Raw genomic sequence first — 72,089 nt, 5'->3', positions numbered from 1 at the left:
TTATTAATCGTATCATGATGAGCCAACAAACAAAGATACCTAGGAAAACATAGGGGAAAATACTTGTACTTAATAACTGAATTAAATAAATGATAAATTAATGGCCATGAAAGTGTTTGAAAAAACAACTTGCAGGTAAACAAGGCATGTTTACCTGCAGAAAATGTTTTGTGATTTTATCGCCACTCTGAAAAAGTTGTGCTAACTTTTCTGCAAAATGGGTCAGTCTGGAGATTTTGAATCTACAGTAAATCCATGTCTACACCGTACGACGCATGTAGTGTCGTGTAAATATCTGGATTTCCTAATAATGGTTTTGAATATTTTGCTTTCTGATATTTGTCTTGAAAAAGATTTTGCGGTAGACAAACCACTGGGTTTCTTCCGTGCACTCATATACACAGTTTGGTTGCGCTATGAGCGTCGATGCTGGTTGCTGTGCTGCTGGCAAGTTGAGTGGCAATTGCTCTGATGTCGTCTACTGCCCAAATGCCAAATTGTAAAGATCTATTTCCACATACACATCTATATATATATATATATATATATATATATATATATATATATATATATTTATATATAATCTGATGAGTCTTTATGCAAGCCCATCTGTATTCATGAATAAACAAGGCATGTTTGCCTGCAGATAATGTTTGTGATTTTATCGTCACTCTGAAAAAGTTGAGCAATTTTTCTGCGAAATTGGTCAGTCTGAAGATTTTGAATCTACAGAAAATCCCTGGGGGTCACTTTCATTCATTCATTCAAATAGCTTTATCGAGTGTCCTGCGATTTGGTGGGCTTGACCCCGCCTAAGCTTCAGCCAAGGGTTGTTGGCTCTTGTCGGCTTCCTCGGCTCACTGGATGGCCCAGAGTTGGTGCTGTAGGTCCGAGCTGAGGAATACAGACTCCCAGCGCACGTGGAGGCTGTCGCTGTTTGAGGCTGCATCACCATTATTCTGTATCATAGCCGTACATTACCATAGGGTGTGCTCCAGGGTATCTCTAGATTTGCATTGTCTGCACTTGTCAGTCGTGTATATATCTGGGTGTATTAGGTGCATGATAGCTGCACTCGGATAGGATCTGGTCTGTAACTGTCGCCATTCGACAGACTGTTTTTTGCTTAATTTTGGGTGCGGCTGCAGGAATACGCCTCTGCAATGATGGTGTTGTGTAATTGGAGCAAGAATAACTCTCAAAAGTTTAAGAGGAAGAAAGTTGGCAGTGCATCCATTCTTTAGATATGATTGGCGACTTTATTTATTTATTTATTTGGTACATACTGCTAGCCTTAAAGAAGGCTTTGGCAGGAAAGGGTACATTCATAAAAGGGAAAATACATCATTCACACAGGGTTCAATGATAATCCTTTACAAGAGGCCTTGGCTTTGGTTTGAAAACAAGCTTATACATACTCACGTACAGCGATATAGACAATGCACATTCATGGTGATAATAGAACATAATGTAAAAACCACATTTCATCATGTAGCAACAAAGATATGGTTAGACAGCTTGGACAAGAAAGAATCGAGGGTTGTACAATCGACAACTTCTTGTGGTAACATATTCCATTCTCTGATAGCTTGCGGGAAGTATGAATACCTGAAAGTGTCATTGTGAAACCTATACTCAGATAATTGTTTATTGTGTTTCGTTCTTGTAATTCTGGTGTTAGAGTGTACTAAAAACTTATTTTTGTCTATTTTTAGGGCATTGCTCTGGAGAATAAACATGAATTTTAGTCGGAGATATCTAGCCCGATCGCTAATTGTTGGGAGTCCGGCTAAGCGTAGAAGTTCAGTTGGGGAATCTTGACGACGGTATTTATTATAAATGAATCTTAGTGCTTTTCTTTGTACGTTCTCTAACTTCGCTATGGCACATTTAGTGTATGGAAACCAGCATATGGCGCCGTATTCTATAACGGAGCGAATGAGTGACGTTTACGCAAGTAGTTTGGTGTTGGGTGAAGCATATCTGAGGGACCGTTTGAGGGAAAAAAGCGCTGAGAGAGATTTTGTTGCCACGTATGACACGTGTTTGTTCCATTTTAGATCAGAAGAAATAATTATACCTAAATGCTTGTATTCTTCTACCCTATTTAGTTCTCTTTGTTGAATTTCGTATGGAAAGGTTAGTGGTTCTTTCTTTCTGGTTACTGTCATGCAGACAGTTTTTTCTGCATTTAGCGTCATCTGCCAGTCTTGACACCATTTTGTTATATTTTTAAGTGCGTCATTCAGAACAACCTGATCATCCTTGGTCTGTATTTGTTTATAAATAATGCAGTCATCTGCGAACATGCGTACCGTTGCGTCAATGCCATTTGCGATGTCGTTAATAAAAAGAAGGAAGAGAATGGGAGCTAAAACTGTGCCCTGGGGCACACCGGATAAAACTTCAACGTAGTCTGAGGATTGGCCTTCGAAATGAACGAATTGTTGACGTCCTGACAAATAATCTTTTAACCATTTTGTAAGAATACCGTGTCCCAGAATTCCCTGCAGCTTGTGGATTAGTTTTGGATGCGATACCCGATCAAAAGCTTTTGATAGGTCTAGAAAAATTATGTCTACCTGGCCTTGCTTATCGATTGTTAATGCTAGGTCATGAATAGTCTCTATTAATTGAGTTGTTGTAGACAAACCACTCCTAAATCCATGTTGGTTAGGGTTAATTAGGGAATGACTTTCAACAAAAGTTACGATGTGTTTTAATATTAAATGCTCAAAAATTTTCCCTGCTGTACAAGTGAGTGAAACAGGACGGAAGTTGGAGGGATTTGTAGCGTCACCTGATTTATGTATCGGAATAATTTTTGCAATTTTCCATTCTTGAGGAACCTCAGAAGTTTTCAATGATTTTGTAAAAATTAGCAATAAGTATTTGGAAACCCATTCAGCATACCTTCTGAGAAATGTATTTGGAATGTTATCTGGGCCGCTGGAAGTTTTTATATCAAGATTAAGTAATAAAGAAAGAATTCCCGCTTCCGTTATATTTAGCTCACATGGTACTTCACCTATGTCACTTCTCTGTGCGATCTTGTCTGGGATAGTGTTATTGTCTACTGTGAAAACTAATTGGAAAAATTGATTAAATTGGGTAGCCTTGGTTAAGGCTTCTGTTGGCAATAAGTTACTCTTCTTCGGAACCCTAGATTTGAGATAGCGCCAAAATTTATGAGGGGATTTTTTAATGAAGTTATTTAAGGTTCCATCTAAGTACTTTTGTTTGGCAGTTTTCGCTGCTGTCTTCAAAGCGTGAGAAAGTTCGCTAATTTTTCTTGTACAATTGATGAAAGAAGTTCTTTTGTTTCTAAGTTTTCTGAGTCTTGCAATTCTTCGTTTTAAATGTATAATCTCTCTTGATATCCATGGGTTCGTTTTGCGTACGGTTTTTATTTTCTTAGGAATGAATTTTCTGAGACAGTGATCAACATTGGCCCTGAAAAGCACCCATAGGTTATCAGTTGGTATGCTTCCATCGTGGAAACAACGAAGGAATTCTGGGTAAGATTCTTCTAGGAAGTCAAGAACACCAACGTCATCGGCATTTGTCCAGTCGTATATTTGAGTCTTTTTCTTTCGCGCTCGCGGCCGGTTGTGTATTGTTAATGAACATATGGTTGCTTTATGATCTGCAATGCCATTGACTGTTTCCCAAGAGATTGCGTTATCGGGAATATTGTCGCTTAAGAAGGTGAGGTCTAATATATTGCTGGTTTTCGTGGTTACACGTGTTGGTGCATGTATAATCTGCTTAAGGCTAAAGTTAAAGGCAATTTCCAGCAGTGCTTCTGCGCAGGACGGATCGGCAGTCCCACCCTCGAGCGTTGTCCAGTCTATTGAGGGTAGGTTATAGTCACCCGTGAGTATAATTTTATGAGTATCCTGAAGATGACGTTGCATGTAATCAGCCAGTGCATGAAGTATACTGTAATCGGCGTTTGGGGGCCGGTACATAGTTCCGACGAAGAATACAAATTGACCGACAGTAATCTTACACCACAGTGCTTCTATACCATGTACGTCAGACATGGGCATCGTTGGAATGTCGTCTCTCACCAAAATTGCAACACCACCCCCCCGGGTGCATCTATCTTTACGCAGGACAATATAGCCGGGTGGAAAGATACTGTTGCTCGGAATTCGTGACGACAACCATGTTTCACTGATTGTGACTATTTGCGGAGAGTGCTCCAGAAGAAATGCTTCTAATTCTTCGGTTTTGTTTACAACGCTTCTGGAATTAATGTTCACTATAGTTAGCTTTTCTTGTTGGTCAGGCTGTTCCCGTTTTTTGCAAAGTTCTGCTTTTTTCTGTTTAATGCTACTTTGTCACCACTTTCTTCGTCCCAAACGAACACGTCATCATTAACCTTAATTTTATCAAACATCAATGTGACTTTATCCTTATTTTCTCGATTGGTCTTGCAGCTATCCCATAGTTGTTTCCTAATATTACGCACCCTTAACGAGAAATCTTCGCTGACTGATATGGTGGTACCTTTTAGTTTGGTGCAGTTCTTCAATATTTTTGTTTTATCTCTGGAATCAAGCAGCTTAAAAATGACAGGACGTGTCTTGTTTTCTTTTTTGGCCCCAAGGCGGTGGATCCTCTCTATTTCCGAAATAGTGACACCAAGTTTATTTTGAATGAGTTTCACACATATTTCATTTTCAAGGCGCTCGACAGTCTCCTCTTGTTCTTCCTTAATTCCGTAAACTATTAGATTCGATCGCCTACTTCTGTTTTCGAGGTCGTCAACCTGCCGTGCTAGGTTAGCCACGGTTCGTTCCAATCGTATAATTTTGTCTTCTACGTCACCTACCCTACCCTCGATGTGCGACAGTCCATCCAGTTTGGCGTGAATGGTTGCTAAGGATTCAGAAGCCGCCTTGTTCTCGCTTTTAATGTCGTTAAGATCTGCAGCCATTTTGCGTATTTCGTTCATGACTTCTTGCATAGTAGGACCAGGATTACTTTCTATGTCTCCAGACAAGAGTAATAAATTTCTTAAGGAAACACCATACTCGGCAACAATAGAACACATTTGCCATGGGCACGGCAGCACCACAAGAAACACATTGTTACTACGAAAACATTTCCCGTAATCCTTCCTCACCTGGACGAGAAAGATGAAGTGGTTCGTGAGCGCCATGCTCACTGCGGTGCGGCCGTGCCCAATGCCGGCGATCGACAAGTTGCTCCATTTATACGCCGTTGGTATCGCTGCCATCTCAGTTGTAGAAGTGAAGCGGTAGGGTGCGCTCTCCCACCAGTCCATCTCGTCGATGGCTGCGCCGGACAGGGTGCGCATCCGCTGTGTTCCATGGATTTCGGCAAACGGAAGATCAAGCAGCGAAGCCTGGCCGTGAGCCTGTTTGCAGACGTTGTGGGGCAACAAAAAACCAAGGACCTGGACGAGAAAGATGAAGTGGTTCGTGAGCGCCATGCTCACTGCGGTGCGGCCGTGCCCAATGCCGGCGATCGACAAGTTGCTCCATTTATACGCCGTTGGTATCGCTGCCATCTCAGTTGTAGAAGTGAAGCGGTAGGGTGCGCTCTCCCACCAGTCCATCTCGTCGATGGCTGCGCCGGACAGGGTGCGCATCCGCTGTGTTCCATGGATTTCGGCAAACGGAAGATCAAGCAGCGAAGCCTGGCCGTGAGCCTGTTTGCAGACGTTGTGGGGCAACAAAAAACCAAGGACCTGGACGAGAAAGATGAAGTGGTTCGTGAGCGCCATGCTCACTGCGGTGCGGCCGTGCCCAATGCCGGCGATCGACAAGTTGCTCCATTTATACGCCGTTGGTATCGCTGCCATCTCAGTTGTAGAAGTGAAGCGGTAGGGTGCGCTCTCCCACCAGTCCATCTCGTCGATGGCTGCGCCGGACAGGGTGCGCATCCGCTGTGTTCCATGGATTTCGGCAAACGGAAGATCAAGCAGCGAAGCCTGGCCGTGAGCCTGTTTGCAGACGTTGTGGGGCAACAAAAAACCAAGGACCTGGACGAGAAAGATGAAGTGGTTCGTGAGCGCCATGCTCACTGCGGTGCGGCCGTGCCCAATGCCGGCGATCGACAAGTTGCTCCATTTATACGCCGTTGGTATCGCTGCCATCTCAGTTGTAGAAGTGAAGCGGTAGGGTGCGCTCTCCCACCAGTCCATCTCGTCGATGGCTGCGCCGGACAGGGTGCGCATCCGCTGTGTTCCATGGATTTCGGCAAACGGAAGATCAAGCAGCGAAGCCTGGCCGTGAGCCTGTTTGCAGACGTTGTGGGGCAACAAAAAACCAAGGACCTGGACGAGAAAGATGAAGTGGTTCGTGAGCGCCATGCTCACTGCGGTGCGGCCGTGCCCAATGCCGGCGATCGACAAGTTGCTCCATTTATACGCCGTTGGTATCGCTGCCATCTCAGTTGTAGAAGTGAAGCGGTAGGGTGCGCTCTCCCACCAGTCCATCTCGTCGATGGCTGCGCCGGACAGGGTGCGCATCCGCTGTGTTCCATGGATTTCGGCAAACGGAAGATCAAGCAGCGAAGCCTGGCCGTGAGCCTGTTTGCAGACGTTGTGGGGCAACAAAAAACCAAGGACCTGGACGAGAAAGATGAAGTGGTTCGTGAGCGCCATGCTCACTGCGGTGCGGCCGTGCCCAGCATGTCATTAGCAATGCTATGATTGGTGCACAATTCTTGGTTATATTATTCGTATGATGAATAATATGAAAAGTGCTCACACCTGGGACTCAAGTTGGCATCATAGTAGTTCAGGGAAGAGCAGCATGTACCCAGTGTGTCTACGAAGCACCTGAAGAAGCTGGCAGTCAGACCTGCAAAGCGGGAGAAGGTGCTAAGAATCTCTGGATCTGTATAGGTGGGCCACTGCAAATAGAACCTGGCAACATTTAACATGTGAACCCGCTCCCGTGAGGCTGGCTTGTGTGGCTTTTGGATGCATCATCGGGCATTGGCTGAGATATCATTGACCGTAATGAGGTTTGAAAAATAGGAAGCTTATACAGAGCTGACTAACGGCCACATCCTCTGCTACAGAGGTCTTCCAGATAAGAGGAAATAGAGGGTAGGGCTTCTAATTAATAAGTACATAGCGGGCAACATTCATAAGTTATATTGGTATTGGTAAGGGTTCTAATAGCTTGTTTTTTGTGAACCTTTTTCATGGTCCAGTTTCTCTTAGAATATTGTCACACAGCTTAAGATACATCTCTCTGTATCGGAACTTTCTCAAATGTTGTCGCTGGTTGTGTCTGTTCTCACTGACGCTTGTGTAATGAGGTTGTATGCGTGAGATGAATTCTGCAGTACTTTCTGAAAATAATGCAGGCATTAGCGATAGAACTATAACTTTTTACGACCCCACAGGGGCGTCTGCGTCAGCAGGCGTTTGGTGTGTTGCGACACCACGTACCCGAGCACACGAGGGTTGGACCCTCCCGCGTGTAGCTGTGCGCGGCTTAGCCGTGTCTGGGGAAAGGGGGATCCTGGAGGTTGAGCCAATGCTGGGTGTTTGGACCTTTAAGGCCCCCCGGCGGAGGCAACACACCTCTTCGGCATCGGCTTCACATAGACGGCACCTCCAGACTGACCCACCTGGAGGAAATCGGCAGTCGCCTTTCCCTGTCCTCCTCTCCAATCTTCGTCTTTCTCTCCCAGTTTTACATCTTTCCTGTCTTCTCTTCACTTCTTATTACTTCCTTTCTCCACGGCGGCAAGGGTTAACCTTGTGTGAGTAGCCAACCTGGGTTATGTCATATTTGGTTATAGTGGTAGCGTACAGCTGGCGTTTGTAGGCCCTGTTTTACAGGCCCTGCAGCGTCCCCCTGTTGGGCTCCATGGTGGGTGGCTGGCGCTACTGCCGAAAAATACTCTCACTTATGGCTACTTCCTTTCCCCCACTACCTGATCGCTCCCTGAAGAGGGGGCGCACCGATGATGTCTTTGAATTTTTTGCCCGTCAAAAAGAAACCTTCCCTCGCTTCCATGTAGTCCACTCTGAAACACCAAACAAACCCGTGCGAGCAATCTCACCATTCCTCGTGTCCAAGTCTCTTACCCAAGTTTTTGGTACAGGGTACAAAGCATCCAGAATGGCAAGCGGTGATCTCTTGGAGCTCCGCAACCTGAAACAATATGAAAACCTACCCAACCTAGTATCATTTGGCGACGCCAAAGTGACAGTAACCCCGCATCGTACAATGAATACCACCCGTGGCGTAGTCTCCGATGATGATCTCTTGGAGCTGACTGAGGCTGAGCTCTTGGAGGGCTTCAGTGAGCAGAACGTCATCAACGTTAAGCGAATTAAGATGAGGCGTGACAACAAGGAAATACAGACCAAACATCTGATACTTACTTTTGGCACAAGTGTCCTGCCCGAGTCCATCGAGGCCGGGTATATAAAGCTCCGTGTTCGGCCATATATCCCTAATCCCCTGTGTTGCTTCAAATGTCAGCGTTTCGGTCACAGCTCACAGAGCTGCCGAGGTCGCCAAACCTGCGCTAAATGCAGCGCTAATGAGCACACTTCTGAATACTGTGAAAACTCTTTCCGCTGCGTAAACTGTGAAGGCGAGCACGCTGCATACTCGCGGTCGTGCCCATCTTGGAAGAAAGAGAAGGAAATAGTTACGATTAAAGTAAAAGAAAACATAAGTTTCAAAGAGGCACGCAGGCGGGTATCTTTCCTGCCAAAGAACACCTTTGCCGAAGTGGCGCGTCAGGGGGCAGCGCCACAACGGCCTCCGGCGACTATCCGACCCACACGCAGTGAGTCGGCAGTTACGCCATCTGCCCCCACGGTGGTTGCAGCTAGCGCTGCTCCGCCAACCGAGGAAAAGGGGCCATCGACCCCGAAGGTGGGCGCAGCCGAGGCTGCCTCAACCTCCCAGGTCCCTTCCAGCGCTGGCAATGGCCGGCGCAGCCAAATGAACCCCATCGACCTCCGGGCTGGTGGGCGCAGGGGTCTTGCCCTCCAAGGCGGGACCTTCCCTGGTAACTTCTCGCTCACAAGAGCATGTGTCCGGCGCCTCACAAGAGGCAATGGACACCACACCTATCCCCAAGGCGCACCAGGCGCCTAAGGAGCGGCGAGGTTCCCTCGAACGCTTCAAAAAGAGCAAAAACCCGGTTACAGTGCCTCGAAAGGGCTCTGTAATCTAAGACATCCCTTCCGTTTCCGTAAACACAGCACCAATTAAATTTAAAATATGGATACACAAATCATTCAATCGAATGTCAGAGGTCTACTTAGGAATCTTGATTATGTTCAAGAACTTATCCATAAACACAATCCAAAAGTGCTGTGTTTACAGGAAACACACTTAAAATCCAAACACACAAACTTTCTCCGTACGTATGTTACGTTTCGCAAAGATCGCGATGATGCCGTCGCATCATCGGGTGGTGTGGCGATTCTCACTCATAAAAGTATAGCATGTCAACCTTTACAGCTACGAACGCCCCTTGAGGCAGTGGCGGTGCGAGCTGTTCTGCTAAACAAACTCATCACTATTTGCTCGCTTTATATACCCCCACATTACAAATTAACTAAACATGAATTTCAATCCTTTATAGATGAATTGCCAGAACCTTATCTGGTTCTTGGCGACTTCAATGCACACAACTACCTGTGGGGCGACCCTCGTATAGATGCGCGAGGACGTCTTCTTGAACAGTTCCTTTTCTCTTCTGGTGCTTGTCTACTGAATAAGAAGGAAGCGACATACTATTCTCTTGCAAACAGAACATTTTCTTCAATAGATCTTAGCCTAGTCTCCCCGTCACTACTGTCTGAACTTGAATGGGAAGTTAACGACAATCCTTACGGGAGCGACCACTTCCCTATACTACTAAGAACATATAAAGAAAACGAATGTCTACCACAGGCTCCTAGGTGGAAATTCGATACAGCCGACTCGGAGAAATTCCGAACCTTAACTAGCATATCATGGGATGACATGTCCTCGTTAGAAATAGATGCTGCTGTGGATTACTTTACAGCTTTCATTATAGATGCCGCATCTAAATGCATACGTGAAGTAAGTGGCTCAGCATGCAAACGGCATGTGACGTGGTGGAACGATGAATGTATAGTCGCACGTAGGAATCAAAACAAAGCGTGGGGGTGGCTACGCGATTCGCCCAGTGCAGAGAATCTTGTTAACTTTAAGAAAGTTAAGTCTCAAGAGAGGAGAACCCGCCGACAGGCCAGAAGAGATAGTTGGCAAAAGTTTCTATCGAACATAAACTCGTTTACAGATGAGGCGAAAGTCTGGAACCGCGTAAATAGAATTAGAGGGAGACAAACACATTCACTCCCTCTGGTGAACACACAGGGTGATACGCTGCAACATCAGGCAGACTCACTTGGGGAGCACTTTGAGAGTGTGTCAAGTTCAAAACATTATTCGAAATGCTTCCTGAAATATAAGCAAATAGAAGAATGTAAGCCACTCAAAAGAAAATGTCTACAGAATGAATCGTACAACTGCCCTTTCAGTATTGCCGAGTTGAGAGCTGCCTTGAGCTCATGCAAGAGCTCTGCACCGGGAGCTGACAGAATCATGTATGAAATGCTCAAAAACGTACACAATGACACGCAACTAACGCTACTTACACTTTTCAACACCATTTGGGCTGCAGGATATCTCCCAACTGCATGGAAAGAAGCCATTGTGGTTCCTGTTTTGAAACAAGGCAAAGATCCTTCCTTAGTGGCAAGTTACCGCCCGATCGCCCTCACGAGTTGCCTTTGTAAGGTATTTGAAAAAATGATTAATCGGCAACTCATCCATTTCCTTGAAATGAGCAAAATGCTTGATCCGTATCAGTGCGGCTTCCGAGAAGGGCGGTCCACAACCGATCATCTCGTACGTGTTGAAGCAAATATCCGGGACGCATTTATACATAAACAGTTCTTCCTATCGATATTTCTCGATATGGAAAAGGCGTATGATACAACGTGGCGTTACGGAATCCTAAGAGACTTGTTAGAAATGGGCATCCATGGTAATATGCTAAACCTAATAGAAAGCTATCTGTCCAGTCGTACCTTCCGCGTAAAAGTCGGTAACGTACTTTCGCGTCCTTTGACGCAAGAAACGGGTGTACCACAAGGAGGCGTGCTCAGCTGCACACTCTTCATCGTGAAGATGAACACGCTTCGCGCATCACTACCACCGGCAATCTTTTATTCTGTCTACGTGGACGACATACAAATACCTTTCAAATCCTGTAACCTCGCAGTGTGCGAGAGACAGGTACAGCATGGCCTGAACAAAGTGTCAATGTGGGCAGACAGGAATGGATTTAAGATCAATCCTAACAAAAGCTCTTGTGTCCTTTTTACAAGAAAAAGAGGAATGACCCCAGACCCTTGCTTAGAACTGGACGGACAACAAATACCTGTAAACAAAGAGCACAAGTTTCTAGGTGTTATACGTGACTACAGACTCACTTTCATCCCCCACATTAAACATCTTAAAGAAAAATGTCTGAAAACAATGAATATCATGAAACTTCTATCCCAGACTACATGGGGTAGGGACAGGAAGTGTTTAATGAATCTCTATAAAAGCCTCATTCGATCGCGACTTGACTATGGTGCCGTGATTTATCACTCTGCCGCCCCGAGCGCACTAAAGATGCTAGATCCGCTTCACCATTTAGGAATCCGACTGGCCACTGGCGCTTTCAGAACTAGTCCCATTGAAAGCTTGTATGTAGAATCAAATGAGTGGTCACTCCATCTTCAAAGAACATACATCAGCCAAGCATATTTTCTGAAAGTCCACTCAAATCCTGAACATCCGTGTTTTAATACCATTAATGACATGACATATGCAACACTTTTTCGCAATCGTCCCTCAATAAGACAGCCTTTCTCGCTGCGTGTGAGGGAGCTTAGCGATGAAATGCATGTCCCACTCCTCGAGCTCCGCCTAATGCCTCCAGCTAAGCTGCTACCTCCTTGGGAGTGGCAGATGATAAAATGCGATATATCTTTCATGCAGGTTACAAAACACGCTCCAGAGATTGAAATCCAGATGCATTTCCGGGAACTGCAATACAAACACTCCTGCACGGAGTTTTACACAGACGCATCGAAGTCACGCGAGGGGGTGTCATATGCAGCCGTCGGTCCATCCTTCATGGAATCCGATTTACTGCATCCGGAAACTAGTATCTTCACGGCTGAGGCCTACGCAATATTGTCGACCGTGAAGCATATAAGGAAATCAAAACTCAAAAACTCAGTTATATATACGGACTCCCTTAGTGTTGTGAAGTCTTTGATGTTCTGTAAGCACAAAAATCCTATAATAATAGAACTCTATTCCGTCTTATGTAAAGCATATGTATCTAACCAGCATGTGATTATATGCTGGGTGCCTCTTCATAGGGGCATTCAGGGCAACGTTCTAGCGGACCAGATGGCCACATCAATTGCATCACACACTGTTAATTCTACCGCTGCAGTCCCTGTCACAGACCTGAAACCTTTCTTAAGAAGGAAACTGCGAAACTACTGGCAATGCTTGTGGGACCTGGAAACAAATAATAAGCTCCATGTAATGAAGCCCCAATTAGGTTTCTGGCCTCCTGTAACAAAATCACGCCGGACAGATGTCCTATTCTGTCGTCTAAGAATAGGACACACTTTTGGCACGCATAAATTTTTACTCACTGGAAATGAGCCTCCAACCTGTGGTAGATGCGGGGAGAGGCTGACCGTCCTCCACGTCCTCCTGGAGTGTCGCGAACCCGAATATGACAGAAAGAATCATTTTCCCTTAGCATACCGGCAGCACATCCCCCTACATCCTGTTATGTTACTCGGTGCAGAACCACTCTTTGATACCAGCGCAGTCCTAGGTTTCCTGAAAGATGTAGTATTACATGTAATCAGTCCATACTTTCGTAGCGCCTCCTCTCTATAGAGGATAGCGCTGTGATAGTTGCTTCGCATAGCGCATGCTTCTCGTCCCTTGGGTTCAAGGGCTCTGGCGAGGCAGTAGTGCTCTTAGAAAATTTTAGCATCTCATATATTTTGTACATTGTATCATTTTTCCGAATGCATTCTAGTGTTCATAGTATTCATCAGTAGTCATCGCCATAATTTTATAGCACGTAGATTTTACGCACTTTACTGCGACCATTTTTAGGCCACTTTACAGCCATGTCACATCTTCCATCTTCCACTAACATTACCACTTGTCATGGCGCTCTTTGGCCAAACCTGGCCCTTGCGCCACAAAACACCACACATCATCAACTTTTTACGAGTCATGTATAAAAGCCAATGTGCTTGACCCGCACATGATATTTCGACTATCGATGAGTGTGCTCACTGCTATCATTGTGTTGAGTGTTACTTGGTTTTCTGGGCACAGGTTTGCCCAATGCATTGTGCCACTTTGGTTGTTCTCTGTCCCTAAAACGTGACGGTAACGCTAAAAGGGTAACAATCGTCCTAATAAAATTTAGTAGCTGATATCGATGACACGTAGTACAAACCTACTCTCCAACCTCCAGTGGTAAGGAGAAATACAACAGTTTTATGAGGAGGTTGAATTAGCAATGACAAATGTTCAAGGTGTACTGTAGTCATGGGCAGTTTTAATGCAAAAGTAGGGGGCAAATGGGTGGCAGAAAGGGTGACTGGCAACTATGGCATCAACTGTAGAAATTGTAGACGAGAGGTGTCGGTAGAATTCACAGAAAGAAATCGCCTTCAAATTATGAATACCTTCTTCCGGAAGCGCAATAACAGGAAGTCAGCCTGGAAAAGCTGTAATAGGAAAACAAGGAAGGAAATAGGTATCATACTTTGTGCCGACCCTTGCATAGTGCAGGACGTAGAGGTGTTAGTGGGGTAAATGGCTGTGAAAATAGGTTAGCGAGGTCCAGGATTGTTGTCAATTTGAAGAGATGAAGATATAATTAGTTAAGAGGAAACAGGCTAGTCAACCTAGTCATAGTCAGGGTAAAAGTAGATGACAAGACAAGGATAATTGGAGATAAGTGGGAGATGCCGTCCAGGGCCATTGAAGAGTGGCACATACCCAGTGAACCAGCTTGGCATCAAAAATGTTTGTTGAAGATCAGCACGTAGATAATGTTACACGGTCCCTCAGCAGTTACAGTTCCCTCAGCACAACAGCCAGGTGCTCTCCCCATTTGGCCATAGACTACCCAGTGGCCAAAGTTTTCAGGAAAGTGGTTAGGTGCGGACACACACACACATACGTGCATACATACATACGTACGTGCATGCATGCATGCATGCATACATACATACATACATGCTTACATGCACGCATTCTTGCTTGCTTGCATGCATGCATGCACACACACGGAGCTACCCCTAATTGGATGAAATTCCTAAACAATGCTGTTGTATTAAAAAAGAATTTTCGCGAGCAATGTAATGTGTGGGGTGGTTAACCGACAGTCTTTCAGGGTTACAGAATGGGTACCAGCAGAACTGATGTGTCATTGTGGACAGCAGACAACTAGGTACAAGACATGGGGATCTTAGAGTGGACAATAAATAGGCCGATCGTGATGACCCTAGGAACTTGCAGTCACTTTTCGTTATTTGGACTGCACCGATAGTTTTAGAATATATCACAGGAAAAAGTGTCTGACATCTGTTCAACTGTTGCAATCCTTTCACAGAAAAGAGGTTGCTTTGCATTAGCATAAAGAATGTGGTTTACCACCTGTAGACTTTTATGAATACTGAACCAAAAGGGTTGTATTGTATTCCATGGCTATGCATTGTAAGGTGCCCCTGCATTTATTCTGTTGTTGTATTTACTTCTTCTCGATACCATAACAGGACTGCAATCACCCCAATTATTTTCTGCAGGCTTTAGAAATGCGATGCGCCTAGCTGAAAGCATCCCTGCGAAAATGGAATGCTGTACCCCTTCCAAGGTCGTCGGTCAGGTCGAGGTTGGCATGCAGTACAGCTTGCCTCAGGCTGACAAGTCGGTTGGGTGCTGCTTCAAAGCATGGAACGAGTCTAGGAGCATGCAGACTACGGAGACTCTGGAGTAGTTAACCACCACCTCAGGTGGGCAGTGACTGGCACTTCTCTTACATTTGCTTGCGTGTGTGAGCGTTGTGAATGGCCAAGTCCGAGTAGCTTGGTATCATTTGGTAAAGTGTGTGTGACATTCAGCTGCTGAGGACAAATTAGCAGGTTTGCGAGCCTTGTCTGCATACTGATTTAAGGTTTAAGAGGAAGAAAGTTGGCAGTGCATCCATTCTTTAGATATGATTGGCGACTTTCATGTCATGAGCAATGCTATGATTGGTGCTCAATTCTTGGTTATATTATTTGTATGATGAATGATATGAAAAGTGCTCACACCTGGGACTCAAGTTGGCGTCAAAGTGGTTCATTGAAAAGCAGCATGTACCCAATGTGTCTACGAAGCCCCTGAAGAAGGCGGCAGTCAGACCTGCAAAGCCGGAGAAGGTGCTAAGAATCTCTGTATCTGTACAGGCTGTCTCTGCAAATTGAACCTGGCAACATTTAACATGTGAACCCTCTCCCGTGAGGCTAGCTTGTGTGGCTTTTGGAGGCATCATCGGGCATTGGCTGAGATATCATTGACCGTAATGAGGTTTGAAAAATAGGAAGCTTATACAGAGCTGACTAACGGCCACATCCTCTGTTACAGAGGTATTCCAGATGAGAGGGAATAGAGGGTAGGGCTTCTAATTAATAAGTACATTGCGGGCAACATTGATGAATTCTACAGTATCGGTATGTGTTCTAATAGCTTGTTTTCGGTGAACCTTTTCCACGGTCCAGTCTCTCTTCAAATATTGTCACACAGCTCAGGAGACACCTTTCTGTATCGGGAGTTTCTCAAGTGTTGTCACTGGTTGTGTCGGTTGTCACTGAAGCTTGTGTAATGAGATGTTGCATGCGTGAGATGAATTCTGCAGTACTTTCTTGAAAGCATGAATGCATTATCGATACAACTAGAACTTTTTACACAGGTGACAAGGGTAATTGGAGATTAGTGCGAGATGCCGCCCAGGGCCATTGAAAAAGGGCACATACCCAGTGAACCAGCTTGGCATCAACAAGGTTTGTTGAGGAGCAGCACATAGACAATGTTACATGCTCCCTCAGCAGTTACAGTTGCCTCAGCACAGCAGCCTGGTGCTCTACCCATTTGGTCATGGACTACCCAGTGACCGAAGCTGGCGGGAAAGAGGTTAGGTGCGGACACACACACACGCAGTGGCGTAGCCAGAAATTTCGTTAGGGGGGGGGGCTCATGTTGCAGCTCGGCCTCCTCCTTAAGATGAAGCTTTAGGTCGGGTGCTGCTATTTAAATACATGTAAAAGGGTAATTCGTTTTTCCTTGCAACAACTGCACCAAATTTCACGATGTTTGTTGAATTTAAAAGAAAAACTGAAATTCTAGTGACGGTTGGTTTGGAATTTTTCATTTAGGCGATCAATTCTTTATTAAAAGTTGGGCAAAATCGCAAATTTTCAGGAAACGGAACTGTCAAGTTTAAAACTCAGTAACTCAACAATGAAAAATGATAGCACAATTCTGTGAATTCCATCTGATAGTACATCTACAAAGGGCAAAATAGATATGTTAAACATGAATCTAAAGAAAATTGGTGTTTTGGAAATACGACTTTTGGAGAACCCTTGTACATAACGTAACCAATTCACGCAAGATACAAATTGGCACACCAGATTTGTCCGCATTGACTTTCCTAATAGTTGCCGTTTGCAGAACTGAGATATCTGTTCTTGGTACATAGCTATTATTTTGTAAACGTCGTGCTTCTATTTTTTCGAAATTTCAAATTTTTCAAAATATTTTATACAAAATTCAGGCCGTAAATCGAAATTCCATTTCCACCAGGCACTTTAGTTTACCTTCTCTCTCAAATGCAACAAATTTCATTAAAGGCGATTAACAGGATTATCACAGAAAAGCGTTTCTGCGTTTTACATATATTTGCATAGGCCGCATCAGATTGGGCTCCAGCTAAAGCTTCCTCTTAAACAATTTGTTGAGGGATCAAATACATGAATAATAACTGCATTACCATTGTCAAAAATGCTGTAAACAAATTCTTGAATGCTACGCGCTATCCAAACAAGTAAAATGTATTTTTTCATAAAATAATATTCTCGTATGTGCCAAAAATTGTGCCCAAAATAACTGATATCAATGCTTCCATGGTTTTGTATATTTAATAAGTAAAGATCACGCGAACTTTAGAACTATATCACTTCGAAACCAGAAAAACAGCGCATGCCGCTGATATGAAAAACGAAAAGGCCATGAAATGAACAAGTTGAGGACAAATATGTTAATGAAACTTAGTCGTTCAAGAACCGTGTTTACATTCTTGTATATATGCAATGGCCAGTGAAAAATCTCCATGACGCTGTCATTTGTTCCAATGTATTACTCAGGAGCAGCTGTCACCGGTCGTGAATCGTGAGTAATTGCACCAAAATTGTGGTCGCAAATGAGAGCATGTTTAAAAAGCAGGAGTTCTGCAAGCTATACGAGGGCGAGTCAAATGAATGTGAGCCAACGCGAATATATGACAGACGGGCTACTTTATTTAAAGGTAGTCTGCATGAGCATATAGACATTTGTCCCATTGACTAACGAGTCGCATGATTCCCGTCTCAAGAAACTCCTTAGGTTGCTGCTTCAAAAAGTCTGTAACTGACTCTTTCACGTCATCGTCCAGCACGAATCTAGTTCCGTTGAGCTGTTTTTCGGTTGCACCAACATGTGGAAGTCGCAAGGGCCAGGTCTGAGCTGTATGACGGATGTTGCAGGGTTTCCCACTTGAACTTTGCCAGTTTTCTATTAACCACATCAGTGACATGGGGACGGGCATTGTCGTGGAACAAGATGACCCAGTTCGTCAATTTTCCACGTAGTTTGTTCTTGATTGCGACACGCAGTGGTCCTGGCATTTCACAATATCGAAAACAATTGATAGCCTCTCAAGATTGAGCAAATTCTATCAGTAATGGCCCCTGACGATCGAAAAAGAAGTCAACAACACCTTTCCGGCGAAAATGACGGCCTTTGCATTCTTTGGCCGTGGTAAATTCGAATGTTTCCACTGTAAACTTTCCTGTCGTCTTTCAGACTCGTAGTAGTGGCACCATGGTTCGTCCCCGATCACAATAGCAAACAAGAAATCGTCATCCTCATTGTGATACCGGATCAGATTAGTCAAAGCAGCGCCAACCTTCTCCGTCTTCTGGCGGTGGATCAAAATCTTGGGCATCAATTGCGCACACAAGATCCGATAACCGAGGGTCTCATGAATTATGGCGTGAACTGAGCCGTGACTGATTTTCACACGCTCTGCCAGTTCATCGATGCTTGTCCTCCATTCTTGTCTCATCAGCTCATCAACCTTTGAAACTCTGCGGGATGTGATCGCACGATGGCATTGACCCGGTCTTGGAATGTCTTTGGAACTTTCCCATTCTTCTTTGAACCGTTTGCTCCCACGCTTTACAGTGGCCAATGAAATTCAATGTTTAATGTACACGGCAGCCATACGGCGTTTAATTTCTTTTGGGGGAACACCTTTAGCTGTTGAAAACTTCACGACACCACGCTGTTCAGCTTTTGGGGTGTCCAATATGTCAGGCAACCATGTTCAACCCAGTGTATGGGAGCATTAAAGAATGTTTATCCTCACACATGCGTACCACTTTTGTAAATGAGAGATGCCACTCTGCTACGCGCATGCCTCGCAGATAATGAACCGAACCATTATTGCGACTCGCACTCGTGCATTAGAAATGCGAAGATACAATGGGATATACAAATAGAAAATACAGCTTGATAAAGGGCAAAAAGTATGACTGGAAACAAAGTTCACTGCACGTGTACATGAAACCTCGCAATAAGATATTTAAATATATTTATAAGTCTCCAATAAATCTATGTATCTAAGAAAAAGTCGCTGTATATAATGCGTCAAACAAGGCAAATAAACTTGTTGCGCGATCACAGATTCACAGAATCCTAGATTCCGCCCCAATTCCATCCACTCCCCCTGATGTATCGCGCGCGACCGAAGGCGGCACGCTTGCTCCCCGCTTTTCTCCTTTCCACACACACGACTGAGCCACCATCGTCAGCTCAGCCATACCACCCCCCCCCCCCTCCCCTCTAGGCTTTCACTCGCACATACAGCATGCGACACGCGGTCACGATGTTATCACCATTGGACTTTATACGAAACATGAGGGCGACGGCAATGGCAGGAATGCGCCTGGAGTGTCCATATAATTGCTATCGCAGTAATATAATAAGAGCATCTGGCACCTGAAGCGTCCCGTGGCTCATTACTTTCCACAAAAGAAGAAGTAACAAAATCGAACGTTCACCATGCGAGAATTCGCTGCGCCGCAACAATGTAATTTTTTTTTCCTTCTGTGGGGCGGGGGCACCGAAATGAAGAAACGCATAGAAAAGTATGTTGGCCACAATCGAATGCCTACTTTGGGTACCTAATGTGGCTACGGAAGGAATATCGAAGAAAACATGAGACGCTTGGTCCACTGAGAACCAACTATACGCATACTGTTCGGTATCCTACACCGGCGAGACAGGACTTTCCGGAGAAGTTCTGCAAAAGTGAACGCGGTGCAATCCATCAAGTCCCCACAGTGATGGCGGCGAGTGACCATTGTTTCTTTTTCTCGTGTGCTAGCCAGAAAGTGTCCAAAACTCTGCCAGGCAAAAATCCACTCGGCCAGAGAAAACAAAATGACCACCGAAGTGCGCTGGGCGGTGGTCGGGGCCACGCGAGAAAAACATATGCACTCTGGCTGGCTCTGACAGCCCGTGGGTATGGTAGCGAGAACAAAAAAAAAATTGAAGAGCCTCAATGTGTCCTCCCGAATAAAAGGCAAAGTAGAAAAAAAAATAAGAACGTACTTAGCTTGGCTGGATTTAGTGTTTTGACATAGATTTTTTAGCGTAGGTTAAACAAAATGTTGATATTTTTTGTATGTGACATGGCGGCACAAATGAACCACCACGACGCTTCTTCTCATTGAACCTCGCTGCGTCCTTAGTCAACTTGTCGGCTTGTGTGTTGATTTGACTTCTCTCATTGTGTGTTCCGATGTAAGATTTTAGAAAAATCAATGGACCTTTGGCGTCAAATGTTTATAACAGCATTAAACCCACAAAGTTCTGCAATTGAAAATCTAAAGCACAACTTTGGAAATGTCAGTGCACCTTTCACATCAAAAGTTTATGAGATTTATACCCATAAATTTTCGGAATTGACATCCATGCGCTCCATAGATTCCGTGGCCTCAGCGAGATGCCGCGGCGAGCCCGCTCTCCATCAAAACGCCCTTGAAACTTGGTAGCCGGATGGGGCTGCTTGGCGTTATGTGACTCTCGGTGTATGGGCGTTGCCGCGAAATCCAGCCCGAGTTCACTATCTTCGCGGTTAAATGTCTTTTCGAGCGTCAAAAAAACATTCTAGACAAAATCCAGAATGATTTCCGGCGCCGGGGGTTGCTTTCATCGGCGGTGAATGGACAGCACGAAAAAATTTCGGGGGTGGGGGGGTGTGCTGAAGCCCTATAAGCACCCCCCCCCCTGCCTACGCCCCTGCACACACACCATCATTATCATCATCATCATCATCACGATCAGCCTGTTTTATGTCCACTGCAGGACGAAGGCCTCTCCCTGCGTTCTCCAATGACCCCTGTCCTGCGCCAACTGATTCCAAGTAGCGCCCGCTAATTTCCTAATTTCATCGCTCCACCTAGTCTTTTGTCGTCCTCGATTGCGTTTTTCTTCTCTTGGTACCCATTCTGTAACCCTAATGATCCGACGGTTATCTGAACGGTGCATTACACGACCTGCCCAGCTCTATTTCTTCCTTTTGCTGTCAATTAAGATATCGTCTGTGCCCGCTTGCTCTCTAATCCAAACAGCTCTCTTTCTGTCTGTTGACGTTATGCCTAGCAATCTTCGTTCCATTGCTCTTTACGCAGTCCTTCACTTGTTTTCAAACTTCTTTGTCAGTCTCCAAGTTTCTGTCCCATATGTCAGCACTGGTAATATGCACTGATTGTATACCTTCCTTTTCAGTGATAACGGTAAGCTTCCAGTCAGTAGCTAGCAATGTCTGCCGTATATGATCCAACCCATTTTTATTCTTCTGTGAGTTGCCTTCTCATGATCAGGGTTCCCTGTGATTAATTGACCTAGGTAAACATACTCCTTCACAGATTCTAGAAGCCGACTGGCGATCCTGAACTCTTGTATCTTTGCCCGGCTATTTATCATTATCTTTGTCTTCCGCATATTAGTCTTCAACCCCCTCTCACACTCTCTCCGTTAAGGGCCTCAATCATTTGTTGTAACTCATCTGCATTGTTGCTGAATAAAACAATGTCATTGGCAAACGGAAGGTTGCTGAGATATTCGCTGTCGATCTTTACTCCTAAGCCTTCCCAATTTAATAGCTTGAATTCTACTTCTTCTAGGCACGTAGTGAATAGCATTGGAAAGATTGTGTCTCCCTGTCTGACCCCTTTCTATACAGGTATCTACCTGCTTTTCCTGTGTAGAATTAATGTAGCTGTAGAAACTTTGTAGATGTCTTAAAAGGTACTTACGTAAGCGTTCTGTACACCTTGATTACGTAATGCCGCTATGACTGCTGATATCTCTACTGAGTCAAATGCCTTTTTGTAATCTATGAAAGCCATATAGAGAGGCTTACTGTACTCTGCGGATTTCTCGATAACCTGATTGATGACATGGATGTGATCCATTGTAGAGTATCCCTTCCTGAGGCCAGCCTGTTCCCTTAGTTGACTAAAGTCCAATGTTGCCCTTATTCTATTGGAGAATATTTTGGTAAATATTTTATATAATACTGGGAGCAAGATATTGGGCCTATAATTTTTCAATCCTTTAACGTCTCCCTTTTTGTGGACTAGTATAATGCTTGCATTCTTCCAGTTTTCTGGGACCCTTGCAGTCGATAGACACTTTGTATCAAAAGCCACCAGTTTTTCAAGCATTATGTCTCCTCCATCTTTGATTACATATACTGTTATTCCATCTCCTCCTGCCGCTCTTTCCTGTTTCATGTCTTGCAAGGCCCTTCTTACCTCATCACTAGTTATAGGAGGAGTTCCTGTATCCTGTTCGTTACTGTTTCTAATTGAGGTATTCTGACCCTCTGGGTATGGTACAGGTCAGTATACAATTCTTCCACTGCTTTTACTATATCTTCGAGATTGCTGATGATATTACCCTGCTTATCTTTCAGTGAATACATCTTGGTTTATCCTATGCCAAGTCTCTTTCTCACTTATTTCAGGCTGCGTCCATTTTTGCGGCTTCTTCAGTCTTTCTCACGTTATAGTTTCGAATATGCCTTATTTTCGCCTTGTTGATCCGTTATGACAGTTCCGCAAACACTATCCTCTCTCTTGAGTTGGACACTTTCATTTTTTGTCATTTCTGTATTAGGTCTTTTGTTACTTGGGAGTGCTTGCCTACTGGTTGCCTTGGTGCCTTGCCTACCACTTCAATTGCTGCCTCTGAAGTAGTTATGGTTTCATTCATTAGCTCTATGTCATCATTATCTCTCTGTTCTAATGCAGCATATTTGTTTGCAAGTACCAGCTTGAATTGGTCTGCTTTTACCCATACTGCCTCTAGGTTGACCTGTTTCTTTTTGACCAGTTTAGCTCTTTCTCTCATCAAATTGTGGCGAGTCCTAGTCCTGACTAACCTTTGATCACTGCACTTTAACCTTCTTATCACCTCTACATCCTGCACAATGCTGGGATTCTCAGTAAGTAGGAAGTCAATTTCATTGCTTGTTTCACCATTAGGGCTTTTCCAGGTCCACTTTCTTTCGCTACGCTTCCTGAAAAAGTTGTTCATTATTTGACGTTTATTCCTTTCGGCGAATTCTACCAGCATCTCTCCGGTAGCGTTCCCAGAATTGACGCCGTAGTTGCCAATTGCTTGTGTACCCGCCTGCTTTTTCCCCACTTTTGCATTGAAGTCACCGATTACTATAGTATATTGAGTTTTCACTTGTCTCATCGCTAATTCAACATCTTCATAAAACTGATCTACTTCCTTATCATTGTGACTGGATGTTGGAGCGTAGGCCTGTACTACCTTTAATCTATACCTCTTATTAAGTTTGATTACGACTACAGCTACCTTCTCATTAATGCTGTAGAATTTGTCAATGTTACCCGCTATGTCCTTATGTATTGGGAATCCTACCCCGTATTGCTTCTCATCTATGAGACCTCTATAGCAGAGGACATGGCCGTTATTCAGCAATGTAAAAGCCTCACCAGTTCTTCTAATCTCACTAAGGCCGATGATATCCCAAACAATGTCTAATAATTCCTCGAAGAGGCCCGCTAATAATGTCTAATAATTCCTCAAAGAGGCCCGCTAAGCTAGCCTCACTCGAGACGGCTCAGGTGTTAAACGTTGCAAAGGTCAGTTTCCATTGGCGGCCTCTGAATCTAGAGATTCTTGGCACCCTCTGCTGCATTACAGGTCTGACTGCCGCCTCGGTGAGGTGCTCCGCAGCTGCTGGGGACTGAGGGACATTGGGTAATTGAGTTAGCCATTTGGGAGGGGGTGGCCGTATACAGCACCAGGGAGGCCAATTCCTGATCTGGTGGGGGAGTCTCATGTTGAAGCTTTGTGGGCCTTTCTAATTTGGTTGTATCTGGATTAGTATAGCCCCACTCACTCTCGGCATCTCGTGCCGGTGACAGGTGTCACTCCAACTCTGCAGAAGTTGTGCACTGGAGGAGGTGAATTTTAAGCTTGCCAGAAAAAAAAGAAAGAAAAAACATAATGGGATTCGAAGTTCCGACTATGGCAACCGAGCAGTCGCCATAGTTCAGTGAGATAATCCTGCAGGCAGGAAAGCTACCTTATCGCCGACAAGTACAGCCCCAAGGGCCCTACATGCCTAAAAACTTATTTGATTTGTCCGTGATAGAAGTGTTTTCTTCATCACAATGAGTAACTCAATATAGAGCGATTTCTAAACGGTTCCGGCCTGATAGTTCTGGAGTCGCACGTGCGCAGGTGACACGGCGTAGTATTGCTCAAAGGTTCCATCATCATGGTTTCGGAGTCACCCGTACGCATGCGGCCATGAATGCGGTTAGATATACGTTATATTTTCGGCGAACTTGAACAATATCTAAATGTAGTGTGGAACAAAAAGAAGATGAGAAGAAAGAAAAAAACTTTTAGCGCTTACCGGGAATTCACTAGTAGCGTGTTCAAGGAGGTACACCCAACAATTAACGGTCTCGGCTGCCTGTCCAATGCATCGGAGAAGTCTTTCTGAACGAGGCGGACCTGGTACTGATGCATCGCGCAAGGCGGCGCATCAGTACACAAGGTGTGAAGAGGGTGTATTCACTGAGACTTTCGCTTAAAGGCAAATTTGCAGTGGCGAGACGGGCCGCCAAACAACATTTCTGAGCCGCGCATAAAGTATGCGACCTTACAAGCGATCTTGCTCTATGGTTGGAAAGCGCTTATATGACGCCTCCTTTAAGCTGCAGTGGAAGCTCCTGCTTCACGTGGGAAACCTATTGACATCCCGTTTGCCGCCGAACTTGCAATACTTGTAATTTAGCAGTTGCGAATGTGCACTTGTCATCTTGAGTACAAACGAAAAGCTGCGAAAACTAACATAAGTGCAAATGGGGAGGAAATAGCTGGGTGCGAACTACGACCCTTTTTTACATGTTGAACTGTATTGTGAACTTTTTTACTGTTGTCGTGACGTTGTTTTTCTTATGATGTGCGTGATACTGTAAACTCTCTCTTCATATTTTCTTCTCCTTTCGCAATACAATTATTACTTTTTTTTCGCTGTGGTACAGAGCCCATACTACTATTCATGTTTCAAATGATAATAACGTGCACGATGCGCTCGCTTTGATAGCAGAACGGGGCATCTCAGTAGGTACAGTCAGCAGCGAGCTTCGGAAGTTATTGCAGCTCATTCCGTAAATGTTACATGCCTAAAAACTTCTTTGATTTGTCCACGCTAGAAGTGTTTTCTTGATCGCTATTGGTAACGCAACATGGTGCGATTTCTAAACGGTTGCGGCCTCATATTTCCGGAGTCACGCGTGTGCAGGTGACACAACGTGATTGCATTAAAAATGAATTATCGCAATCAATGTTAGGTGTAGGGCAAGTAACCAATGCTCTACAAGCGTTGCAGTATGGGTACCAATGGAACTGGCATATCATTGTAGACAGCAGACAACTAGGTAGTGTGATGAAATAAAAATTTTGCAAGCGCAGAATGGTATCAGCTGGCACAAGACATGGGAAACTTACAGCAGGCAATAAGTAGGTCGATGGCAATGACCCTAGGAACTTGCAGTAATTTTTGATTGGTTGGACTACACCAATAGCTTTAAAAATATATTATGTGAAAAAGTGTCTGAGATATGCTCTACTGTCGTAAGCCTTCCACAGAAAAGAGGTTGCTTTGCTTTAGCGTAAACAATGTGGATTACCACCTGTAGCCTTTTAGGAACACTGAACCAAAAGGGTTATATTGTATTCCATGGCTACGCATTTTAAGGTGCCTCTGCATTTATTCTGTTGTTGTATTTACCTCTTTTCGATACCGTAACAGGACTGCAATCACCCCAATTATTTCCTGCAGGCTTCACAAATGCGAAGAGCCTAGCTTAAAGCGTCCCTGCCAAAATGGAATGCCACACCCCTTCCAAGGTTATCGGTCAGGTCGAGGTTGGCATGCAGTGCAGCTTGCCTCTGGCTGACAAGTCTGTTGGGATTTGCTTCAAAGCATGGAGCAAGTCTAGGAGCGTGCAGACTACGGAGACTCTGGAGCAGTTAATCTCCACCTCAGGTGGGCAGTGACTGGCACTTCTCTTACATTTGCTTGCGTGCGTGAGCGCTGTGAATGGCCAAGTCTGAGTAGCTTCGTATCGCTTGCTAAAGTGGTTGCAGTAAAACGCGTTGTGTGGCTAGTTTGTGCATAGCTTTTTGAAAGATGAAGTACCAAGAGTGATGGCACACTAGGAAGGACCAAGGACAGGACAAGATGCAGAAAGCGCCTTCTACTGTTGGCACTTCATCTTTTGAAAATTTGATTGCTAAAGTACGTGTGACATTCTGCTGCTGAGGACAAATTAGCAGATTTGCGAGCCTTGTCTGCATACCTATTGGGCAAAATGCAGAAATAATGCTGTGCTGATCACATTGAAGCAACTAAGATGGCAGAGTTTAATCCAGAGCCCTCATGACTTGACGTTCTTGCAGGCGTGAGATTGCTCTGTGATAATGTTACATCCGTGAGCCAATTCTTAGTTATGCTTAAAGCGGTGTACTTGTGTATGAACGCGAATAGAGATCTATGCAGAATGTCAGTCGACCCCTGTGTCTAGGCTGAACAAAATTAAAACAGAATTGTTTAATGCAGGTAAGGATACTACAAACAAAATATAATTTGCTTTATCAATATGCTAATTTATTAAGGGAGGCAGAAACCACATGTGCACTGTTAGGAATCATTTCTCGGACAGGTTTGAGTCACGACATCCCACAGCACGTCATCGTCATCGGTAGTGACTAACCAGGAATAGGCATGTGCAACAATGCTGTAGGGCGCATCCATCACTTCGTTGTCCCCTCTTCTTGGAAATCCAGTTTTCATTACCTTGGGGGTCATTGCCCCATGCTCGGGAAATCCAGTTTACCTGGCAGTGGAGGTGAATGAGTGCAGCGGTGGCATAGAGGTAGAACACCCGCCTCGCGTGCGAGAGGTCTGTGGTTCGAATCCTGGTGCTGCGCAATTTTCCACCGGATTAAAAAAAATCCGCATGTTCATAAAATTGCATAAACAGGCCTGGAGTGTGGCCTGATCCTGGTGACCAGAACTGGTAACACACTCCCTCACCAGAGCAGGATTGGCCACCCTGGTGCAGTACTTGGCCACAACCTCCTATATGAACACAACGAGGAGGGAAGATAACCGATGGTCATTAAGGGTTATGGACTGGATTCCAAGGGAAGGCAAGCGTAGCATGGGGTGGCAGAAAGTTAGGTGGGTGGATGAGATTAAGAAGTTTGCAGGGACGACATGGCCACAATTAGTACATGACCGGGGTTGTTGAAGTATGGCAGAGGCCTTTGCCCTGCAGTGGGCGTAACCAGACTGATGATGAGGATGATGGAGGTGATTGGCCATTGCTCTTTCTTGGAACTTGGGCGGCTGCCCAACTGGGGCACCACCACCGCCACTTGGCAAACCTGCTTTTACTATTGAACAAAGCCAGTCGAGTGTGCATGCTCAAGCAGTCATAATGTGTATTCCTTGCCTACCCTAAAGAGAGCTCCTAACAAGTGGTGACGCAGGACATTACATTTTATTTTCGAACACTAACCATGGGCAGTGCTGCTCCTACACTTGTTGACAGAGTCGATGACATGATTACATCTCCTGTCATTGCTGCAGAGCTTCAGGTTTCCAGCTTTTGGCCCAAGAATCCCTTAATTTGGTTTGTACAACTAGAGGTGCCTTTTCAACTCTGACGCCTCGCTTCACAGACAGCAGAGTACACTCACGTCGTTTCCACAGTACCCTCCGACATCGCCGATGCCACAGGTGACTTGCGGTCACTGCATAGGACGACCTGAAACACCACTGCCTCGAGCCATCACAACAGCGTAGGTGCCAACAGCTCCTCTTCGAGGAACTCGCCGACCAACAAATGTTACAACTGCTGAACTGGCTGCATTAATTATTGGGCTAGCACTCTGCAAACGAGAGCCAGCTTTCAATTTTGCAGAAGCTGTTCTTGCAACACCTCCCGCCGTTCGTAGCATGGTACTGGTGGGTTCCAGTGAGATGAGTCTCGATTGGCTAGCTACATTCGCTGAACGCATGTGATTGCTCATCTGTGCACAGCTTCTGATCACTGTTCTGAGAGTCTTCGAGCCAAGAGACTCACTCTCATGCCTAGGAGAATAAGCCTTCGTGCTTCATTACCGCCAGCCATTTTTTATTCTGTTTATGTAGATCTTAAGTTATCTTAAGACAATCTTAAGTTATCTAATTCTTGTGGCGTCGATGAGATTAATTCCAAAATACTAAAGAACACCGTTATGACTTCTAGCAAAATACTATATCACATTCTCAAACAGTCACTAACTTCAGGAGCACTCCCGTCAGATTGGAAGACTGCGAAAGTAGTTCCCATATTTAAAAACGGTGACAGATACTCACCAGATAACTACCGGCCAATTTCGCTCACGTGTATTTGTTGTAAAATGCTCGAACATATAATAGCTTCTCATATATACAACCATCTGGAATCAAACAACTTTTTTTTCACTAATCAGCACGGGTTCAGGAAGGGTTTGTCATGTGAGACACAGCTTTTAGAATTCACGACTGACCTGCATTTAGACATGGACCATAATGTACAGATTGATAGCATATTCCTTGACTTTTCCAAGGCGTTTGATCGCGTAGCCCATTGCCGCCTAATTTCTAAGCTAAATTCACTCAGATTGGATGCACTGACATTAACTTGGCTCCGGAACTTTCTTTCTAATCGCCGACAATTTACTATCGTTAACAACCTTTCTTCGCCCCTTTCCTATGTCACTTCCGGCGTGCCACAAGGTAGCGTTCTTGGATCGCTACTATTCTTAATATACATTAACGATCTTCCTAATAACTTAACATCCCGAGTGCGAATATTCGCAGACGACTGCATTATTTACCGCCCTATAACCAGCCCCGATGACCACCTCATTCTTCAAAACGACCTTCATCTCATATTCGATTGGTGTAACACTTGGTTAATGAATCTTAATTCGTCTAAATGCAAAGTAATGTCTTTCACCCGTAAACACTCAATCTCTTCCTTCCAATATAACGTAAATAATAAACCGATTTCTGTAGCTATTTCCTACAAATACTTAGGCATTAATCTCGCACCAAACCTTTCCTGGGCCCATCACATTACTACTATATGTGCTAATGCTTCAAAATCACTGGGGTACTTACGCCGAAACCTACGTAATTCGCCCTCTAACATCCGTAAGCTAGCTTATCAGACGTTTGTTCGCCCCCAGCTCGAATTTGCCTCCCCAATCTGGTCCCCCCATCATAACAACCTAATCAGCTTATTAGAATCAATTCAAAATAGGGCCGCCAGGTTTATCTCGCGTAACTACACCTACAATTCAAGCATCTCACAAATAAAAATTGATATTTCACTTCAGCCACTAAGTATTCGACGCGATCTTGCACTCATATCATTATTTCACAAGTACGTTCATGCGGATAGGAAATCTTTTTTACGGCTTGAAGTCGCACCATTCACGTCTCGCAGATTACATAATCACCTCAGCTTCACACGCATCTACGGGAACACACATGCATTCAACTGGTCGGCGCTTCCTCGTGCCATTCGATTGTGGAACGCTCTTCCTGATTTCATCGTCTCCGAAACTAATCCCGATAAATTCCGCCAGCTCATCATTTCATATTCCACCGCGTAACTTCAATAAAGTGCACGATGCTTTTTTCTTTTTTTTTCAGTTATGTGCTCTCTTGTTTATGAGCTCATTTCGCTTGTTATTCTTGTATTCTTTAGTATTATTTAGCATTGTACTAGAGTGGCAACATTATTTTTTCATTGTTTATTAAAGAAACTGTATCGTTTGTTTTTTTCTAATATGTACACTCCAAACCTTGTTATGTTGTACAATGCTTTTAATACTTGTATAAGATAGGCATATATTTTTTCACTGTCAATTAATAATGTATGTCTATTATGTTTTTATATGTTCTATATACTCTGTTAATCTTATTGTAACGCCCCCCTTACCCAATGCCTCATACGAGGCCTGTAAGGACATTGTTAAATAAATAAATAAATAAAATATACAAATAGGCTTCAAATCCTGCAACCTTGCAGTGTGTGAGAGGCAAGTACAACAGGGCTTGAACAAAGTATCTAAATGGGCAGACGAAAACGGATTGAAAGTGAACCCGAACAAAAGTTCTTGTGTGCTTTTCGCAAGAAAGAGAGGCCTCGTTGCAGATCCCAATATCAAAATGTACGGCCAGCAAATCCCTGTGAACAAAGAGCACAAGTTCTTAGGTATCATACTTGACTCGAAGCTAACATTTATTCCACACATAAAGTATCTCAAGGTGAAATGCTTAAAAACAATGAACTTACTGAAAGCTTATCCCATACAACAGGGGGCAGCGACAGAAAATGTTTGATGAATCTTAACAAAAGCCTCATTCGATCACGATTGGACTACGGTGCCGTGATTTATCATTCTGCAGCCCCGAGCGCGCTAAAGATGCTAGATCCGGTTCACCATTTAGGAATTCAACTGGCCACTGGCGCTTTCAGATCAAGTCCTACTGAAAGTTTGTATGTAGAATCAAATGAGTGGTCACTCCATCTCCAGAGAACATACATCAGCCAAACATATTTCCTGTAAGTCCACTCTAATCCTCAACATCCGTGTTTTATTACCCTTAACGATATGACATGTGATACACTCTTCCGTAATCGTCCCTCTGTAAGACAGCCCTTCTCACTTCGCGTGAGGGAGCTTAGTGTTGAAATGGATGTCCCAATCCTCAAACATCGCCTAATGCCTCCAGCTAAGCTGCCACCTCCTTGGGAGTGGCAGATGATACAATGCTATATATCTTTCATGCAAGTTACAAAACATGCTCCAGAGATTGAAATACAAATGCATTTCCGGGAACTCCAATACAAACATTCCGGCACGTAGTTCTCCGGCACGTAGACGCATCGAAGTCACGCGAGGTGGTGTCCTATGCAGCCGTCGGCCCATCCTTCTCGGAATCCGATGTACTGCATCCGGAAACAAGCATCTTTACGGCTGAGGCCTACGCACTACTGTCGGCTGTAGAGCATATAAGGAATACAAAACTCAAAAAATCTGTTATATATATGAACTCCCTAAGCGCTGTGAAGGCTTTGATGTCATTTTGTAAGCACAAAAATTCAGTAATCAATGAACTATATTCCGTCCTGTGTAAATCATATATATGTAACCAGCATGTCATCATATGCTGGGTGCCGGGTCATAGGGGCATCGAAGGTAACGTTCTGGCGGACCAGATGGCCACATCAATTGCATCGTATTCTGTTCATCCTACTGCTGCAGTCCCTGTCACAGATCTGAGGCCCTTCTTGCACAGGAAACTGCGAAACTACTGGCAACACTTGTGGGACAGGGAAACAAATAATAAGCTGCACGTAATAAAGCCACAGTTAGGGTTCTGGCCTTCTGCAATAAAATCACGGTGGACAGATGTCCTATTCTGTCGTCTTAGAATAGGACACACATTTGGCACCCATAACTTTTTACTCACTGGAAATGACCCTCCAACCTGTGGCAGATGCGGGGTGAGGCTGACCGTGCTCCACGTTCTCCTGGAGTGTCGGAAAGCCGAATCTGAGAGAAGGAGACATTTTTTTTAGCATCCCGTCAACACATTCCTCTTCATCCTGTAATGTTTCTCGGTCCAGAACCGCTTTTTAATACAAACACTGCCCTAGGTTTCCTCAGAGATGTTGTCCTACACGTTATTAGTCCCATACATTCGTAGCGCTTCCTCTCTTGAGAGGATGCCGCTGTGATAGTCATACTGTATAGCACATGCCTCCAGGCCCTTGTGTTTCAAGGGCTCTGGCGAGGCAGTAGTGCTCCAGGTAATTTTACCATCTCACATATCTTTTATAATGCATCATTCTCTCACGATGGATTTTATTTCTCATAGGACATGTCATTATCATTGACATAATCTTGTAACAGATAGATTTTACGCACTCTAGAGCGACTATTTTTAAGGCCCCTTTACAGCCACGTCGCATCAACCTCATTGAACTCATAACTACATTGCAAATTCATCAACACTGGTTTGGCGCTCTTTGGCCATACCTGGCCCTTGCGCCAATAAAAACCAAACATTCATTCATTCATTCATGCCTAGGAGATACAGTCGACCAGTTTACCAGTGCAATGGAGAAGCTGGCGACTGGCAACAACACTAGTGACCAATGTCAGCCTAATCATTCTGCTTCACAGTCTCATAGTGCACCTAGACTCGCCTTGGCAGTTGGGGTGGTACCACCGTCACTTCTAACAAACAAGCAAGTCGCTGCACTCAGCCTTGTTCGTGGGCGCGAAATGCACCAGCCAGTCGTCAGCGGAGGCATGCGACATCGGCCCTCGAACGAGTCACTTTTTCATGGTTGTAAACCGCGTCACCGGCACCTGCCTCTTCGTGGTGATCGGAGCTGAGCTGTATCATTCCCGCCACGACCGCAGATCACCAGTATGCCAAATCCACATCCATGCTCCACACAGTGAACAATAATGCCATCCTGTCGTATGGCCTCTGGTCAATAACGCTAGCCATCAAACTCGGGCACTTGTATTGGTAGGGTTTTGTGATCGCCGACGTCAGCTTGACCACAAGGCATCAAGCCACTGGAATCACTAAATGCGGGCAATCAAGGACTTCATCTCTCCAACCTACTTCCGAAGGTTGCTTGAGTTTTTGGTTCTCATAATTTTTACAGGTGCTTTAAACAATCCTGCGCGCAAGTTCTTCAGCCACTTACTGACCGGCTGCATCATGACTAAAAAAAATGCCTACCTTTCATTGGTACTTGGAGCAAGAACACTCCTTTCAGGAAGCCAGAACATGGTTGACAACTGCAGTGTTTATTTATTTGTTTACTTATTTAGCGTACCCTCAGCGTCATTACGGCATTATAGAGGGGAGTGGTTACATGCAAAACGGGTAAATTCAACAGGAGTTAATAAAGCAGACAATTATATATATATATATATATATATATATATATATATATATATATATATATATATATATATATATATATATAAACACAAATGGCACCTAGATATACAAAGTTAGCTATGGCGTTCGTGAGTACAGGTTGAACAATGTGAAGAAAAAGGTTCCTAGTTATACAGTACTAGCTATGACATTGAATGGTTGGTGATCTACGATGGTGGCCTTTGAGGCGGGAAGGTGATTCCACTCATTGCAAGTGCGTGGTACAAATGACTAAAAAAACGTTGGATGTGCATAATGGAATGCTGACCTTATGAATGTGAGCTAGTCTGGGTGACACATACGAAGGCAAGTAGAGTTTTCTGAACTATTTCCAGTGAGTGCATTAGGTTTATTTGACCTGGATCTCAGATTGAAGCATCATACTCAAGTTTAGGTCATATTAGAGTTTTATAAAGGATTAATTTTAACGAAGAAGGTGCTTTGAAAAAGTTGTGTCGTAAGTGACCTAGCATTCGGTTAGCGTTACTTATTATATGGGAGATGTGGGTATTCCAAGTGACATCGGACGTGATGTGAAGGCCAAGCACTTGTAAGTTGTTACCAAATGAAATGGAGCGTTATTAAGGGAGTACAGAGGTGGTTCACTGGTAGTTCTAGATACACGCATGAATTTACACTTGTTAACATTAGTTCCATTAACCATGAATTGCACCATGCAAAAACAGCGTTAAGGTCACCTTGAAGCCTGGTTGCATCCTCTTTGCAAGTTATTTTGGTAGAAATTACACAGTCGTCAGCAATCAGGTGAATTTGAGATGAAACACTAGAAGGTAAGTCAGTGCATTGCAGGTATCCTTTCTCTTAGTGGACAAATTTGTGGCCTGTATGAAGAAGGCGTTCCGGCTGTCGAGTAGAAAGAGCTTTCTATAAATCTCATCTTGAAAAGTGCGGGATTCAGTGTGCCAAAACACCTCCAGCACCTGTCAACAGTAGGTGGAATTCGTGGATTGAAGCTGTTGAGCAGCATTCTGCATACTTTGAGTACTATCCTTCTTTGCTAAGGCAAGTTCATGAAAGGTATGGAGAAACTGCATGCGTTGATTCTCTTCTGGAACTTTTGAATGAGTCTTCAACTAAGCTTAAGTACAGCATTCGATGCATTGCAGTATTTGGTAAAAAAGTTGCCAGCCTGCTGAAAGCAGCTGAGGGTCAGCGTGTAGCCTGTCATAAAGCGTTCAATGCTTTATTTGTACTCTGGGGATATTTGGAAGGAGCTGCAGAGGAAGATTTTGAAACACAACTGAAGAAATAAAACATTGCACATGATGAGGCCCATCGGATTGCAAACAAAATAAAGGCTGCCATGAGTAAAGCAGCTAGCAAAGCGCTAGTATATTTGGAGAAATCTGACTCATGGAAGTTCAAGAGTGTGAGGTGGTTGCATCCTCTGCAAGTTTGGAGTCTCTCAGAGAAGAGGTCAGAGTTTGCAGGTGTGCCTGCACTTGGGAAAGAGTCACCAGCGCTAGCTGCTGAATGGCAAGTGTACCTCAAGTCTGTCGAAGAACTCAAGTCTAGTGACAGGGACTTAGCGCCGTTTATTTTTAAAGAAGAAAATCCAGGTGTGGATTTTGGATGTTCTGGCTTTCTGGGCAGCGATGGAACCGCTCACTCCTAGGCTTTCTTCCATTGCCCTTAAATACCTGTCAATGCCCATCAACTCTGTTGACGCAGAAAGATTATTCGGTCGCTATGGTGACATTGTGTCCCACGAGCGCCATTCTCTTAGTGAAGAGAGTACAAAGCATCATCTGATGCTCAGCCACGACAGCTTCCTTTAGTTTAAAATATGCAAGTATGTTTGGAGTCTGAAAGTTCTTAATAAATAAGCTGTTATGTGTACCTTATGTCGGTTCAATGTTCCTGTGGAATTTTGCAGATTCCTCTATCTCAATTTGCAGAATTTCAAATTTTCCACCGCACGAAGTTAGGGGCTCTACTTAAGATAGGTGATAACCAAAACGCATCGCCGTTCCCTGCTGCAGACTGTGATCGTACTGACCTTTGTCGTGGAGCAGTTTGTCTTAGAGAATCGACATGGCGTCTTTGGCAGCAACTCACCTCAGTGACAGTGCATGAATACGAAACCATGACCACTTCTACCTTGCTTCATTATGATCGATTGGCGGAGATGCAACTGAGTTTTCGCTAAAGCACTGTGCTCCAATAATGTTGTACTGAAGACGTTCAGTAGTTGGCTGCAAGAATAATGACTGGCATATTAAGGATTGGAATGAATCTTTGTAGGTAAGTTCGTGGACCATTGCTGCAACTGTCCGTATGTGTTACGAGCACTTTAAATTGTATGTATTTCCTTGAGAACACAGAAACTTGCTCATCTGCGAGTATTGTATCTCCAACCTTTAAAGAAAAGGCTTTGGCCCCGGACCTTCAGCGAGAATAAGTACCGCTTGTTAAACAATGGCAAATGGAGTAGCGCCATAGTACCTTTCGCACACAGTATCTGCACACATCTACCCCAACTGGTACAGAACCTTAACGCCCACTGTATTGCCAACGTGACAGTAAGTGATTGGGCGCACATTTGAATATATGTGCACCATATATGCACAATAAATGACGGACTACACCAATAGCACACGAATGGTCGAAGCTGAATGTTTTATGACTGTCCACAAGAGTAAGCAAGTTACTAGTGATCTTTGCTACAAGGTATTACAATCTACGAAATGGCTACGTTTCATGCCTTGCACGCAGCAACAACAAATCTGTCAGCACTTAGCACCCCTGCGAGAAATTAGGCAGAAATAATCAGATAGTAACCCCACCAAGGAAATTTACAAGCCCCTGTTTCAAAAATATTTGCCAAGTAAAGAACGAAAAGCAAAATATGCTAATCCTGATTCAATTCATCAGCAGAAAGTTTGGCTAGCTTGGAATACATATTGAGCCTTGCTGTTGAAATAAGCACAATTTATTTTGCTCGCCCCATTTGGACATGGCGTAATCAACTTCCAAAGTTCGTTTGCATGTTCTCTGAAGTTGTCGCCAAAGCTTTGTGTCGTCCATCCAGTCAACGTCTAAGGTATCTCCCGAAACAGAGGTTTGCTAAGCTGCACTGGCGCCATACACACCTTTTGTAAATGCAGAGGTAGCTGAGGCAAGTAGTGGACGTTCCACCATGTAATCAAACTTGGCAGCGCCCATGGAATCGCTCTGAAAATGGTCCATATGTTTTGTGGCCGCAAGATTCCATGTGAGCAAGAAAAGGTGCGAGGCGGGTGAGATCGAGAACAGTGTAGAGCTACCTGTCTCGCAACACAACGATGGCGCACACAGTTTCTTTCTCTGGTGCCCTTCAAATCTCCGCTTAGTTTGTTGCACCCTACACTCTTAGCTGTCACCACCGAACCTATTGCGATAAGCATCTTCACCTATGTGTCTAAATCGCGTGGTGCGTAGTCCAATTGGTAGCAAACTGCACACCTTTAGTAGGCGATATTGCAAATCTGGCATCGTTTCCTGCTGCAGGCGGTGTGATGTGACCACCACGTTTCACTTCGGTGGCATCAGGCGTCGCCCACCAGCTAGATTTCGTTTCGGTTTCCAGTCCCCCTCTGAAAACACCATGCACTAGGAAAACAACAAAATGCATCAGCGTCTCGTGCCGCAATGATGAGCGCAACGCTTTGCATTACATAGATGTCAACAAAAGTTTTCTCAAATTTTTTTAGTTACTTAGGATCGTAATTTTCCCAGTTAGTCTGTTTTTTCTTGAGGTTTCTTCCTAAACGTATGAACGAGGTTCTGCTGTATCTACATTTTGCGACTGTGTGTGATTTGCATCGAGCTGGAAGACAAGCAAAAGCTAACCACCTCCTTGGTGTTCATCATCATGGTATTTCAAGTATGCAGTATATCGCTCAAGCACAGCAATGGGCAAAATTCAGTAAATTTTTCATCTTGCTGGTGCTGTAAAAACAGTTTATTTATTTATTTATTTATTTATTTATTTATTTATTTATTTATTTATTTATTTATTTATTTATTATACCTCAAAGGCCCCAGGTGGGGTATTACATGAGGGACGGGCTTAGTTTAACAAAACAGTGATTCGAGAGTAGCCTTGAAGTGATGAGCGTCGGAGTGGTGCGTGAAGTCGGCAAGTTCCAGTCCCTGGCAGTTTTCACAAAAAATGATCATAGATTAGAGGTAGTCTGTGCCGGGGGAGGATACATGGCTTTGCTGTGGTTAATGCGGCTGGACTGACGATGAGCTGGTAATATAGCTGAAATGTGGAGTGGTGAATGATAGAATTTGTGAAAAAGAAAGTCTAGAAATAAGACGTCGTGACTCTAGATTAGTAAGACAGGCACGGGTTCTTGTTCAGACTCGCTTGCATGATAAGAATATTCAGAGTAGATAAACCGGGCTGCACGGTTTTGAATTGATTCCAGTGTATTAGGTTATGTTGATGAGGATCCCAGACAGAGCATGCATATTCTAACTTAGGGCGGACATATGTAACATAAGCTAACAATTTTACCGATGGGAAAGCAAGTCTTAGGTTCTGGCGGAGAAAACCGAGGGTTCGATTCGCGGCATTGGCTAAGTTAATGACATGATGTGACCACTTTAGGGTAGTTGAAATGGTTATGCCGAGGTATTTATATGAGTCTACGCATGATATTTTGGCGCCGTATATGGTGTATTTCTCTGATTTTTGATGCTGTCTGCAATGGAAAGAAACTAGCGAAGTTTTTTTTAGTATTTAAAGACATCAACCATTCGTTACACCATAATTCAATGCGTTTTAGGTCATCTTGAAGCAAATGCATGTCTGAAGTGTTAGTTATGCGTCGATAAACTACACAATCGAACGTTATAAGAGATCTCAGTAGGAAGATCATTAATGTAAATTAGAAAGAGTAGTGGTCCGAGAACTGTGCCTTGTCGTACGCCCGAGAGGACAGAATATCTTTTAGATGACTGTGTTAGCAAATACAAACTACTGTCGGTTAGTGAGAAAGCTACATATCCAGGCTAGTACATATGGATTATTCTTGAGACGGGAAAGTTTTAGGAGTCGCCGTTGGTGTGGAACTTTGTCAAATGCCTTTTCAAAGTCTAAGAAAATCGCATCTACAGGTACGTTCAAATCGAGGTTAGAGCTTAGATCATGAAAAAATAAAGCTAGTTGGGTGTCACATGAAAGACCTTATGGAAGCCATGTTGAGCTGGGTAAAGCTTATTGGTTACTAAAAAGTTTACGATCTGAGAGTAAATAACATGCTCCATTAGTTTGCAACAAACGCTGGTGAGTGAAATGGGACGATAACTAGATCACAACAATGAAGGGCCTTTTTTATGGACTGGAACAATCTTGCCTACTCTCCAGTCTTCCGGCACCACTCCTGATGACAATAATTGCTGAAAAATAGCACATAAGATCGCGCTCACATTTGTTTTGGTGTTTTTCAGCATTTTAACATTTATTTCATCGACACCAGACGGTGATGTAAGTTTTAATGAATCAATTAGTTTCTCAATGCCGTAAGGACAAAAAGTAATATCAGGCATGACTGCATGATCCGAAAGAGGGAAGTGAGGTAATATGTTAACAGGTTCAATTGTGAAAAAGAAAGAAAAAGTACGGTTATGTTGTTCAGGAATTTCGCAATCAGGAATAGGATGGTTTTGTTCATCAAACAGAGCTAATGGCTGGGAGTTATTAGGGTTAATAACCTTCCAGAATTTTGGGGGGTTATTTCTTAACATAGACGGCAGCGTTGCGAAAAAAAGTGAGTTTTTCTTTATTAGCTAGAGCTTCGAGTTCTTTTTCTGCAAGGTAATACTTATTCCATGCGCCTGCGTTGTTAAATCGTTTAGCCGAGGGAAAAAGCCTTTTCTTTTTATTGTTAAGACGCTTTAGTGGGATATTAAACAATGGGGATGACTGTTTTTCGGTTATGGTGATATCGGGTGCGTATCTTGCGAACACATTGAGCATTTTGCTTTTAAAAAGCAGCCAGTTAGTTTCGACAGAACGCATAAAAAAACTGGTGTGGAATGCAGCAGCAAAATTTGCGAGTTCCGAGTTAATTGCCGAGTAATTCCCTTTGTCATACAGTTTGATCACTTTGGTTATCTTTGTAGGTTGTGTAAGCTGACAGGAGTACGATGCATGGATTATAGAATGGTCACTAAGACCAGGCAGATGCATCATTGCATAAACTTTGTCAGGATCAGAAGCAAAAATGAGGTCGAGTATGTTAGAATAATTACAACTTTGACGTGTAGGTTCAGTGACAAGTTGCGTTAATCCAAAGGTTAGGCATGAGTTAACAAAATTGCTTTCGGTACTGTGTTGCGAAGTTGCTGATGTTAGGTTAGTCCAGTTTATGGCGGGAAAGTTAAAATCACCGAACAGTAACATCGGAGAGTGGTGATGCAATTCAGTTACCGAATGCAATGTTTCGTGGAATTCTGCAACAAAGTTAGGATCATTACCAAGGGGGCGATAGCAGACTGCAAATATTGTGGGTGGGTAAGAGGCGTTACACAGGACGAACAGAATTTCTAGGGAGGACGATGTCTTAATTTCAGTACATTGAAGGTCCTTATGAGCACCAATGAATACGCCGCCACCACATTTTGTCATGCCTGAAGATACATATTGAAATTAGGGAAAAATGGCAATATTTCAGAGTCTTCTATTGTAGAATTAAGCCAAGTTTCAGTAATAACGATTAGATCAGACTCTGTTGTGTCGGTAAGATTACTGAGAGTGTCAAGCTTCGGTAAAATGCTTCTAATTTTAGTAAAAACAAACGAAAAAAAATTTTCTTGGAGTTGGCATTGCTGGGGCCTAGACATTTAAAGTACGAGGGACAACCTTTTGGGTGTTGCGGTCAAACGTGTAAGCTTTGTTTCCAATAGTTAGCTTGTCATGTCGGAGCTTTAATGGTTTCTGTTGTGTCTTGGCAAATTCGACTAAACGCCTTCTAGCTGTTAGAGCGTTAGGAGAGTAATCTTCTGAAATTCTATATTCAGTGCCATTCAGTTTCCTACCCTGTGAAAGAACTTGTTCTTTTAGTTTGAAATGTGAAAGTTTTACAATAATTGGCCTGTTGTTGTTTACTTTGAATTTGCCCGAATGGTGGGCACGTTCGATGTCCACCAACTGAACAGTTATATTTAATTCTTTACAGCACAGATCTATTATTAACGATTCTGACTCGGCCCACGTTTCACATTCGCGATCTGTTAATCCAAAGAATACTAGGTTTGAGCGTCGCGCGCGGTCTTCTGAGTCGTCCAGTCTGGCCTTAATTAATGATATCTCTTTTGCATTTTGATCGGCGAGCGTCCGGATATCGTGAACTTGTTTAATCTTGTTCTTTAATCTTGACAAGGCGGTCTTTAATCTCCTTCATAGCGCTGTCTCTCTGAGACAGTTTGCGTTGAATGGATTTCATTTTTTTTAGTAGTGAAGCTTGGCCAGATTGAATTTCAGTCAGTGCTGTCATTATGTCACTGGATGTTTGCGTTTCGCTTGCACGGGTGCTTGGACCTGGGTTTAACTCGACGTCTCCGGACAGTATTAGTAGTTGATGGACACGTGCACAATCGAAAGCAATATCAATACAACACTGTGGGCTCGGCAGCACAACAAGGGCCATATAACGAGTATGTCGGCAATACAATGAATACTGATAATTTACCTGCAGAGCGAAAAGGCGTCGCAGGTAAGAGGCTGTTGTCATGGCTGTCATGCCACCGAGCCCATAGAATGCCGCGCTGCACGGTGTCACACTTATATAGTCCTGGGTAAAAGGCGACGTTATCTGGTGGCTTGGTAACAGTAGAACCAGGGGGCGCAGTTGTGAGAACCAAGGCGGTGGCTCGTGAAACGGATCATGGGGCGGCGATGTAGCAGTCCCTCGTGATGTCGGTGGGGTACGCTTCGTCCGGTGTGGCAAATCAGGGTCATCTGCTGCGGCTGCCAAGTCGGGAGCCAAGAGACGTCCGGGATGTCGCCAGCGCATCCATTGTCGCGTGGTCGAGGGCCACACCAGAGCAAAACCTGCAGAACGAAAAGGCGTCGCAGGTAAGCGGCTATTGTCATGGCTGTCGTGCCACCGAGCCCATTATTTAAATTGTTCTTATTTTTATTTAAATCATTAGTTAAATTATTTTTGACATTAAAGTTGCCAGTTTCAGACTTCCCATGCAATTACTCTGATGTTCTTGCGAGAAATCCATAATTCTGGTCGGTGATTCAGTCTGCTAATTTAACATTGAAAGGTGAAAGTCCCGACACAGACAAACTGTCCATGTGATGTACGTCATCCTGTAACACGCCTTCCTAGAACTCTGGCAGTGCTTATGGTAATTGCACTACTGCCCTCCATCAGCTGACATTTCCTCATAATAAGCTATGTCAATTGTAGGGATGTTTGTGGGGATCAGTGTGAGTTTTCTTTAGACCCCCTCCTATGAATGTGAAGTTATCCTACTGGGTGTCAAATTTGATAGTTATTTGGAACATAACTGTTTTTGAAGAATAAAACAAAATTAGTTTTCTTCTGTAGCATCACTCAAATTTTTAATATAAACATATAGATACCGTAAGTCATCAAATAAAAAAAGACAACATTTTTGTTTGCCATTCTGTTTGTTCGAAGGTTGTTTGCCGGGGCAGATAAACTACCTATGCAAGCAACTATTTCTATAGACAGCATTTGTTTTATCAAAATTACCGATACTTCAACGTTAAAGGACTTGTATAATGTGAAGAAGAAATCCTTGTGGGAATGCAAAAATAAAAAAAGAAACAATAAAAATAGCCAATTGTATTTAGAGAGGTCGAGAAGGTTTGCCTATATCAGGTTGGCTGCATTATTAGCATGGTTATTTTTCACAGAGAGGTCCATCTTAATACATTCATAGCGGCAAGATTGCACTGAATGTTCTGAAAACTTCTCCGAAGTCTGGTCGTACCATGCTTAAGTGCTTCCATCCTTTTCTAAGCCACTGAAGTGGTTTTTAGGCTCATCTTAGGCACCAGCGCTTCGTCACAGTCTATCGTAAGCACTGCGATGAAGGAGTGGGTTATTTTTAGTGTTTTGATTGAGATTATGAATGAGTGACCACTTACTGCTTTCTCGTAGCTTGCCCAATGTAAAAACTGATTAGTATAGTTTGCAGTTGCTTTCGCAACCTGCTCTCATAGTCAGGTTTACTGCTATAAAATGCATATCTAGCTGCTCCAATATGGCACGTGCCAGTACCAACACAGTCCACAACACTCCGGAATAGCTGGTGAAACCCTATAGAATTAGCTAACTCGAGAGACTCAAGCTCACCAAGCCAGAAAATGACACTTTGAGAAGCCTGGGATACAGAGTAGAAGAACAAACAAAGACAAGACACGCAAGAAAGGAATATCGTTGCAGATGTGAAACAACATCAAAGTCACGGCACTAGCGTGCAATGTGGATACAGAGTATCCCCCGGGAAGAAAAACGGCAAGAATCAAGACGTTTAACAAGGTGTACGAAGACAACGAGGATGTCGGCTATGTGGATGCCGAACCACACAGAGGAATGGAGGTGCACGCTGTCAGTGATGAACGGCAGAGGAGAGCAGCTTGAGGCCCCCTCAGTTGCCACCTGGGACATGCACTCAACCAAAGAGACAGCAGTCACCCACTTGGCTGCAGGGGAAAGGAGAAAATAGTGGTGATGACGGATGCAAGAAACAGCTTAAACCAGGCAAATGATTAGCCATGATGCCGTAGGATTTTACTTACACACTAAGTTCTTGACATTCCTTTGTGTACCAGATAAGAAGCATCGATCTATGCTATGTACTGTATAACCCAGGTACAGAAAACAAGTTTGTAACAGCCCAGTTAAGGTTTACAACTACAATGCGGGGCCTTTCTTAAAGAGTTTTCTTCTTCTATCATTAATTGCTGCAGAAATGTACATCCCAGGAACACGTGTTCACAGATTATACACATACACAGGGTGTCTACCAACTGGGAAAACCGGGAATTCTCAGGGATATTGAGTAGTCTGGAAAAAGTCAGGGAAAACTCAGAGAATTTGGGCCTCTATCAGAGAAAATTAGCTGTAATTTATTGAAAGGGTCGCAATTCGCGGTAATGCTAGCTCGAGTAACAGACAGGAATCGTAATGATTCGTCTTTGACGGCCTGTCGTCTTCTGGAGGAGTTGCCAGTGTACAGTCGATGACCGACTTTCCGGTTTCCCGATAATTTGAATGGCTTTGCGACACCGCCACGTACCCCATAGAGTCAATGTATCAGAACGTCTGAAATTTCAGACGCAAGAACTCTTTGCCGTCCCATTTTCCGGACGTTTTGCCGTGACCGCAGGTCCGAAACGGAATTAATCAAAGCCACCACCGCTGCCATATTGATTACCTCGCTGCCTCGAACCGGCGCTCTCGCACGCAGATCCGCTGGCAGCCGTAGCCACCACTGCGGCAACGCTAGGCCTAGCTGCTTTGACGTTCGCTATGAAGCTTCTTGCCGTTGTGTTCCGTGTTTTTTTATCGAAAGAATTCGTTGCTGTCAGCAACGGCACGGACTCCGCCTTTTTGGTCCTCGCAATTGGCTTAGAAGCTTGGAAAGCACGGTGTGTTGCATAATGCCGGTTCCCGAAAGTCAGCTTCGCCTTCATACAGACATGTTACTTGGTGAAGCATACGCACGTGTATTGCAGTGAAGCATAACACGCGTGGGGAGGGGCTATTGCCACGGGACACATAGAAGCTTGGAAAGCACGGTGTGTTGCATAATGCCGGTTCCCGAAAGTCAGCTTCGCCTTCATACAGAAGTGTTACTTGGTGAAGCATACGCTCGTGTATTGCAGTGAAGCATAACAAGCGTGGGGAGGGGCTATTGTCATGGGACAGTATGTTTTCTTAATTATACACGCGTACACCCGCTATTTCATGTCGCAGTACGAGCACCGATATACCTAATACGTGTACCGACAGGCCTTCAGAGCGTTTTCGAATGTGCCTGTGGCGGTTTAAGCCCTTAAGGGCAGTAAATGACATGCATTTTTTTTTCAAACTGGCCGATTCTTCTGACGTTATTGCGGCCCCTGGGGAACTGACCAAGAAGATGCTTCAAATAGTCCGTGGGGTGAATAAGTGGCGGAAGGAGGACAAGAACAGGAAGGACCTATGCATTGATGAATGAACGGGAAAGGAAGTGTGTCCCCGCTTCTTTCAAGGAGCTTGAGCTCAAAAAACGGAATGTTGTCTGACGCCTAGAGGCAGGTGTTCCTGATCCAGACCAAGATAAACTCTTTAAAGCAATGAAACGCAACACTGTGGTGTTGTGTGGGGGCTAAGAGTATGTCAGTAGAGTTGAGGTCGACACACCAGCGATTGAGAGAGAATCTCACTTCTGACAAAGTTCGGACCTCATACTATCGAGCTTGCTATCATTTGATAGAAATAGCTCATATTCGAAAATATTTGCTTCTGTATGCATCTCCTTTTTATTCGTACTTGAGAATGTCCGACTCGATTTGATATCTTTTTTCGTATATATTTTATTTGCTGTGCATTTTACTAACCCCTCCCTTCTATTCTCTTTTTGAATAACATGAACACTCATTTTTAGTATTCAAATTGGATTAAGTCGTCTCTTAAAATTTTTTTCATATTCTTATTAGAGAGTGACAGCATCGGGCAATATGGTTTCAGCCTGTCTTGACATAACACATAGTTCTGCATCACTAAGGGAATTTGCAAAGGCACTCAGGGAAAACCTGTAAAACTCAGGGAATTTGGAAATGTCAACTTGACAGACACCCTGGTACAAAAATAGCCTATTTAGTAAATGCATATAACCGTGTTCTCGGAAAATAAAGATGACAATGTTGTGGTTTGTATATTTAACACTTTTCCTCCCCCCAATGCATGCACTTGTACTTCTTGGTTCTGTTCTCAGTGAAGGTTTAGGAGTCCTCTGGGACCAATGTGTTTCTACGTGTTCTTTACAAAGGGGCACAATATTTGCAAGGATGAAGAATCTGACCTCTCTGTGATGTGTACAGTCAAACCTGTCTAAATGTCAAACATGTTTACATCAAATTATTTCTTATATCGAACCATTTCTTAAAACGCCTTTACAACTAGAAATTATTGCAAAAGGTATGGTTACATAGAACAAATATGGCCACTACTGATGTACTGAATTTCAAGAAGCATAATAATACCCCAGAAGTTCGCTTTCATGCGCGGTGGCTGCCGGTCTTCCAACACCACCAAAAAAATGGTTTAGCCCATCTGCGCAGCTCTACTGCCACAGTGAGATAGATAGGGTCAAAGTAGCTCACTTTTTTTCCATACAACCAAGCCGAGGGTTGGCACTTCCCTACAAAAATTTATACAGGCCTGCACTGCTATGCTCCCTTCCACAGCTATTGTGGTCGTTTCGTTATGTTGTTTTTGCGCGTTTTCTTCATTGTTGCATGACTTCTAGGCGAAGTGGCAGAGTCTGCTGCTGACTGTGAAGGTAGAAATTATCGAGTTGAGGGCAGAGAGAAGGAAAATCTGACATTGCTGCAGCATCTGGGCAAACATTAAGAAGGAAATGATTCAAAACTTATTCTGTGCCGCCTTTTTCCATCGTCCCTGTGACCATTGTTGAAAGTGTTCGAACAAATGCAATGGCTATTACATCTAAAGTGGAAGGTCAGGCTGGCAAAATTCTGCCAGCTATTAAAGAGTGTTTAGCTCCACTACAAACCACCTGTAAAATTCCACAAAAAGGTCCCATGCCATTTCTCGACCTTTGACTGTCTCGTTCAGTAGGGCATACTTGCTTTTTGAGGATGGCAGAGCAACCTGGGTCAAAGCATTTTCAAACTTTTCTCTAAGAGCTGTAGAAACCTACAAAAGCTTTCAAACACCCCACATTCTGTGACTGTAATTTTTTGGCTTTCCAAAAAATTATTTTTCTTGGTGGACTTCACAGACAGGGTCATGAAGCATTCAGATGCAGAAATATTGGCTAAATTAAGAAGGGCCATAAACCCGCCGTGGTTGCTCAGTGGCTATGGTGTTAGGCTGCTGAGCACGAGGTCGCGGGATCGAATCCCGGCCATGGTGGCCGCATTTCGATGGGGGCGAAATGCGAAGACACCCGTGTACTTAGATTTAGGTGCATGTTAAAGAACCCCAGGTGGTCAAAATTTCGGGAGTCCTCCATTACGGCGTGCCTCATAATCAGAAAGTGGTTTTGGCACGTAAAACCCCATAATTTAATTTAAAAAATTTTTAAGAAGGGCCATAAGGAGTTCTTTGTTTAATCATACTTCAAATCACCCTCAAGATTCCAGAAATAAAAAAGCAAAACTTGTAATTAAATGTAGCATTTCTGTTCTTTGGCATTTCACAACCTTTACTAACTTTTATTTTTGCAGCATTGAGGCTTTCTATTCCTCTGTCAACTGCCAGATGTGACAACTTGAAGCAAGGACGCCTCCACCAACGTCAATTATATGGCCGTGAGACTGATGAACTGTCTCGCCTGGAAACACATGCCAGCGTCCATACTAGCAAGAAGCCATTTCAGTGCCCTTCATGCTCTCTGAGTTTCTCACAACAGGCCCACCTAAAAGAGCACCTGCACTCCCACATAGGCCAGGAGCCATATCAGTGTCCTTCATGCTCTCGGAGTTTCTCAGTAGAGAGCAGCCTTAAGAAACACCTGCGCACCCACATACAGGAGAAGCTATTTCAGTGCCCTTCATGCTCTCGGAGCTTCTCAGAAAAGGGCAACCTTAAAAAACACCTGTGCGTCCACACAGGTGAGAAGCCATATCAGTGCCCTTCATGTTCTCGGAGCTTCTCAGTAGAGTGCAACCTTAAGAGACACCTGCGCACCCACACACAGGAGAAGCCATTCCAGTGCCCTTCATGCTCTCGGAGCTTTGCAGAAAAGGGCAACCTTAAGAAACACCTGCGCGTCCACACAGGTGAGAAGCCATATCAGTGCCCTTCATGCTCGAAGAACTTCTCATCTAAGGGCAGACTTACGACGCACCTACGCACTCACACAGGTGAGAAGCCATTTCAATGCCCTTTATGCCTTCAGAGCTTCTCAGAAAAGAGCAGCATAAAATCTCACCTGCGCACCCACACAGGCGAGAAGCCATATCAGTGCACTTCATGCTTTCGGAGTTTCACGCGAAAGAACCGACTGAACGAACACCTGCGCACCCACACAGGCGAGAAGCCATATCAGTGCACATCATGCTTTCGAAGTTTCGCGCGAAAGAAACGCCTGAACGAACACGTGCGCACCCGCACAGAGGAGAAGCCATTTCAGTACCCTTAATGCTCTCGGAGCTTCTCAGAAAAGTGCAGCCTATGAGACAGCTGCGCATACACACAGGCGAGAAGCCCTATCAGTACCCTTCATGGTCTCGGAGCTTCTCGGAAAAAGCCAAGCTTATGAGCCACCGGCGCCCTCACACAGATGAGAAGCCATATCAGAGCCCTTTATGCTCTCGGAGCTTCTCAGAGAAGGACAAGCTTATGAGCCACCGGCGCCCTCACACAGATGAGAAGCCATATCAGAGCCCTTTATACTCTCGGAGCTTCTCAGAAAAGGACAACCTTATGAAACACCTGCGCATCCACTAAGGTGTGAAGCCATATCAGTGCCCTTCATACTCGGAGATTATCAGAAGGCAACCTTATGAGACACCTGCGCATCCACGCAGAGGAAAAGCTATTTCAGTGCCCTTCATGCTCTCGGAGCTTAGAAAAAGCCAGCCTTATGAAACACCTGCACACCCACACAGACAAGAAGCCATTTCAGTGCCCTTCATGCCTTCAGAGCTTCTCGTTGAAGAGCGCCATGAAGGTACACCAGGGCATTCATACAGGTGACCGACCATACATTCTCCAAGTCTTTTACGCACTTTCATCACTTGAGCAGACGTAAGAGAGCATAGCATTATGATATTGTTGGGTAGATCAACAACCATGTTGAACTAGAATCCAAATTACAAATTTACAGATGTGTAGCATGTTGCGTAGTGTTCTGCATCAGGTAGCACAAATGTCTCGATGTGCTCTTAAAGGAGTCGTGGAAAACTTTTTTCAAGTTGCTGTGTTTGCTCTAGATCTTTTGTCAGCATGTCAGAAAGAATAGAGCAGAATAAATTGAGAAGTGTCCCACACAAAGCCGTTATAGACGAGAAAAAATGTAAACATAAAGTTAAACCTTGATATAATGAAGACGGTAAAATCAGCAAGCTTTGTTATATTGTGGCTTTTCATTATCCGAAAAGTAATTCACGTTCAATCCTTTCTCAAACAATACTGTTCGCATGCCCCTACGAACTATGTATCTTCATTGTAATAATTATTATTACACTACAGATATCTGATTGATCTGCTTCTAAGCTCTTTGCTTGCCTTTCTTTTGTCCCAGTATTCTCTTTTGGTACATGTGAACTTGTTCTTCTAGGCCATTGCATGTGTTTGTTGCTTCTAGGTTCCGGTTTACGTGGTTCATCCTGGAGATTCTTTTGATCTTACTCTATTCATGCCTGTTTGGTTTTTTTTGCAACTGGGTTCTTAAGAGCAATTCATTGTTCAATAAGCTTTCCACTGGTTGTTTTATCAGAGCACCAAATAAAACCCTTTGTTTAATGAGTATTGTTTGTGTGTTTTTTGTATTTTAATACTTGAAAGACAGCATGCAATATAGAGATGTTAGTATTTCAGTCTTTCAGGGGCTTCAAGAGAAGTTGAGTGACGGCAGTTGGAAGTCAATCATTAGCACAAAAGGCACTTAGTATAATTAATATACACAAGCAATTTACGTCTTGCATCAAACGTCAGGTGCCCCATGCCTAATTCATTCCTACATTTTATTTCAAGAAATGTATCAGCATTCGTGTAACCACTGGTGAGACATAAATCTGCAGAAATATTTATATAAAATTTACATTTCAAATCGAGCATGCAGAGACACTTGCACTGTATCATACGTTTATGTGCAGAAGCCAAGAAATTGAGCCAATCATGTTCTTTGACATCTGTAAAAATTCTTTACGAATTGCAGTTGTGCCACTCTCTCGTGAGGAATCTCCTCACCAACAACATTGTTCACAGGGCATGTTCTCAAAATAATAAATTCAAGAAGTGTTTTTGTTTTGATTAAGTTAGATTTGATGCTTCGAATGGGCACTTCGTAAACATATTTTCCAGTAGCCTTCAAACACTTTAAGCATTATGTGTGTAACCCCGTTCACACCCGTGGCCATAGCATAGGCTTAAAATATGATCATGTGATTGATAGAGGGTGTATACGTTGCTAAGCGAGCTACACTTTCCTGGCTATACAGGGATTGTTTGCACTTGCTATGTGCGGGCAAATTCTTGATTTGTCCTTTATACTCTAATTGTGCTTTTAGTGAACAGTGCTTCATAAAATGCCGGGGAACAACAGGAACCTGCCAATCGTATCAACAGCCGGATGTGCACATTGTTTTATACATATTTTGATAATAGCTGTTCATTTTTTGAAAACTATTTGAAACATATTCTACATTTAACTTGTTTCGCTTGTGGCACTATTCCATCTGCATTCTACTTAATCTTGCAAATTAATTTTTCACGCCAGTAGTTTAGATGTATTTTCGGAAACAATGTATCGACATATAATAGGTAAACACGCGAGACAATATCTTTCTTTCTGGCAAGTTCCGCTCCTAAGGATATATGTATATATATAAATATATATATATATATATATATATATATATATATATATATATATATGTACAGCATGCTGCATGACATTCTTTTGTGCAAGCGTTACTGTACGCTCAGATACCTTGAGCTGTCGAGGTAACTCATAGCATGTTTCAGCATAATGTGACAAAGTATTTCATTGTCTTTTAACAATGTAATGAAACAATTGAAAACATTGATATGACCTGACACATGATACATCAGCATACCAAAGTCAAGTAGGGTGCCAGTTATGTAGGCACATATTGTGTAATTAAATATATTAATAATTAACAAGTTCTTTAGTTATATTGAATAAAGTTTAGACCAGGTGAGCTGAAGCTCCTATGTACACTAAATACTCTTTAAAGAGAAGTTGTGAAATACTCTTTAGAGATAAGTTGCGCTCGTTTTTCTGTGGCGCGACTCTGATGGTTTTGGAACCTGCCAAGAAATCTATTGGATCCTGGCAGAAGAATGTCAGCTAAGGTTCCCACCCAGAATGTGAGGAAGCTATTCTGATGTGGCTGAAAGCCACGATCGCTGTGCAAGTGTCGGTGTCCGGTGATGCTTTAAATCAAATGCCAGTAACCCTGACACTTCAGATATACATTGAGGGTTTTAAATGTAGTAATGGCTAGGTCCGAAGTATTAGGCAAATAAGCAACATAACCTTTAAGATCTGTTGTGAAAGTGCCGCTGTAGATGAGTCGGCTGCTGAAAGTTATCGTCAAGATAGGTTCATGTCCAGAGACACATGTAACTGTGATGAAACTGGTTTCTTTTATAAGTTGCTACCTGAAGAACCTGTTGCGTTCACTGGACTCCCTTGCCACCGTGGCAAGCACAGCAAGGAACAGCTGACCTTTCCCCTCGGCAGCAATACTCTGAGAACTGAAAAGGTTCCGATGCTTGTTATCAGTAAATCAAAGAATTCGAGCTGTCTTTAGAGAGCGCGTGTTCAAGTGCTGTATGAAGCCAACAAGAAAGTGCAAATATTATTTAAAGAGTGCATTCAGACGCTGGGGAGGAAGTTGGAGTGCCAAGGACACAAATTTCTAATAGCAATGGGCAAGTGCGTTGCACATAGCCATGTCAACGGCCTCAAAACTACATAAGTGGAATTCTTGCCGCCAAACGCAACATCACTCTTGCAGCCAATGGACCAAGGGATTATCCGAACTCTCAAGCAGCTCTATTGGTCATGTGGGCTTTATCTTGTGGGGGTATGTGTGGACAGTGACAAACGCTACAATGTTGACTTTATCTCTGCAGTCAGCATGGCTTTGGATGCATGGAGGCCCTGACTGAGAACACAGTATGGAGCCACGCAGCTTTCATGATTTAACATGAAATGCTGTCGTCATGCAATGATTGCAGCTTTAGTAACCTGATCAGTAGACTTTACCTACTGACCTCATCGAGCATTTGCTTATAGAAATGACGCTGGAGCAGTCCACCAATGCTGCAAACGAGATCTACTTCTGTGCTGTACTTACTAACGACAAAATAGTTTGTCAGGTGCTGTAAGAAGATGAGTTGTACTCCCGCATTGAGGAGCTAATGACTGTTGCCAACTAGCTCTACTGACGCGAGCCTGCATGGTGCTTTCGGCTGTTTACAATGTCAATGACACCCTGTCAATGTGCAAGCTGATTTATTAGTGTGACAACATAGAACATCACAGAAATATATTCACGAGTGTAAGCCGCTCTTTAAATAAATTGATATTTTTTTCTGTGAATTCATTTTTTCGGTATGCCTGATTTTCTGGAGCCAATCTCAAATTGGTCGGTTACTGTAAACAACTGCAAAAATAATATCTAAGAAAGCTGCAATACATTTCAGGAGTGCGAATATTTACAGCAGAATCTCTATGAGTCTCTTGGGATGATGCGAAAATTCATATAGCCCGAAAACAAAAAATTGGGAAATTTTGATGAGGGGATGTACAGTGATATAGTTGATTTCTCAAAATTTTACATTTTCAAGGCATTTTTTTACAGTCTTAAAGAAGTCGAGGTCCTTGTCTTGATAGGCTGGGTGCTGTGTCCGATGGCAGGCTAGCTTGCTTTAATGAAAGGGAGCTTTATGCAAGAATTTCTCCACACAAAATGCATTGCAGCTTGCATTAACGCTTGTTTTCATACACCCAGACTTTCTATCCTCAAACTTTTGTACCCTCGTAACTAGCCGGTGTCACGCTAGATGATAGTGTGACCAGATTGTGAACAGGAACTTTGTCAACCCTGCCAAGAGAAAGGTTTCCTGGCCCGTGCCAAACGCCATATATGTAGTAGCAGTAATGATATGGACTCCTCTGATTAATTACCATGGTTGGCAAGCACCATCTTGCATAGTCCTACAAAAGGTGTGATGCACGGCACAATGAACTCTTGAATTCAACTTGCGCGCAAGGGCTCTGTGGACCCTGAAAATGCTTTTGCGAACCCTTATTAAACCACTGCTGCACAGAACAGAATCGTTAATCAGCACTACATTTGCTGTAATATTCGTAGACAGTAGATGTCTCGAAGAGCTAGGAAGGTTGGATCCAGCAACAAACTCGTCCTATATTGTGAGCATGTACAATCTTTGCAATGGCGCCTTCCAACTAAGCAAGCAGCACTTGGTTATCATCATCATCAGTTGCATATGTGGGAAGTCTCAGCAGTTGAGCAATAGTCTTGGTACCTTCAGCTTCCAGTCACCATTAAACCTTTTTTTTGCATGTTTTCAAGCAGGCATGATGTGATCATTGTTTGTGTATGTAATGTCGCGACCAGTGCTAGCGGGAATACGGGAGGCATGGCTATGCGAAGAGCTCCGCCACCGGCGCCTCATGAAGTCTTCCGGGGCATGCACAATCAAAGCGATTTGTGAAAAGCCTGGCGAGTTGTCTGCCATGGCGAGTCGTCTGTCGCAACTTCATGAGGCGCAGTTGGTGGCACTGCGCGGAGGGCTGCCACGAGCTCCAGTGTTCCCGCTAGCAGTGGCCGCCCCTGTACATCTTCAGCACGCCATGCTAACGAGGCTGTGCTAGTGACAGGTTTCAAAGTGCTAAAAAATTCGTCTCAAGGTTATTTGGAAGCTGATGAATGTAACCCAACAATGCTACAGGCTGATGTAGCTGCATTTTTTTACAGTGCGTCAGAGGACGTGGCCTTCAGTGGCTTTGAGGGAAGTGCAGTAAATGTTGATTTCCTGGGCAAGCTTTTTTTGTGCCAGAATTTGCAGCTCATGTTAATTTTGTTGTAAGACATTTTGTACCCCAAAATGTGTCAGTGTGATGTTTCTACATTTGCTCAAAGCTTAATCTTCACGCTGTAGTCATATTCTACGTGCCCTTATACTTAAGCAGCTTAATATTCAAGCAAATGATTCGTCTTGGTAAAGGAATTTCCCATCAAACTCGTATGTCGCAGCCAATAATTGCTCATCTTCTTATTCACCAGTTGCACCCAAAGTGCCACAAGGATCCATCTTGCTGCTCTTGCCATTCTTGATTTACATTGATGATCTTCCTAACTGTGAAATCGTTAATTGATCTGTTCGGAGATGACTGTGTAATCTACCGCAAGATCACTAACCTTGGTGATTCATATACGTGGCATAGGGATCTCAATAATGTGTCACTCCGGTGTAGCAAATGGATAAATAAACTTAACACTGAGAAGTGTAAATCGATGTGCATATCACATACTGTAAACAATTGCAATCAATACATACTTCTGAATGACACTGCTATCATAAGTTATCGCCCACAAATGTCGTGACCATCGCATAATTAATTATCTGTCGGGCAATATGCATCTTTATTTTACTACTAATGGTAATCGCATATTCAAACATCTAGGTTGTAATTTTTCATTTTCTTCGGCAAACACTGACGCTCTATGAAAACCTAGTTCGCTCAAAACTAAACACACATCTGCCATTTGGGATAAAAATTAAACATAGCTAAACCTTGCACTTAAAAGTTCCAACATCGAGCAATTGGCCTTACTTTATCGAACAATTCACGCTATTCCTGCATAACATGCACGAAAAAGGAAACAATCTGCCATATTTCATAATGCCACAACTTTGCTCGCTTTTGCCTCTTCCCCAAGGTCTATCACTCCAACAATGTACTGAAGAAAACAGATCCCACCATCTTCCTATTTTTCATCGAGATTTCACCAGACATTAAATTTCCGTGCCAGCCACGAAACGAACAGGTACCATGAATCTTTCTTGCCCCACACAAGTGTTGACTGGAACCGCCTTCCTACTTCCACCGTTCTAATACCAGATGCACATTCATTCATAACATCAGTCTGACACTATTGCCCTGATACATTTCCTTTCCATAATTATCTGTGCATTATTTTGCTTTGTTAACACTCCATTCTGTATTGGCTACAGGCCTTGAAAGCACTCAACATAAAATCCTTGATCTCAAGTAATGAACCAATCATTGATGAAACAAATTTTTTTATCACATGAATGTATTCTTTTAATACCCTGCTGACATGGATGAAAGAATGAGTTACTTTCCAGAATGATGATGGGGTGAGAATATATTGCATGTTCTAAAAGTTCGCATGGAATGCTGCTTCTTGAGATAAGGTGGTAGTCCTCAGGACAGTGCACATTGCCTGATTTATGGACTGGAACCACCTGCGCCATTTGCCTACCGATAGACTTCCAGTTATTTGACTCCTGTTAAAAAAGTGATGAGCTTCCTAAAAAGTATTCATTTTTTATTTATCAACTTATCTTAATAAACATTGGTAAGCAGGTGTATCACTGAATGGAATTTAAACTGAACAAACAGATTTCAAGTATGTGACCTAGATAAGTATATATGACGAAATGCCAGATTGCAATTAGGTGATTTCGCACGGTTTGTTATAATAATTTATTCGAAAAATTAATGATCAGAAAGATATGGTTATTCTCAAAGGTCCACCACAGAGGTTAAAGCTGATAAAACATAGGTGTAATTTACTATTGATTAAAAACTTTTCGACATTGGAGATAAGAAGTTACCTTACTCGAATTAGATTGCATATCATCATCATCATCATCAGCCTGGTTACGCCCACTGCAGGGCAAAGGCCTCTCCCATACTTCTCCAACTACCCCGGTCATGTGCTAATTGTGGCCATGTTGTCCCTGCGAACTTCTTAATCTCATCCGCCCACCTAACTTTCTGCCGCCCTCTGCTACGCTTCCCTTCCCTTGGAATCCATTCCGTAACTCTTAATGACCATCGGTTATCTTCCCTCCTCATTACGTGTCCTGCCCATGCCCATTTCTTTTTCTTGATTTCAACTAAGATATCTTTGACTCGCGTTTGTTCCCTCACCCAATCTGCTCTTTTCTTATCCCTTAACGTTACACCTATCATTCTTCTTTCCATAGCTCGTTGCGTCGTCCTCAATTTAAGTAGAACCCTTTTCGTAAGCCTCCAGGTTTCTGCCCCGTAGGTGAGTACTGGTAAGACACAGCTGTTATAAACTTTTCTCTTGAGGGATAATGGACACCTGCTGTTCATGATCTGAGAATGCCTGCCAAACGCACCCCACCCCATTCTTATTCTTCTGACTATTTCAGTCTCATGATCCGGATTCGCAGTCACTACCTCTCCTAAGTAGATGTATTCCCTTACCACTTCCAGTGCCTCACTACCTATCGTAAACTGCTGTTCTCTTCCGAGACTGTTAAACATTACTTTAGTTTTCTGCAGATTAATTTTTAGACCCACCCTTCGGCTTTGCCTCTCCAGGTCAGTGAGCATGCATTGCAGTTGGTCCCCTGAGTTACTAAGCAAGGCAATATCATCAGCGAATCGCAAGTTACTAAGGTATTCTCCATTAACTCTTATCCCCAATTCTTCCCAATCCAGGTCTCTGAATACCTCCTGTAAGCACGCTGTGAATAGCATCGGAGAGATCGTATCTCCCTGCCTGACGCCTTTCTTTATTGGGATTTTATTGCTTTCTTTATGGAGGACTACAGTGGCTGTGGAGCGGCTGTAGATATCTTTCAGTATTTTTACATACGGCTCGTCTACACCCTGATTCCGCAATGCCTCCATGACTGCTGAGGTTTCGACTGAATCAAACGCTTTCTCGTAATCAATGAAAGCTATATATAAAGGTTGGTTATATTCCGCACATTTTTCTATCACCTGATTGATAGTGTGAATATGGTCTATTGTTGAGTAGCCTTTACGGAATCCTGCCTGGTCCTTTGGTTGACGGAAGTCTAAGGTGTTCCTGATTCTATTTGCAATTACCTTAGTAAATACTTTGTAGGCAACGGACAGTAAGCTGATCGGTCTATAATTTTTCAAGTCCTTGGCGTCCCCTTTCTTATGGATTAGGATTATGTTAGCGTTTTTCCAAGATTCCGGTACGCTCGCAGTCATGAGGCATTGCGTATACAGGGTAGCCAGTTTCTCTAGAACAATCTGCCCACCATCCTTCAACAATTCTGCTGTTACCTGATCCTCCCCAGCTGCCTTCCCCCTTTGCATAGCTCCCAAGGCGTTCTTTACTTCTTCCGGCGTTACCTGTGGGATTTCGAATTCCTCTAGACTATTCTCTCTTACATTATCATCGTGGGCGTCACTAGTACTGTATAAATCTCTATAGAACTCCTCAGCCACTTGAACTATCTCATCCATATTAGTAATGATATTGCCGGCTTTGTCTCTTAGCGCATACATCTGATTCTTGCCAATTCCTAGTTTCTTCTTCACTGCTTTTAGACTTCCTCCGTTCCTGAGAGCATGTTCAATTCTATCCATATTATACTTCCTTATGTCAGCTGTCTTACGTTTGTTGATTAACTTAGAAAGTTCTGCTAGTTCTATTCTAGCTGTAGGGTTAGAGTCTTTCATACATTGGCGTTTCTTGATCAGATCTTTCGTCTCCTGCGATAGCTTACTGGTATCCTGTCTAACGGAGTTACCACCGACTTCTATTGCACACTCCTTAATGATGCCCACAAGATCGTCGTTCATTGCTTCAACACTATGGTCGTCTTCCTGAGTTAAAGCCGAATACCTGTTCTGTAGCTTGATCTGGAATTCCTCTATTTTCCCTCTTACCGCTAACTCATTGATCGGCTTCTTATGTACTAGTTTCTTCCGTTCCCTCCTCAGGTCTAGGCTAATTCGAGTTCTTACCATCCTATGGTCACTGCAGCGCACCTTGCTGAGCACGTCCACATCTTGTATGATGCCAGGGTTAGCGCAGAGTATGAGGTCTATTTCATTTCTAGTCTCGCCGTTCGGGCTCCTCCACGTCCACTTCCGGCTATTCCGCTTGCGGAAGAAGGTATTCATTATCCTCATATTATTAAGTTCCGCAAACTCTACTAATAACTCTCCCCTGATATTCCTAGTGCCTATGCCATATTCCCCCACTGCCTTGTCTCCAGCCTGCTTCTTACCTACCTTAGCATTAAAGTCGCCCATTAGTATAGTGTATTTAGTTTTCACTCTACCCATCGCCGATTCCACGTCTTCATAGAAGCTTTCGACTTCCTGGTCATCATGACTGGATGTAGGGGCGTAGACCTGTACAATCTTCATTTTGTACCTCTTATTAAGTTTCACAACAAGACCTGCCACCCTCTCGTTAATGCTATAGAATTCCTGTATGTTACCAGCTATATTCTTATTAATCAGGAATCCGACGCCTAGCTCTCTTCTCTCCGCTAAGCCCCGGTAGCACAGGACGTGCCCGCTTTTTAGCACTGTATATGCTTCTTTTGGCCTCCTAACTTCACTGAGCCCTATTATATCCCATTTACTGCCCTCTGCATATCACCTTGCATATATTGCATATCACCTGATTAATAATGTGCCAAGGTTATCAAAGAAAGCTTTAGCCTATAATTGGGTTCTTACTGAAAAAACAATACCAAGCTTGCTTAAATCCGTTCATAGAGACATCCTTAGGACATCTTCAACGCAGAGGCACCTCACACACACACAAAAAAATGCTGAGAAAATCTCACTCAAAATTCGCAAATGTTGGGAATTTTAGCTGTTGTGCCTATGACGAAAAGAAAGGCTTTAAAATGAAGCTGGCCTTTTGCTGAACGAAAAGAAACCAAATGTATTGAAATCGGTTCATTCAATCGTAAGGCACCTCAATTGGATTCTTTTTGACAAAGGTGGTTAATTTCCTGCTAGTATGAAGCAGCATTCATTTTCAAAGTGTGAAAATGAATCGCACAGCAAAGCTCACGAGAGCGCAGGAGATCCACGTTGTGTTGAACACGAACTGCATGTAGCAGACGCTGTGCTGCGTTTGCGTTTCTAGGTTCTGCAAATGCACTGTCTCCACTAACGGTGACGTTATGCACCTAGTCACTAAACAGAATTAGGCTGCAAGAACCCGTGACTGTTCAAAGACTTGCAAGGGTAAGCGCCTGTGCACTCTCTATGGTCCTGTATGGTTTGCCAAGTAAAACGCCACGTGTGCTATGTGTGCATTGTTCTGTAGTCCGCGACTCCATGACATGGGGCAGTTTGCTTTGCTAGAGCTAAACTGCCAACGTGATATGGAATTGCATGATGCTTCTAAGACTTCTGCTGTCCGGCACGATCTGATGAATGGCTCTTCTGATAGTTGTGACAAACGCTTTCTCTTTCTCTGCTTACAATCAGATAATGATCGTACTTTGCTTTCCGTAAGTGATCCGGTTTCGAACTTCTCAAAACAAGCATCGAAGAAATGCTGCTTGTAAAATGATGGTGTGATCAAAGAAGAAATGGTAGACCAACTTGGAAGCAAGCCTGTCAATGCCAACTAGAGCGTTGTTGCACTGTTGCCGTAGCAACAGCCAATTATGAGGCCTCTCTCAGCTTGCTGGTGTGGTGAGCCATTAGCAGGGCCCCTTGCCATGCAAAATTTGTCAGACCTTCCCCTGATTTTTTTTGTTCTTGCACTTGCTCTTGTGTGAGGAGTGTGGGAACGAAAAGGTGAAACACTGATCTTTCGAACGATACCACCATGGTGGCATTCAGCTGTGCGAAAGATTAAAGATGGATCCATGAACGCTGATGTTTGTGCACGATTCATGTTGTCCACGCTGACATAACTTTTCTTTTACACACTTAGAGTGTGTTTTCATCTAAATAATTTTGACTCAGCATAAATTGAGCATTACAGATGCCGAAACAATGGCTAAAAAAACGGAAAAGCTACTAAGCTTAGGTATTCACACAGTGGTGCTACCGCCCCACTGATTGCACCGAATCCTCCTACATTTCAGCAAAATATGAAAAATCTACGCCCGCCCTATGCCGCAAGTGTTCCTTGACTTTTTCAAAACGAGGCTTGGTCCTCAAGCACAGTTTCTGCACACCATCAAACTTCACTTCATTTGGTACCTTTGCAGTGTGCCAAATGAAGTTTCCCCGATTCAACCTGTATCGTCCCGTGGTTTTATCTTTGGACTTTTGTCTATTTTGAATGCCTTCCACCCCAACGTGTTCGGGCTGCATGGGCAACAGGACAGCGTCGCTTTTCAGGTTGCAGAGACCAATTGCACTGGCGCCTAGGAAGGCTCTGTGCTGCTCCCTCTTATGACCAATGTAAAATTGTGATCAGTTTCAGACGCTGTATAGAATCGTGTTCGATATTTCCAGCTTAACACGTAGTGGAAAACTTGCGCCAATAGCACCAAACAGCACCGAGTGTACGCCTTCGCGCCATCTTGCGCCAAAACGGCATTTTAGCCAAAACATTTGCTGAGCCTGCGCCAAAGTATGCATAAGAGCGAATCCTTCCTTCCGTCGCTCGAAAGATTGAAATCAGAACCAACAGCACGTCATCATCATCATTATAGCAGGAAGCAGAGTCCCCTCCATACTCCAGGGGTTTATCGGAGCCGTCCTGTTCGTCATACGCACTTTTGCTAACGGAAGTGCAATATAAGGCCACTAGCGTATTGCTGCCACTTTATTTCGGTGTTCATCGAACCTGCGTGGTACCATGGGGTTTGCCGAAGGGGGATATCACATTTTAGGAATAAAGTTAAGGTTTTGCTATGTTTATGGGCGAAAGCAGCGCTTTGCAAAAGAGCCGCTGCCATCAGAGTCCCGCGTGGTGCATAGTTTGAGATGTTCTTAATGAATCAGGTTAAATGTGGTACACAGCCAGAGCCACAACTTCGATGGGTGACGGCATGTTTGTTGAAGGAAAAGTTTTGCGTCGAACTTGGGTCGCTGTGCTGTTTCATTGAAATAGTCACCGATGCAAATGCAAAACCCTGTTCGCTCCTCGCGCATGCGCAGTGGCGTTGGCACTATTTTATTTGCGGCTGCGAATCCTTTGCTACCCTTATTCAAAAACTCTCTAATGTTGGTGGCATGACATGAGTATATGGCGTGATGTCATGTTAAGTGCCGGTGCGCGTACTTATCGTCCTTGCGGTAAGCCTTTGTGCACAAGCCGAGACTGTCGTGCTGTGTTGCATCATGGGTTAATAAACATGCTTTCGATGATGATCTTTCTGTGGTTCCTTCTCTGCGCCGTATCGACGAAACCATCTGTAGCACCCTTTGCGCGTTGCTGTGTGGAGAAGCACCGCATTATTTCCAGACCTTGCTTATAAGGTAAGCATCGTGAAAACCCGTTTCGATAACGCATGGACTATATCAGTTAAAATTTACATGGTATATGGTAAGCACACGTCCATCGGACTCTGTGCCAAAAGTGTTTTCTCGTGCGCAAACTAGGCTTTTTGCCAGCGCAAGGACCTGCGCTGAAGTGTGAAATGACTGTACCACTTCTGATGATGGGCTCAGTGGCACAGATGTCAAGGTCGTGAACAATTTTACAGTGGAGCTGCTAGAAGCACGATGGGTTTTTCTTGACGTGCGCAGCTTCGCCGAGATGAGGGAGAGAGAGTTGAGAAGAAAAGCAGAGTATAAAAATAGCATCGCGCAGCATAGCAACGTGGCGCTATGCTGCGCGAAATGAAATGTTAGGATCGGGTCGATCCTAGCATGGGAGAAGGAGCGGCGCGCACGCGAGCGCGCGTGAGGCATGGGGGTCAGTCGAGGGAGGAGGAGCGTTCTTCTCCGGCGGCTGCTAGGGTGCCTCGATGTCCTCCTTGTCCGCCGCTCCGTACAAAATGGAGACAACCGCGGCGTCTACTACTGCATTAGCCATGCGAATCGCGGACCCCGCAGAAGACGCCTTTTGTCGACGCCGTAGGTACGCGTTGCCGGCACTCGTGTGTCGGTATATTTTTTATTGTTAGTATTTAGTTACTTCAAGTCGTACGTTTTCCTAGTTAGTATATTTTTCCTTGCGGTTTTTCGAAAATGAATGAACGAGGTTCTACTGTATCTACATTTTTTACTGTGTGTGATTTGCATTGAGCTGCAAGACAAAGGAAAGCGGAACACCTCCTCGGTGTCCGTCGTCGCGGTAGTTTGATCATGCAGGGGCCCTATAACGTAAAACTATTCCATTAGGTTTTTATTCCAATCTCCTGACGCAAAAATTTGCGTAACCGCCGATGCAGGCATCGGGCGGTCACCCGCAGGGTTGTCTGGACTGACAAATCAAACGCTCTCCTCGTAGTACATAGGAGGTCACATTTGGTTGCTTGAAAAACGAATAACATTGCCTACACTGAGCGGCTTGTCTTATCTAATTGGCTGACAAGAGGCGAGGAGCACGCATAAGTGGAGAGGGATTCGATGGGGCCGAGCCACTGCACTGAAAATCGATAATCGCATGAAGAGGGTGTTGCTGCCGTCTGTGATTGGTCCGCTTTCCCTTAGTTTACGGTGGCTCGTCGACAATCGCGGCGGCATGCAACGGAAGCTTTAGAATGACGGTAAAACGGATCTTCAGCAAAGAGTTGGCAGAACGAAGTCGTAAACGTGCCTAAACTGCTCGAAAACGTTACACGCAGTCACGCAAAAAGTATTATTGTACGCAAATAAACCCATTCTCTCCGGCAGGTGCGAGTAGTCAGTGCCTGAGCGATCGGCGGCAGCCATCTTTTATTCCTTTCGGAACGGGACAGCCTGCGGCTATTCAGAGAAAAATTCAGTTTTGTTCGGCATATTAATGCATCTTTAACGCGTACACGTCACTTTGACGCGGTGAGTTTTCGCGGTTTTGTGACGTCGCGTGACAGGCAGGTGAAGTGGTTGCAGCCCGAAAACTTTTGACCAATAGCCGAGATCTAATGGCGAAAAGGCGTCGCATCAGATATAACTATTTTTTTGTTCATTGCAGTCATGCATAATCAGTGTGTTCATATCACATGGGGAGTTACCGCGGTTTTCGTGACGTCGCGTATAACACAGGCGAAGTGGGGGTGGTTAAAAAAAAGTTGTTGGCCAATGACGGAGGGATGATTGCAGAATTTGAATAGAAATGTTTGGAATAGCTTTACGTTATCGTGCCCCAGGACACCAGTTAAGCACAGAACTGGGCAAAACTAAGTACATTTTTCATGCCGCTGGTGCTACAAAAAGAGTGAAATTTTTTCGCCCACTAAAGTTGCCATTTTCAGACTGTCCGCACAATTATTCGGATGTTCTTGTGAGAAATTCATAATTCTGGTAGGCGACTCAGTATGCTAATTTAACATTGAAAGGTGAAAGTGCCAACACAGACAAACCTTCCCCGTGAGGTAGCTGATTATGTAGCACGCCAGCCTAGAACTTTGTCGGAGGTTCTGGCAGTTGCACTACTGCCCGCCATCAGCTGACATTTCGACATAATAAGCTATGTCAATTGTGGGGATGTTTGGAGGATGTGTGTGGGTTTTCGTTTAGACCCTCGCCTATCAGCGTGAAATTATCCTACTGAGTGTCAAATTTTATAATTATCTCGGAACGGAAATGTTCTTGAAGAATCGAGGAAAATTTGTTGTCTTCTCTAGGATCGGTGAAAATTTTAATTATAATTGTATAATATAAATCGTGAAAAAAATACATTTTTTGTTTGCCGTTCTGTTCTGTTGAAAAGTTGTCTGGCAGAGCAGATAAACTGTTTGTGCAAGCAACTATTTTCCCGTACGGCATTTGTTTTATCAAAGTTACCGATACTTAAATTTTAACGGACTTGTAAAATGTGGAGATAATGGCCTTGTGGGATGGCGAAAATTTCAGAAAAATAGCGGGTTCCATATAGAGGTAAAGAAGTACGGTGCGCCTATGGTACTAGTTTGTGCTTTATGACTAACATAGTTGTTTTCCACAGAGTAGTCCAGATTAAAGACTGCATTTATGGCAGCAAGATAATGCTGAATGTTCTCACAACTCCTCCGAAATCGCGTCGTAGCATGTCTAAGTACTTCCATGCTTTTCTAAGCCACTGAAGTTGTTTTTAAGCGCACCCTAGGCACCAGCGCTTCGCCACAGTCTATACTAAGCGCTGTGATGAAGTGGTGGGTGATTTTCGTGTTTGGATTGCGTTTATGAGTGAGTGACTACCTACTGCTTTCACATAACCTGCCCACTGTAAAAACTTCGTATAATATAGTTTGCAATTACTTTAACAATCTGCTCCGAATGTCTGTGTTACTGGTCCAAAATGGATTTCTAGTGGCTGCAAAAGCTGTTTTGAAATGGCATGCGCCAGTAGCATCATAATACACAACACGTGGCAAAAGCTGGCGGGAGCTCATGGAAGAAGCCAACTCCAAAGACTCAAGCTAAGCAATTTAGGAAGAGAAGCCTTGAGAAGGCTGGGATATCGAGTAGAAGAAAACAGAGGCAAGAAAAGTATTGGGCGTTCCTTTGTGTTCTAGCTAAAAAGCATAGATCTGTGCTATGAACTGTATAACCTCGATACAGAAAACAAGCTTGTAACCGCCCATTTAAGGTTTACAACTATAACGTGAGATCTTTCTTAAAGGGTTATCTTCTAGCATCAGTTGCTGCACAAATGAACATACCAGTAACATGCCTTCTTACGGGTTGTACACATACAAATACGTCTTTAGTAAATACATATAATCCCGTTCTCGGAAAATAAAAATGACAATGTTGTGGTACATATATTTTAAGACTTTTCCTCACACCAAAGCATTAAATTATGCCCCTTAGTTGTGTTCTCAGCAATGGTTTAGGAGCCTAATGGGACCAATGGGTTTCTACATGTTATTTACGAAGCGGCACAGTATTCAATTCAATTCAGTCTTTATTTTTCTCTTGGACAGAGAATGAGACAACACTAGAAGCTCGTAAGCTTGACGGAGGTCCTGCCCCCTTTATCAACTTGGCAGTACAGCACACAGGCAGCGATATTGAATTTTCCAAATAAACACTGAAACAAGGTAACAAAACACTTCGTAAAAAGCAACGCTACGCATTGCAGCGCAAAACATATGCAACAAAATAAACAAATAACATGTTATGGGGAAACGAAAAAACAAAAGCGGTATAGCTTTAAACTGAGTGCAATATCACGTAAGTTTGCTATGAAAAAATCGCTTAATAGCATGACTTGAATGCTGAAAGGGGTCAAAAAATTTTTCGTTTAATTTATTTAATAATGCTGGAAGAGTATAAGAAAGAGACTGCTCGGTATAATATGCCCTAGGTGTCGGCACTAACCAAATTTATTTGTCCTGCAAGGATGAAGAATTTGACGTCTCTTTCATGTGTAAAGTCAAACCTGAATAAATGTCGAACATAAGTGCATCGAATTATTCCTTATATTGAACAATTTTAGAACACTGTTACGTAATAAAGAAATTATCGCAAAAAATATGCTTAATAGAACAAAAAAATGGCCATTACTGATACATTGAACTTCAAAAAGCATGAGAATTCCCCAGAAGTTATTTCTCGTCTATAATACAGTGCAGCACAGTTGTAAACTGTGACCCATCTACTTTTGGCATATGTTCCACGGTTGTTCCACTAGGCTGCATTTTAGGGCCCTTGCTTCTCCTAGTTCATAGTGATATCGGTATACCTAGTTCAGGTGATATAGTTCTGTGTGTAGATGACACTAACATATCTTTCTGCTGTCACAACGTCTTGAACACTCTAGTAAATGCAAACAAATATTTCTCTTAACATGATCAAGCTTCAGCTGAATGTGCACAACACAATATTTAATATTTATTGTCCTTAAAACCAAACAGAATTCTGCCCTTCGATCCTGTCATCAGTTTAAGAAAGCAAGAAAATAGAATGTGTGAGCTCAATGCGTTTTCATGGACTGGTATTTAGTGAACAGTTAACCTTGATTCAGCACATTAATTACTTGCGTTCCAATACACCACTCTCAGTTGGTCTGATACATATATTAAAGCTTATAATATACAATATAATATATAATATTTATTTATAGTATATTAATTATTATATTATATATTATAATATAGTATATAATATAGGCTGATTACTTGATCCACAGCAAACCTAACCTTAGGTTTTGTTCACTTGCACAGCCTGGTGTTGTTTCTCAACTGCGATATGTTTCTTGCAGGACTCCTGAGGCTACAACTAACTGTGGTCGTCTGAACTTTGAACATAGCATCATAACGTTATTGAATGATAAAGCAAGCGAAAATCTAAATCATGAGTTCCCTTGTAAAATACTTTACAAAGAATGAATTATGGATCTATTAAGAGTTCATCCAGAAATAAAGTTACCATGAATGTTAGAAATAGACAATATTGTTTATTCTCATAGATGTTTATACCATTTGAAAGATGAAACTTTGCTCTATTTTTCTGCATAATCGTTATCTTTTTCTACGCATTTTTGTAGACGATTCTCCAATTTCTGTCTCCCAATGTCGTTGAACTCCGCCGCCAAACCATTGAGGAAGCGTTTCAACTCTTTGACTTCATCGTCGCTTCTGATGCGTTGGCCACTCAAACGTTCAAGTGATAATCGCTACACGCAAGGTCTGGACTGTATGGTAGGTGGGGCATGACAGTTCGCCCAAAGTTTGTGAAAAGTTCCTGGGTTTTGCGGGAGACGTGAGGTCGAACGTTGTCGAAAGCAGCGGCTGCGAGTCATCCTCGCCTTCGGTTCTGGATAGCTTGCCTGAGTTTTCTCAGTGTTGCACAATAACTGTCTGAGTTGATTGTTGTCCTACGTTCCATGAAATCGATCAGCAGTATTCTCTTACGATGCCCAAAAACACTGGCCATGACTTTGCCAGCAGAAGGAGCTTGCTTGAACTTCTTTGCGACTGGTGACTCTGGGTGACGCCACCGTTTGGATTTTTTTCCTTTCGGGAATGAAATGAAACACCCACGTTTCGTCTCCCGTAATAATGGAATCCAAGAATACTTCCTTATCTTCTTGACACTTTTGAAGAAACTGGCGAGCACAGTCGACGCGTTGCTCCTTGTGGTCTGAAGTCAATAATACGGGTATCCATCGAGCACAACACTTGCGATACCCCAGTTCTGTCACTGTGTCGTAAGAACTCCTAGGAATCGGAGCAACAAGTTAACGGACGGTGATTCTCCAGTTTTGAAGCAGTTCGCGTTGGACCATCTCAATAACCTCCTCCGAAACTGACGGACTTCCACTCCATTCTTCATTGTGGACTTCCTTCCGAACGGCACTAAAATCCCTGCACCACTTTCAGACGTGTTGAACGGACATACACATGTCGCCATACACCTGTCTCAACTGACGATGAATATCCACGGGTGGAGTCCCTTTGGCAGGCAAGAAGTGAATTACGGAATGAATCTTGCACTTGGCGGGTTCAACAATGGGAAACTCCATATTGAACGGCTGCTGAGCCAAGAATGAGCGGCGAAGCGAAGCGCGGCCGGGGGGAATAGAGAGTGGGGGTACAACCGCGCGCACCAGTGTTGCCGGATTTCGCCTCGCACCTTCCCGTGTGGCTGGAGCTCTTTGAAAACCTTATTTCTCGAGTGATATTACACACAACATCGACCTATTGTGGTCCTGATGTGGGTGATTACTTATTTATATTTTAGTGCTGTATGTGGTGCTCTATTTCACAGCTGTAGTTAAAAATAGGTTATGCTGAAATGTTTTTATACTGTGCAGAATTGTGGATGTTCTTTTTTGGTGTGATTCTGGTGCTGCTGCACATGGAAGCATGTTGCCGTCTCAAGTGCATTGGTTGTGACTGCCAGGAGGGCAGGCCTCGTCAGGCACACACAGACTTTAACCTCCCCCCTAATTTGGCGATGCATGTTTGAATGCCGTATGTGAAAAGTGAATCAGGATAAACATTCAATCTTCCAAAAAGAAACTTTTCAAGTTTGATAACTAAGGAGTGAATCTGGAGATTCATTTAAGGAAAGCGAGTGAATAGCACTAACTGTGGTGTACCAAAACCTCATTGTGCAGAGAACAGGCTTAATTTTGCTTTTTATTGGCATCTTATATTAAACAAATGTTACCAAAGAGACGTATGGCGATGCAACTTCATTTATATGTTTCTACTATGTATGCCTGTAGTAAATAAACTTAACTTTCTCCATGAACTGTGAACCTTGCTCATTTGACATAAGAGGAGAATTAGCCTGATGTTAAGATCGTTTAGTATTTTTGCTATAATTTTGTGTTGTAGAAACATGTAATCGGCCGATTCAATTACTTGTTATGCTTCTGTGGACAGAGAAGCATATATAACGGCTTCTTACGAATTGTCAAGCACAAGGAAGTACAGCAGAGCTGCCTTAACTATTGTGACAGTTGTGACTATGCGATAGATGCACACATTGCACTCAAGTGCAACAGCATGGGGAGAAGCCCCATCATTGGCACTTCTTCCACAAGCACGGCTTTCCGCAGTATTACCCCGCAATATATTACAGCGCGAATTGCCGCATTCTTAGCCAATGAGTCAAGGTTAACCTCAAGGGTGTGCCTATGTCTCCTACAATGCCGTGACGTCACTCACAGTAATATATGACTTCGGGAATTATTGAAGGCAACAACTATCTGTTTGATCTGTTGCTTCAATAAACGATTTCACAGTTAGAGAAATTGTAAAACCTAGTACCAGAATGTCTGTGAATCTTTGTTTTACTCTGTGCCGTAACAGGAGAGACATACTTCGGTTTTGTGTGCTGGTTCCCATGTTATGCAGTCGTTTCGTGCAGAAAACGAAACTATCTGCTTTTTTACCTGGTTCGAAAGTGCTATTGTGCTCTTTGATTCGCCTCTGTCATCCTAAGTACTCGGTGACTGTGGCACTCACTTATGCCATTATTCAGATGTTCTCACAGAGGATGCCTGAGCTGAGCGCAATGAGTAGAGTGCATGTAATATTGTTCCTCTTTGAACAAAACTGCAACTGAAGATGTTGTCATACTTTGTTAAGCCTATAAGGCCGGTACTGAGAAAAACCCAAATTAGCAAGTAGTTTTCGCAGATGAAGACTGGCAATATCACTAAAAAAAAGTTGCCATATTTTTGCACCTATAGCTCGCTCCAAAAGTTGTAAATCTTTAAGAGTAAGGTCAGGCTTGGGGTACGGATTACAGGAATTTCTATTTGAGGTGCGTCTTTTTGGCAGCACAGCATGTGCTGCCACAAAGCTACACTTCAGGGCAAGTCTTATTTTTTTATAGCGCAACCTTGACAAGGACAATAGAAGGCACATCTGACACACACAGCGCTGTGCCTTCTATTGTCCTTGTCAAGGTTGCGCTATAACAAAATAAGATATGCCGTACCAACAAGCCCCTATTGCTATCTTCATCGACTTCAGGGCAAGGTTCTCGACTGCTCAAACTTTCATTATCTCCTGGGTAACGCCTAGATCTTTCCATTCATGTATGTCGAAACTCCTTTCTCCACATTCATTGTCATTCATTCCTCCTTTGTACGAGTCGCTATTTTGCGTTTAGTAATTAACAAATACTCAAACTTCCTTTTAACGAAATGGGATATAACAAAATAATGGATACAACGAAGTAGATTAAATTCTCTGTGAAATTCCCATTGAGATCCTCGTATTTAAAACCTAATTTTAAGGACGTGAAATTGTGCTACCAATGGATATCACGAACTAGATTTGTCCACAAAACCAAAAAATACCCTACCGTTGCGTGCCGAGTGCATCACTTTCCCCAGGGTTCTACACTGACTCACCGCAGCAGTTTAATATTCCCACATCGCTGCGTTGAATATGTATTCGAGCCACAGTGGTCTATCTCAGCGCCACGCGTAGCTGCGCACCTGTGCACAAGCAGCAGTGCACTATTGCACTTCTCCACTGACCTCTCCCTTTCGTGCGGGTGCTTGGCTACACGGTTATGCACAGCAGAGCGAAAAAGCACTTGAGGCCTCCTAGCCTCAAGTGCTCATTAAGGATCAGCGAGCAAGCTGGCTCAAAACATTCTTAAAGTGTTCGCTAAGGTTCCAGAAATCCGTGAAAATCTTCGAACACTGCACGTTCTCTCACTTTCTAATTTTACACCTATGTTAAAAATAATTTCTATTATAGGCGTACATCACAAACAGCATTATCAAGCATTAAAATGCAGAACTATTGAGTCAATTTAAAAGGACCATCAGAATTCCTTTGTTGAGTCATACCCTAAATCACCCTCAAGGTCTCCCCCCCCAGAAAGAGAAAGTTTGTAATTAAATTCAGCACCTGTGTTATTTCTGGCATTTCATGCTATTTTTAATTACTTTTGTTTTATTTGTGCAGCATCGAGGCCTCCTATTTCTCCATCAACTGACACTCGTGACAACTCAAAGCAAGGATTCCTTCACCAATGTGACTGCGAGGCTGATAAATTGTTTCATCTCGATGCACATGCCAACATCCCTACTGGCAAGAAGCCGTATCAGTGCCCTTCATGCTCTCGGAGTTTTTCACGAAAGAGTGACTTAAAAATCCACTTGCGCACCCACACAGGTGAGAAGCCATTTCAGTGCCCGTCATGCCTTAAGAGCTTCTCGCAAAAGACTACCATGAAGTCCCACCTGCGCACCCACACAGGTGAGAAGCCATATCAGTGCCCTTCATGCTCTCTGGGCTTCTCACGAAAGTTCCGCCTGAAGGAACACCTGCACACCCACACAGGCGAGAAGCCATATCATTGCCCTTCATGCCTTCAGAGCTTCTCGGTAAGGACCAGCCTGAAAAACCACCTGCGCACCCACACAGGCGAGAAGCCATATCACTGCCCTTCATGCTCTCAGAGCTTCTCGCAAAGGATCCACCTGAAGGTACACCTGTGCACCCACACAGGTGAGAAGCCATTTCAGTGCCCTTCATGCTCTCGGGGCTTCTCGCAAAAATTCCGCCTAAACGAACACCTGCGCACCCACACAGGTGAGAAGCCATATCAGTGCCCTTCATGCCTTCAGAGCTTCGCATTAAGGAATAACCTGAAAAACCACCTCCGCACCCACACAGGCGAGAAGCCATATCAGTGCCCTTCATGCTCTCGGGGCTTCTCGCGAAAGTTCGGCCTGAACGAACACCTACGTACCCACACAGGTGAGAAGCCATATTAGTGCACTTCATGCTCTCGGAGTTTCTCGCAAAAGACTACCATGAAGTCCCACCTGCGCACCCACACAGGTGAGAAGCCCTATCAGTGCCCTTCATGCTCTCGGGGCTTCTCGCGAAAGTTCGGCCTGAACGAACACCTGCGTACCCACACAGGCGAGAAGCCATATCAGTGCACTTCATGCTCTTGGAGTTTCTCGCAAATGAACCGCCTGAATGAGCACCTGCACACCCACACACGTGAAAACACACCAGTGCCCTCTGTGCCTTCAGAGCTTCTCCTGGAAGAGAGCAATGAAGATACACCAACGCATTCATACAGGTGACCGGCCATACAGTTGCACTGTCTGCTCCGTGTCCTTTATGCCATCTCGTAGTTTGAGGAGACATAAGCGGATAGCACAGCACCATGGAGCACAATATGGAGGGTAGGTCAACAACTATGTTGAACTAGACTACAAATTACAAATCTACAGATGTGTAGCATCTGAGCATGTGTAACAGATGTGAAATACTTTTGATTTTATTCTATTCATACTTATATTTTGCAAATCGGTACTTTCTTAAAGCAATTGATTGTTCAATAAGTTAGCTTTTCACTGTCTGTTTCATCAGAGCACCAAATAAAATCCTCTGTTTAATGAGTATTTACTGTCTGTTCTTGGTATTTGAGTACCTGAATGACAGCATGACATATAGTCATGTCAGTATTTCACCCTATCGAGGGCTGCAAGAGAGGTTGAGTGGTGGCAATTGGGAAGTTCATTATTAGCACAGAAGGCTCTTGTTGCAACTTATTTACAAGAGTAATTTACGTCTTGAGTCAAATGTCAAGTCCTGAATGTCTTATTGATTCCTACATATTACATCAAGATATGTGTCAGCATTTGTATAAGCACTGGTGTGACTTATATATCTCTAAAAATATTTCTATAAAATTTACAGATTGAATCGAGTATACAGTGACACCTGCACAGTATAATACATTTGTGCACAGAAGGCAGGAAATTGGGCCAATAATGTTTATCAATACTTGCAAAGATTCTTTGTGAATTGCAGTTGTGCCTGTCTCTCAAGTAATTTCTTCACGAAGAAAGTTATGCTCATGGCATGTTCTTAAGATAATAAATACAAGAATTAACTGTTTTTATTTTGATTATAAATTAGTGCGAATATTTCATGCTTTGAATAGGCACTTCGTAAATCCAAATATTTTCTAGTAACCTTCAAACACTTAAAACATTAGTTGTTTTATAATATGGATTATATAATGTTAAAGTGGTATATATATATATATATATATATATATATATATATATATATATATATATATATATATATATATATATATATGTGTGTGTGTGTGTGTGTGTGTGTGTGTGTAGGGGGGTAACTATAATCATGGAATTGAGCCTGCTCTCAGGAACGAAAGAAGCCTAAAAGCAGTGTAAAAGAAACTAGGAATAGGCAAGAATCAGATGTATACACTAAGAGACAAAGCCGGCTATATCATTACTAATGTGGATAAGATAGTTCAAGTGGCTGAGAAGTTCTAGACAGATTTATACAGTACCAGTGGCACCCACGAAGATACTGTGAGAGAGAATAGTCTAGAGGAATTTGACATCCCACAAGTAACACCGGGAAAAGTAAAGAAAGCCTTGGGAGCTATGCAAACGAGGAAGGCAGCTGGGGAGGATCAGGTGACAGCAGCCTTGTTGAAGGATGGTGGGCAGATTGTTCTAGAAAAACTGGCCACCCTGTATACGCAATGCCTCATGACCTCGAGCATACCGGAGTCTTGGAAGAACG

General features: G+C 43.5%; 1 protein-coding gene and 2 pseudogenes across 1 annotated transcript; all 3 read left to right on the top strand.

Moving 5' to 3' along the window:
- Positions 1-25,841: 25,841 nt before the first annotated feature.
- LOC129383525 (uncharacterized) lies at positions 25,842-34,829 on the top strand (annotated as a pseudogene).
- Positions 34,830-45,727: 10,898 nt separating this feature from the next.
- LOC129383526 (uncharacterized) lies at positions 45,728-47,426 on the top strand. The gene is made up of 2 exons (XM_055068096.1): positions 45,728-45,752; positions 46,484-47,426. Exons 1-2 carry the CDS (start codon positions 45,728-45,730, stop codon positions 47,398-47,400), a joined length of 942 nt encoding a protein of 313 aa, XP_054924071.1. The 3' UTR covers positions 47,401-47,426.
- A 468-nt stretch (positions 47,427-47,894) lies between these two features.
- LOC126526437 (uncharacterized) lies at positions 47,895-70,603 on the top strand (annotated as a pseudogene).
- The last annotated feature ends 1,486 nt before the right edge of the window (positions 70,604-72,089 follow it).

The sequence above is a fragment of the Dermacentor andersoni genome, unplaced genomic scaffold (assembly GCF_023375885.2).
Source record: "Dermacentor andersoni unplaced genomic scaffold, qqDerAnde1_hic_scaffold ctg00000039.1, whole genome shotgun sequence".
Taxonomy (NCBI): Eukaryota; Metazoa; Arthropoda; class Arachnida; order Ixodida; family Ixodidae; genus Dermacentor; species Dermacentor andersoni.
Note: the sequence above shows the minus strand (reverse complement) of the source record. Positions and strands in the feature narration are given on the sequence as shown.

Excerpts from the sequence above, each read along its gene's own strand:
- LOC129383526 (XM_055068096.1), top strand. The coding sequence starts at position 45,728 with ATGGCTATTACATCTAAAGTGGAAG. Across the intron at positions 45,753-46,483 it reads TATTACATCTAAAGTGGAAG|CATTGAGGCTTTCTATTCCT; the intron begins GTCAGGCTGGCA and ends TTATTTTTGCAG.